Genomic DNA, 72,089 nt, shown 5'->3' on the forward strand with positions numbered 1-72,089 from the left:
TCCTGGTTAGTGTTAAAGGGGTTTAGATTCATTTCTTTATTATTTGTTAATCAGATTGTACAGGTTTGGTGATTAGCTAGTAACCCCCAGACTTATACCCCATGTCTGGAGGGCGTTACAGTAGTTAAGTCCAAATGCTCAACTAGTCAAGTATTGACGAAGAAGGATGATAAAGGAGATGACCAGGGAAATCCTAGCAAGGGCAAAGGTCAAGGGCAAAGCAGCAAAGTTTCTTCATAGAAACTAATTTCTGATTCTTGTAAATCTTCTACACAGAAGAATTCAAGTTCTGAAGCTGTAAATGCTCAAACTCTGATAGCAAGTTATGATAATCAAAATCTGATATCAAGTTCTGATGTTCTCATTCAGACTGGAAGTCAAGACTCTCAGAAGTTTTTACAAACTCTGAAACTTAAGGGAAGGGAGACTACTGTCTACTAGAAAGATCCCAAGATTCAGACACTTGATGAAGAAATTGCTAGAAGATTATTTCTCAAAAATAATCCTGGAATGGATTTAGAGACTCTAAAGGAGGAAGAAGCTAGATTTGCAGCTGAGAAGACAAATCTTAAATCTAAAGCTTCTAATGCAAAGAAACCTCCAAGGCCTAAGGTAAAAGGAATTGTGATCAAGGAAAGGTCAACTTCTAAGGCTTCAAAGCCCAAGACAAGATCACAAGTTGAAATTGATCCCAAGGAAAAAGGGAAAGGAGAGATTGATGAACCAACAAAGAAACATGAGATGAAGATTCCTCAAATCCTGATGAAACCTGTGTGCAAAATGGTTCAGGTTTTTGATTATACAGCTGCAGAAGATGAAACTGTTCAAACTCTGAAAAGAAAGAAGATAACAGAAGAATCTAAGACAACCTCTGACATAGCTCAAGTTGTTTAGAGTGAAGAACAGTAAGCTACAGAAGAATCTGCAAATCCTGAACAAGTCGTTACGATATCAACCTCTGACAGAGCTCAAGTTTATTTGGGCAAGATGACAATTACTGATAAGAAGAAACTCCTATGGAAAAATGTTAAACCATCAGATCCTAAGAAAAGTCAACTGCTATCTGATTTCATGACTGTTGTATTGAAATCCAGAGAAGCAAGAGATAGAGCTGGATTAGGTTCTGAAGAAGCCAAGATCAAAACAGGAGTTGAAGTAATTACCAGAGATCCATTTTTATTAACTGACAAACCTCTTGAGGAAGTTACACAGAAACACCTTGACAAGGTTATATCTGTTCAAGTAGTACTGGATGCTCATGATAACAGTAATGTCAAGGAAAATCTAATTCTGTTTTTTGAAGATGTAAGAACATACAGAATGTCAGAATCAGATGTGCTGAATAAATCTTTGAAAGAACTTCAATTCTTTTATTATCTTTTGGAGATAAAGTCTGAGATTACCAGAAGATGGTCAAATTTCATCATGAAGACTATAGGGATAAAGCCAGAATTTCTGGATCAAGGGTTGCAGAATTTATTCCAAATATAGTTGAAGATGATGGAAATGAAATTCCAATGAAGAAGAATTCTGCTAAACTTAAAGTTATTCTGAAAGAGAAATGTATGTGTTATAATGAAGACACATCTCATCCAAGGGTAATTAGACTTGGTGATGGATTAGAAAGAAACCACATCTCAGCACTTAGGACTGCAATCTACCAGATTGGAAGTCAAGATAAAGAAATGAAGCAAGTTAAGGCTACATTAGCTCAAGTCCTGAGAAATGCAGAAGAGAAGCTGATATCAAACTTTGTCAAGAATCACTTTGGATTAAGATTGACTCAGTAGAATTGGTAAAAGCTGCAAGGACTGTAAGTTGTAGTTAGTTGTATAAATAAACTCTCATTGCATTTGTACTTAAATGTTTTTGACATCATCAAATCTATTAACTTGTATATTTTTCATAATTTACAAGTTAGGGGAGATTGTTAGATATATTTGTGATGTCATGTCTAATCTGTTGTGTTTAGTTTCAGAACTTAATATTAGAACTTACTGGAAATCAGGACTTACTGAAGTCAAAACTTATATCAAAACTTAAGGCCGTCAGGATTTATATCAGGACTTAAGTGCGGGTACTTCAGATAAGGAATGCGGCTGATTTACAGGAGAGGATCTGGACTAAAACAAAAGAAGATATGCATGAAGAGTTGGACAGCTAGAAGACTTGTAGAAGATAATATCTGATTGAATATTTTAGGAGACATAATTATATTCCATATCAATTAGAAGATATCTTGTAACTATGTACTATATAAACACAGCTTAGGGTTTACACTATATGTATTATCATTAACGAGAACATTATTCATTGTAACCTAGTAGCTCTTAGTGATATTGTTCATCACTGAGAGAGTAGTTTAACCAACTTTGTAACAGAGCTTATTATATTGAATAAACTTTATTAATGTTACATACTTGTGTTCTAAATCGATTTGATTGTATAAACACTATATTCAACCCCCTTCTATAGTATTGTGTGACCAAACACAATCGATACATACATATAAAGCACACACATACATACACAATACACGTGAACACAGGGGAAGAACCAAGAAAATAGACCGAGGGGCGGGGTAATTTACCGGGGAACACAGACGGCGATTACCACCAAAAAAATGAAGCAAATCGAAGGAAATGAATCCCGATGAATAGGAGATAACGGGCGGGAGAAACGGAAAGGAAAAAGGGGAAACAGAGGGAATATGAGAGGCGAGAGAGATAGAGACGAGAGAAAGAGAAAGAAGGAACATAGAGAGAGACGAGCGTAGAGAGATCGAGAGAGAGGGGTGAGGGCGCGTGAGGAACTGGGAGGGGGTACAAGGTATATATATTTTTTTGTTTATTACTTCTTTTTTGCGGATCAACACCTATCAAAATAAAAGGATACGTGTCAATTCTTTATACAAGAATTTGACACGTGTGTGAACAATATCCGAGGGCCCAATTTTGAATCTGAATAACGTATATTTTAAAGAACCACTGTGCGCCAAAATTTACCAAAAAATTATAATTAAATTACCAAAATTCTCGAAATATTCGAGAGTTAACAAAATTAAATTTTTAAAATTTTTAAACCATTCTTTAAGCGTAACTCATATCCGTATTTAACGATTTAACGAATAATCGTGCGGGCGAATTTAACTCCAAAAATTTCCAAAATAATTGTAAAATTCTCAGAATATTAAAACTTAGTAAAATTTCAAAATTTTTGAAGTATCTTGGAATTAAATACTAAATTTACAAATAAATGCAATCAAAAAATCATTTAAAGATAAATAATTTATGAAATATTGATTTCTAAATTTTATAAAATTTAAAAAATACTTATTAAATTATAAAACCATAAAAATAATTTTAGAGAAAATCCAAATTTTTATAAAAATAAATCTGCAATAAAACCACTTTTAAATGTAAAAACGAAATAATACGGCTCAACATACAATTATACAAATAATACTCGTAGACCAACAATCACATATAAATAATAATAAACATCATACACCTGTCAGACCCAATATAAATATTTTATTTATTTAATTAATCTACAATTACACTTTTAGATATTACAAAAACATACGAGTCGTTATACTAGAGTTAGCCGCAGAAATATTTTATTGTATGATGAACCGATCAGTACTGTTGGGAAGACGGATTTGTTCGCTTAAGAAGAAGTAATGGGCTAGGAGAATGAAGGACTTAACTAAGAAAGGAAATGGAATTGAAAGGATGATAAAGAAATTTACAAGTTTTCCAGAATGTAAGTAAATTATAGACATCATGTGTGCCAGAGCTAAAGTAAAGAACGAAGTGAAACGCCTATAATTTGAGATAGGAAATTCATTTTGAGAATACGATTAAAATTTGAGAATGAAAAGGAAATATTGACTGACTTGTTACGGGAAATAAAATAGTGAAACATGTTAGTAAATGTTATATCTACCCAAGAATCAAGGCCAACATTAAGGGATGAATATATTATCATAACCGTTTTGGAAATGAGTACATCTCGTCAAGAGATGTCGAGGTGAAATCACCTGAGAACCTAAGATGAGGGGACTGTTATTGAATTATTATTGATAGTTTAACAAAATCTAATCATTTTCTTTCATAAACAGTTTACTCAATAAGTGATTTTCTTGTTGTTTAAAGGAAATTGTAGTACATCATCAGATTCAAGTATTGATTGTAATTGATCGGTATTATTATTTGATTTAAGATATTGGTCGAGATTTTGAGAATGTTGTGAACTATGTTGGACCGGAATAGTATAAACCAACCAAGGATAAACAAGCACCAGGTTGGGCAATCTAAAGATAGGAATTTGGATAAACATCGATAACTCAAGATATTCAAGTTGTTCCAAGAATATGATAAAGTACATGGATGTAGAAGAAGACTTTCTAATAATATGGCATGAAGAAAGGAATAAACGTTATATGTGACTAGACGTCAAGGAAGAGCATTACAGTCAGTTCCATATAAGAACTTCCTAGAACTTAAATAAAGGATAACACAAGTTAAAGTATTGGTGTGATGTCTCCCGATTAGTATATTTTCTTCAAAATAGTAAAAGGTTTTCGCTCAATGAATATATGCGGATATGATGAAAGGTAATTATGGTATGATAATAAGTTCAGGCGTCAATCGTATCTAGTCGATATTTTCTCTTTAATTTTATTTTTGGAGTTAATTTCAAAAACGTTTAAGAACCAAACGCACCTTAGGCTTATTTTATCATTCGCGGATGAATGATGAGAGTAAGCAAATGATTGAAGAGTTTCGAATATGCTCGGAAGTGAGTACAATCTAGGATGATTAAACGAAGAAGTACGTGGAGAATGAAGTTATACAACCAGTAAATGTTGGAAGCATTCATGAACACGATTGATCAGAATTAGAAAGAAAAGAAAGTTAGTATGCAATATGTTAGTCCTTTTGAGATAGTAAAACGGGTCGACAAGATGGTATGTGAGCTGGCTTTACCTCCATATAAATAGATGTTTATAATATGTTTATATTTTTATACTCAAGAGCTATAGTCTAGCCTCGTGATATATATGATGGAAACTCAAGTTAGGTTGTATGAACAATTGATAGAATATTATATCAGTAAGAGGCTGTTGAGAAATAAGTGATATTGTAATATGAAGAAATTGTAAGGTTGAGAGGTCAACCTTAGAAATTGAAAGTGAGATACTTAAAAAGTTTCATTATCTGATCCTTAACATGATTATGAGGACATAATCCTTTTAAGGGGGAAGGATGTAACAACCGGGAATTTACGACTATTTTGTGTTATATTAAATGAGTATTATATGATTTATGATATTATAAAGTATGATTGATCATAAAAGGCTATTTGTTATGTGCTATATGTGTTTTGTGTGGTTCAGGATATTTTTTGGGTATTTTATTAAGCGTTAAATGGATTTATATTAGAAGATATATTATCCAGATTTCGTTTTAATAGTTGATATTTTGTATTGAACAATTGGCCTTATTTTGCATAATATGGCGTATACCATTTTGATTTTTCGAACATCTAGTTAATTTAGAAGATGTTTCGTTTCGTGAAAAATTATTTTTCGGGCCCTTATTGGGACGTCAAATCCCACAAAAATCATTTTTTTATTTCTATAAAATCGTGGGACTTTCAAATATTCAATAATTTTGCATTTTTGAATTATTCATAATTTTTAAGAATTTTTGACATATTTTTTGTATTTATTCTATTAAAAATTATTTCCCGTTAATTATTAATTTTGGGCTATTTATTTTTATTAAATTATATAATTAGGCCCTAAATAATTTTGGGGGTATTATTTTAATAACTATAATTACCATTTATCTATTATTTTATTATATAAAAATAAGAAAATATATTAAAAAATCAGAAATCCCCTCAAATTAGGGTTAGGGTTTCAAAAACAGTTCTTGGAATCAAACCATGATTTTGCAATGATTTGGAAAGCAAATCATGTCGTATTTGTGACCAAATTAGCCCTCATGTGGAGCTCTATCAGATTATATCGTCAAATCATACCTCGTGTCAATGGATTTTAAATTTCAAATTTTAAGGTTTATGTTCGAATTAGGGCTTTTTAATTTAGGGGGTTTTGGATGATTTTGATGGTTAGAATAGCTTTGTTATGTGATTTGCAATCGATTCATGCTATTAAATGTTACGTTCTATTACAAGAAGTTGTTGGTCGAGTTCATGGGTTTATGTGAATTTTTTATTCGATTTTATGAGTTTATTTTTTATTATTGGTTGATTTTGATTATATAAATACATTATATATTCTATAAACTCGATTTTGGCACAAGAATTGTGTGGTTTGGTTTGAAATTGGTTGATTTCAAATTCTCGTTGTAAAAGCTCGAGTTTTAATCGAGATTTGATCGGACATGGTAATTCTGAGATGTGGTTTGATGGTTTTGATTATTTTTGAATTTCTGAGTTAAGTTAGATCAACTGGGTATAAAATCGAGACGAAAGGTTACAATTTTTCTGGGTTTGGGTTCGCCAGATTGTTGCCGGCCGTCGACCGGAAATCTGGAAAATCCAAGTTTTCGGCGACGTATTCGTCGAGTCCGGTGGCTTTTTTTAAGATAAATCAAAATTAATTTCTTGAATTTCAAAAATTATTTTTAATTCAAAATTTAGTTTAGTTAATTATTTTATTTAATTAACTAAATTATTTTAAATCCAGAAAATTATTTTCTGTTATTATTTTCAAAAATCTAAATTTAATTTAATTATTTATAATTTATTTTAATTATTTATTTGGGGATATAAATAATTAAATAAAATGTAATTATTTATCTAATTAAATAATCAATTAAAATCAATTGATAATTATTTAAATTAATTAATCAATTAATATTTAAATTAATTGACTAATTATATAATTAGTTATTAACTAAAATTAATTAATTAAATAATTAAGATTTATTTTAGAATTAAAAATAATTTTCAGAAATAAATAATGATTTTTTTGGAATTTTTAAAATAATAAAAATTAATTTCTGAATATATTTTAAAAAGAAAGTACAATTTCTGGAAATAATTAAATAAAAATCTAATTTTTGAATTTTTTATAAACAGGAATCCAGATTTTATAAATTAATACTAAGTTTCCAAATGAGGGAAAACTTCAGGGTATTAAATGGTAATTTCCCCCGTCGTCTTTCCCGATTCCAGCTCCGGTGGCCGATCGCCATTAACAGCGGCCACCCAAGATTTTCCGGCAAGCCACAGACTGCCCAGAAACTTAAAAAATTAACAAGGTTTGTTTGTTTCAATGCCAGGAATCTAAATATGCAATTATAATCTTCAAATATCACAGAGTTTGGCCGGAATGATCGATTGAAAATCTCGCCGCCGGTGAGGTCGTTTTCCCGACCATCACTTTCCAGGAATCGTCTGTTAAAAACAATGGTACCATTCTATTTATCTTTCCACGATCTACACAACCATATAATCAATTTCAACTCATAACCTCTAACAAAGAAACGCCTAATTCGAGAATCAGTCATATAATATACCAAAATGACCGGGATAAAATTATGTACATGATTCAAGCATCAAATCATATCAACAACATCAAGGTAATTTTCGACAAAAAAATAATTCATATTTTAATCATAAATTAATTCGATTTAAAAAAATTAATAAAGAAAATTACCTTGATTTCTGCACTAAAATGGATGAGTGATTATGAAAGAACTTTTCGAGAGTTTCGATTTAATATATGGCACGCTCGATTCCGAATTCAATAATCTTCAAATATCACAGAGTTTGGCCGGAATGATCGATTGAAAATCTCGCCGCCGGTGAGGTCGTTTTCCCGACCATCACTTTCCAGGAATCGTCTGTTAAAAACAATGGTACCATTCTATTTATCTTTCCACGATCTACACAACCATATAATCAATTTCAACTCATAACCTCTAACAATGAAACGCCTAATTCGAGAATCAGTCATATAATATACCAAAATGACCAGGATAAAATTATGTACATGATTCAAGCATCAAATCATATCAACAACATCAAGGTAATTTTCGACAAAAAAATAATTCATATTTTAATCATAAATTAATTCGATTTAAAAAAATTAATAAAGAAAATTACCTTGATTTCTGCACTAAAATGGATGAGTGATTATGAAAGAACTTTTCGAGAGCTTCGATTTAATATATGGCACGCTCGATTCCGAATTCAATAACGCCTTCGTTTGTGAGTTTGATTTTCAAGAACACGACGACTAATTAGGGTTTTCTCTGTATTTTATCGGTTTCTACTGATTGATTATGATTATACGAATAAAATGAAATAAGAAAAGGGCTATTTATATTTATGGAATATTAGTACGTGTTGGATCGTGTTGGATTGATAAATAAGTTACTTAGCCGCTAAGTAACTGCAAAAACGATATGTTTTTATACCCGTATTGGATAATTATCCACACCGGACTTCTTATAAAACACTTTATATGAAAATTATGTAATATTATCCCGTCCTTCGAGAATACGGGTTTTGTTAATCTATCGAAATAATTATTGTATCGAGTTTTTTACGCCGAGACTCGTACAGGTCAAACCGTAATCCGAATATTGAAAAAGTTAAAACATGAAAAATGTTCAGAATGATCAGATTAGGTTAGGAAGGAGTTTTACGAAGAGTTTTGGGTTGTAAAAACGTAAAACTTGTTGAAGTTGGACGATTCCCGGTTTTATAAAATAGTTTTGTAATTATTCAGAAAATAATTATTAAATCTATAAATCATTATAAAATTATATAACGATCCAAAAATTACCAGAAAAATATCACAATTACCTATATTTTATTCCAGACATATTAAAATTAACTTATTCACATTTTATCACATATAAACATCTAAATATCAATATCAATCAATAGATAATTCACTGTAAATCAAATAATAATAATATAATAATCATTTATTGATAAAATAATTACACGCAATATCCCGGATATTACAGTCTAGGTTCAGAAAAATGCTCTGCTTCTATTAAAAATATTTTCAAGACACAAATCCTTTTATTCTGAAAGGTCGCTTAATTTTGTAAACATTTATGAGTCGCATAACTATCAGAAAGTCGTATTTCGACTCGAATTTAATTTTGATTATTTATTGTTTACGTGTTATGTAAAATGGTGAGTCCACGTGTCTATTGAACTTTATATGATTAAAGGTGACCATTATCTGTTATTATCGGGTGGGTAGACGATAAGGATAAACGTAAAATAGACAATTATATATTGTCGGTTAATTGAAATAGTATCTTTTATGATAAACACATAGTTCGAGGCATTCAAAGCAAGACACTGATAGCAAAAGTAAAGCTTGATTATATGGGGTAATTGAGACGAGTGGATACAGAATAGAGATGAACATAGAATTATGATTGAAAGTTAAAAAGCGGATCAATTGAGGCAAGTATGTTGAGAATTGGCTAAGTCTATAATCAGGATATATCTAACAATCAGGATCTGATCAACTGCTGTGATATGATTATCCTTTGGAGGCTTCGTTATCATTCATTGACAATCTTAGTCATCTGTTGATATATACCAAAGATTATCCGTTGAAGCTATAACATATATCCATTGATCAGGCTATCCTTTGAGAATGACTTGGATGATAAGTCAGGATTGCGAGATAAATCAGAAGGTGTTGATTTATGGGATCGTAGTTGATTTAGATATGTATGGCAAGTTTTAGAATTATACTATAACATATCTCGTAATTGATAGAGGACTGATTGTAGTTGTGTGGTATATAAACACATAATAGGTTAACACAATGTGAGAGCTCTACTCGAGTATTCGCGTAAGCCAGAAGCTCTTAAGAATATCTTTTTTGAGAGAGTTTTGTAACTGTTTAATAAAGATCAATATAAACTGTTATTTGATTCATCTGTTCTTACTTTACTTTCATAATACATCGATTTGTTTAGTAATTGTATCCAACCCCCTTAAACAAGTACTTTACTGAGCAACAAATTATTTCTTCCCAATTCTAAATTCAGAATAGTTAAATGTTTTACATTTCGCTGTAATTACTCTTAATTATGCAAGTACCCTTTTGTTCTTGTTACTTATTATTATTTATGATCTCTTGAGAAAATACATATTGTTCTGGGTTATTTGTAAATACCTATTGTTCTGGGTTATTTAACATCAAAATACTCTACGGACTGGATAGTTATGATAAGGGCCAGAGATGGACTAGACCCTAAGGGCCAGAGATGGCTGGACCCTTTATTTATTGAGACTATAGTGAATGGGTACCCGATATGATGTGGGTCTATGCAGATAGGCATAGGCACGTACTATACCTGACTGATCAGCGGGTTATAGTATTGTGTTAATTCCAGTGTCCAGTCTAATTTATTGTTGATCGCCATTAACAACATTCCTTCTTGGAAAGTTTATGATTACAAAACTGAACAAAGAATTGATTCAAGAGATGAATCAGGGAACTGTTCGTTGATTTTTCTTATCTATGATTGAAGGCTATTAAGGGCTGATGTTTAATTCGCTCAACTGTTTTAATAAACAAAGATGTTTATAAAATTATTTAAAGATTATTGTCGGGGGTTTCTTTTAAAAATGATACTTGGAAACCAATTATGATACTTGCTGGGCATTTTAGGCTCACTCGTTCTTTGCGAATTCTTATTTCTTTCAGTATCAAATGAGGATAAAAGTGAATAGCTCTTAATAGACAACAAAAATGGAGAGATCCCAGCTGCAAGAAATTGGAGATGTCATAGTAAATAAGACGAGGAAGTTAGTAGAGAGGTAATAAAATTTTAATTAGTTGTTATAAATTTTAGAAGGTTAGATTCTTGTTTCATACCATAACCTGTAAACGATCCGGAATTGAGGGGTTATCTGTATATTTATTTTAGTATACAGGTTTATATTGCTTAAAGTTGTTTGGTGACACCCAATCCTGACCCCAGATTTGGGGATGTTACACACTACCTTTGCTTGACTGGCTTGGATTTGAGCCAAATGATTTATGCTCATATTTATTTTTCTCATCATCATCCAAGCCATCATCTTTTTCATTAATTGGTGTTTTTGGTAGTACCGAGTCTGCATTCTTCAGATATTTTGGAAAAATCTTTATCATCTCAACATCCTCATGACTTTTATACTTCTTAGTCTTCAAATAAGTCTCTATGGTCATCATCAGTTTCTTGTTGCTCATGACACAGTGCTTTGGTAGTTGTTAGTGTTTGCATCTTCTAGTGTTGGGGAAAATGTAGACCACTCATTTGCTTGGTTGTAGGTAGGCTTCAGGAAAAGCTCTTATTTTACCATTCTTGAGTTCATAAAGCAAAAGACTGTCCTCTGGACTCATCACCTTGACTTTGTTGATGAATATGTTCGGTTCCAAAGCTCTTCTTAATTGCGGAAATGAGAGGGAAACATGCATGTACCTATAAAACATAATAGGTTATCACAATGTGAGAGTTGTACTCGAGTATTCGCGTAACCCAGAAGCTCTTAAGAATATCTTTCTTGAGAGAGTTTTGTAACCGTTTAATAAAGATCAATATAAACTGTTATTTGATTCATCTGTTCTTACTTTACTTTCATAATACATCGAATTGTTTAGTAATTGTATCCAACCCCCTTAAACAATTACTTTACTGAGCAACAAAGTATTTCTTCCCTATTCAAAATTCAGAATAGTTAAATGTTTTACATTTCGCTGTAATTACTCTTAATTATGCAAGTACCCTTTTGTTCTTGTTACTTATTATTATTTATGATCTCTTGAGAAAATACATATTGTTCTGGGTTATTTGTAAATACTTATTGTTCTGGGTTAATTAACATCAAAATACTCTACGGACTGGATGGTTACGATAAGGGCCAGAGATGGACTAGACCCTAACGGCCAGAGATGGCTGGACCCTTTATTTATCGAGGCTATAGTGAATGGGTACCCGATATGACGTGCGTCTATGCAGATAGGCACAGGCACCTACTATACCTGACTGATCAGCGGGTTATAGTATTGTGTTAATTCCAGTGTCCAGTCTAATTTATTGTTGATCGCCATTAACAACATTCCTTCTTGGAAAGTTTATGATTACAAAACCGAACAAAGAATTGATTCAAGAGATGAATCAGGGAACTGTTCATTGATTTTTCTTATCTATGATTGAAGGCTATTAAGGGCCGATGTTTAATTCGCTCAACTGTTTTAATAAACAAAGATGTTTATAAAATTATTTAAAGATTATTTTCGGGGGTTTCTTTTAAAAATGATACTTGGAAACCAATTATGATACTTGCTGGGCATTTTAGGCTCACTCGTTCTTTGCGAATTCTTATTTCTTTCAGTATCAAATGAGGATAAAAGTGAATAGCTCTTAATAGACAACAAAAATGGAGAGATCCCAGCTGCAAGAAGTTGGAGATGTCATAGTAAATAAGACGAGGAAGTTAGTAGAGAGGTAATAAAATTTTAATTAGTTGTTATAAATTTTAGAAGGTTAGATTCTTGTTTCATACCATAACCTGTAAACGATCCGGAATTGAGGGGTTATCTGTATATTTATTTTAGTATACAGGTTTATATTGCTTAAAGTTGTTTGGTGACACCCAATCCTGACCCCAGATTTGGGGATGTTACACACTACCTTTGCTTGACTGGCTTGGATTTGAGCCAAATGATTTATGCTCATATTTATTTTTCTCATCATCATCCAAGTCATCATCTTTTTCATTAATCGGTGTTTTTGGTAGTACCGAGTCTGCATTCTTCAGATATTTTGTAAAAATCTTTATCATCTCAACATCCTCATGACTTTTATACTTCTTAGTCTTCAAATAAGTCTCTATGGTCATCATCAGTTTCTTGTTGCTCATGACACAGTGCTTTGGTAGTTGGTAGTGTTTGCATCTTCTAGTGTTGGGGAAAATATAGACCACTCATTTGCTTGGTTGTAGGTAGGCTTCAGGAAAAACTCTTATTTTACCATTCTTGAGTTCATAAAGCAAAAGACTGTCCTCTGGACTCATCACCTTGATTTTGTTGATGAATATGTCTGGTTTCAAAGCTCTTCTTAATTGCGGAAATGAGAGGGAAACATGCATGTACCTATCAACACCAGGGATAGCATCAGAAAATGCTGATGGAGACAGCATTGATCATGGGGGAGGATCCAGTTCTAGAGATCAACTTCCATCTGCAAGGAAGTGGATTAATCGCACACACCTGACTTAATAATTAGAGATCCTGAAGCAGGTGTCAGAACTAGAAAAGCAACAACAAATAAATGTCTCTATCATTCCTTTCTATCTCAGACTAAACCAAAGAAAGTGGAAGAAGCTCTTCAAAATGTTGATTGGGTGCAAGCAATACGGGAAGAGTTAAATGAATTTAAAAGAAATAAAGTCTGGACCTTAGTTCCAAGACCAAAGAACAGATCAATTGTTGGCACAAAATGGGTGTTCAAAAACAAAACTGACAATGATGGCATAATTACAAGAAACAAAGCAAGGCTGGTTGCTAAAGGTTACTCTCAACAGGAGGGTATTGACTTTGATGAAACATTTTCTCCAATTGCTAGATTGGAAGCCATAAGAATCTTTTTGGCTTATGCTGCTCACAAGAAGTTTAAAGTCTTTTAAATGGATGTTAAAAGTGCTTTTTCAATGGAGAATTAGAAGAAGAAGTATATGTTGAACAACCTCCAGGCTTTGTAGATCCAAAATTTCCAAATCATGTCTATAGGCTTGACAAAGAACTTTATGGCCTTAAGCAAGCTCCTAGAGCATGGTATGAGACTCTAGCTCAATTCCTTCTGGAAAGTGGATTTACTAGAGGCACAATTGATAAAATACTGTTCTACCTCAACCATGGAAATGACTTACTTTTGGTACATATATATGTTGATGATATCATCTTTGGCTCTACAAATACAAAACTTTGTGAAAGATTTTCCAAGTTAATGCTTTCAAGATATCAAATGAGTATGATGGGAGAACTTAGCTATTTTCTAGGACTTCAAGTCAAGCAAACTGAAGAAGATACTTTCATAAATCAATCCAAGTACACCAGAAATTTACTCAAGAAATTTGGAATGCAAGACAGTTCAACTGCATCCACTCCCATGGCCATTGCCACTAAGTTAGATAAAGATACTTGAGCATCACTAGATATTACTAACTACAGAGGTATGATTGGCTCTTTACTCTATTTAACTGCAAGTAGACCTGATATCATGTATGCTACCTATCTTTGTGCAAGATTTCAGGCTGATCCAAGAGAATCTCATCTAATAGCTGTGAAAAGAATTTTCAAGTACCTCAAGGGTACAGCTGATCTAGGGTTATGGTATCCTAGGGAATCAGATTTTAAGCTAATAGGTTACTAAGATGCAGATTTTGCAAGATGCAAAATAGACAGGAAAAGTACTAGTGGAAGCTGCCAATTTCTTGGAGGCAGATTGGTTTCTTAGTTTAGCAAAAAACAGAAATCAATTTCCACATCAACTACAGAAGCAGAATATATTATTGCAGGAAGCTGTTGTGCACAGATTCTTTGGATGAAGAATCAGTTATTAGACTATGGGTTAGAATTTTCTAAACTACCCATTTACTGTGATAATCAAAGTGCTATTGCTATGATAGAAAATCCAGTTCAACACTCAATGACAAAGCACATCAGCATTAGGTACCATTTCATAAGGGAACATGTGATGGAAGGTACAGTGGAATTGCATTTTGTCCCAAAAGATCAACAACTAGCAGATATCTTCACAAAACCACTATGTGAAGCTACTTTTACAAGACTGGTAAATGAACTTGGAATGGTTTTAGGTTCTTTCTCAAAATCTGTTTAGATTTTGTTCTCATGCATCATACTTTATGATCAGTGTTTACAGATTGTCTTATCTCAATATAATATGTGCTTAAAATGTATCATATTAAATACTGATTATTATCTGATGTGATTCTATATACTCTGACAGTGATTTGAATGTTCTGTGACTATTCAATCCAATGAGGATTACTTTGTTAGATGCTGACTTAGTAGTCTTTAACAAACTATGTATCCCATGTTTGAATTAGTTGTTTATGTGGAAATCCATAACACAAGCAAACTCTGATTTTGATCTTAGTCAAATTTACTTCTTGTATCTTATTACTAAGTCACAAACTAGATTATTGATTCTTATCTGTCAAATTCTGATATCAGTAAATCTTAAGGATGAACTACATACTTGATAAGCCTCACTTATCTGAAGAAAATAAAATAAAAAGAAAAATTGAAATCAGGTACTCCTTTGAGATCTAGAGTAAATATGTGAAAGGGAAGAACAAGTGCATTGCTGGTATTAAGTTATATGCATTAGAAAAAAAAATCTTGGTGACTTTTCATATTCTCTGATTACTGGAAAAATATTCTGATAACAACATAAATTCTGATAGTAGTTGTGAATCATTTACACTGAGAAGCCACTGTCAAAATAATGTCAAAAGATGCATAAAATGAGCACAAACAGTTGAGGTGGACTCTTGCATAAATTTATTCTATAGTAGACTTCAAAATTAAAGACAGATTTTAAGCATTTTTCTTAGGTATGCCTTATTTCTAAGATATCTGAAGTTTATCAGATTTTAATCTGTATCTGATCATTTGCAAATGCACACACTCTCACTCCATATGAATGATGAAAATTGCTGTGGTGATTAAGTTATTTCTGACAAATAGTTAAGTATTATTTGCATAAATTTTGAGGACAAGTTCTGATGATTAAACTCTGAAGAAACCAGTCAGTATTTATGTGAAGAATCATAGAAATAGTCATTCACTTTTTGAGTACAGAAGCCATGTTCTGATGACCGTTAAATTCTGATAATAGTGAAGGTCTGATGCAAATCCTGATGCAAACTCTGATGCTTACGTGTCATATTTTAATTACTTGACTTATTTTTAGTATTTACTGTAACGGTTATATTTTGTTAGAAAATAATTAAGTGAGATAAAAAAGTGATAATCATTTGGTTAATGAGTTGCGTATTTGTTTTGGTAACAGCATGTGAGCAATAATTACTGCACGTTTACCATGCCCACTCATTATTGTTTTGACTGTTTCCATGCTGCCAGGTGTAAAAAGTCTGTTCTGCTTCACAAAAATAGCCGTTGTGACGTGGAGTGTATAAATAAGAGAGTTAAAAGATTTTACAATCTCTTACCTACTATTCTTATTTTCTAATCTCTCTTATTCTCTCTCACTCTCTAATATTCTTTGAAGCTATCTCTTACATGCATTTTATCAAACATCTTTCGTACACACAACTCTTCACTTAATTTCTTACAGAAATGGCACCAAAGGACATTATCTTTAATGGATCCAAGTTCGTCCCCAACAATTATATGGCTATTCTCAGCAAGGACGAAGCTGCATCAGATCTTCACTTCATCTAAGACTCTCTTACTAACAGTGAGATTGCGTATGCTCTGACCCAACCACAATTACTCTCAGGAACACAGATACTGGAGTTTTGGAGGATTGGTGTTTATGATGATGGTGGTGAAGCTGGGTCCCCAAGTATTATTTTCACAACAGGGAAAGATGAGCATCTAGTTAACTTGTCAACTGTTCGACAAGCTCTGCACTTGCCAGAAAATTGTACTTTTAATGCTCAGATTGAGGAGCCAATTCTACAAAGTATGATGGCCAATCTTGCCTATGAGAAAAGTTTGTCCAAGCTGGGACAACTGAAGAGGCCATACATTAGAAGGGAGTGGAGTTTTTTCTTTGACTGCATCACCAGAGCTTTTGCCAACAAATGCTCCAACTTTGATGTCATTCCAATTCTGAGTCAGCAAATAAGGTATGCACTTCTTAATCAAACTCATTTTGATTATGCTGCTGCTATTTTGGGTTTTATTGGGGATAGGATGAATGAGGACCCAAATACTGTTTATTTTGCTAGATTTTGTCAACTCATTTACAGTTTTTGTTGTTCTGATAAGCCCCAAAACTTTAGTGAGTCAATTCCACCTTTTAAACTTGCTAAAAGGGCCTTCACAGACTTGTTATCTATTGATAATAAGAAAGAGATACTAAGACCCCTTTAAATTCCTACATCAGTAAAACAATTCTTAGTAAACTCTGACCCCAACACATATACAGCCCAATTTCCTGATATTGCACAATCTTCTCAACCTCTACCAACACAACCTTCCAACTCTCAACCACTGATAGGGAATAAAATAAGGCATAAGTATGTAATTAATGTCACATTAATTATATCAGAATTAGGCTGAATATTAGGCCCATTTGAGAAGGCCCAAAACCATGATTATTAATCAATTTCGTAACTAACTAATAAGGGATAAGTCAGCTGATAAGATGAGTCCTAGTGGAGAAATAAATCCTGGTAGATTGGTCTCCAAGGAACCTGGTGGGATAAGGAATCAGCTTCCTACCTCTTAGGACTCCAAAATCCATTCTAATTCTGAGACTTGCCCCCCAGTCTTCTAACCCAAGTCCAATTCAAGGACTCCCAACATCTATATAAGGGGCCACACCCCACAGATCAAAACTACATTTTTTGACTTGATCCTTGGCAATCAGCAAGCTACGTAGGCATCTTGTTAAGGCAGATCGAGTCACGAAAAACAAGAGCAGTCAAATCGAGCCTCGAACCTCACATTCCCTAGTAATAAATACAGCAATTATATACCTTAGTTTTTAATCCATAACATTTGGCGCCGTCTATGGGAATGCAACAACAACCATGGCGAGAACACGGAGAGGAAGCAGCGCCCTAGAAGGAGGAACACCAGCGGGGACAACCCAAATGATTTTGTTAACCGTGGAGGTACCTCCGCATTCAACCTATGCCGCCACCCAAGGAGGAGCCCAGGTAGGGGCAACTGAACCTCAACCTCAAGGGACGATTCCCCCGGCTCCTCAAGGTATGAATCCTCAACTTCAACAACTACATACACCTGTGAATTCTCAACCCGTTGGGTATGAGTATTCAACTGTTGTGACCACTAACCCCCCTTATGGGATTCCCCTTTACCACCGAGGTTGGAGGAAGTGGACGTGCTGGACGGAGTGAAGCACAGGGGCAAACACGCCTACATACAAGGTTTGGCTCCTATCCCAGAGGATCAGGAATTTTCTGGTCCTTATACTGAGAGACACTCCAAATCTTCAGATGACGAAATAGCCCCAAGAAGGAGACGTGCTGGCAAAGAGCCGATGGCTGATGGTAACCATCCTAGGAGCACCCGAGGAGTGAATCCCCAAGAAGTACAGGAGAGGATCAAGGCCCACGAGGCTGAGATTCAAAGGCTGAAGTGCAACCTGGAGGCGCACCAGGATCCCAGACTTCCATTACCACCTAGGGGGAGAAATCCTCTTCCAATCATAGACCTGGATGGTCCGTCACAAAGAAGGGTTGTAGTCCCAAGAGCTGATCCAAGCAATCTTCTTCCCCATGGAGATCCTGATGATCCTACTCCACCATTCACTGAAGAGATAATGAATGCCCATATCTCAACGAAGTTCAAGATGCCCACTATCAAAGCTTATGATGGCACGGGAGATCCCGCTAATCATGTCAGGACATTCTCTAATGCACTATTGTTGCAGCCCGTGAATGATGCTATTAAGTGTCGGGCCTTTCCTCAAACCCTGTTGGGTATGGCTCAAAGATGGTATAGTCGTTTGCCCTCAAACTCTATTGGGTCCTTCAGAGAATTAAGTCAGACTTTTATTAAGCAGTTCATTAGCGGGAGAGTGCATGAGAAAAGTTCAGCATCACTCATGAGCATTGTGCAGGGAGCGAAGGAATCCTTGAGAGACTTCCTGAATCGTTTCACAAAGGAAGCTTTAAAAGTCCCGGACCTTGATGATAAGGTAGCCATGATAGCACTGCAACAGGGAACTAGGGATGAGTTCTTCAAGATGTCCTTGGCCAATCGCCCCCCTGAAAGCATGTTGCAGCTCCAAGATAGGGCCGGGAAGTACATCAAAGTGGAGGAATGCATGAGGAAGATAGTAGTGAGTAACGAGCCCACTGGAGCCCCCGGGAAGCATCTGGAATATATTGCTAAGGTAGAAGTATCCCAGAACCGAGCAAAACCCTGATTCAACCCCAAAGAAGGGAGGACCTGGATAAAAGTATACTGAATACGCTAAGTTGAATGCTCCTAGAAGCCAGATCTTGATGGAAATCGAGAAAGATCAAGATATTCATTGGCCTAAACCCTTGAAGGCTGATCCTGCCAAGCTAGATAAGAGCAAATATTATAGATTTCACAAAGATGTTGGTCATGACACTGATGAGTGTAGGCTACTAAAAGATGAAATAGAATTTCTCATTCGGAAAGAAAGATTGAACAAGTACACTGGGGAAGGAAGAGATAGGAATAACAATGGGAGAAAGAACTTTGAAGATCGTAGGAGGGACCAAGATGATCAGGGGCGGAATCCCCAGCCTAGGGGACCAGTTATAAATGCAATTTTTGGAGGACCACGACCTAGAGGGCCTGTGATAAACATAATTTTTGGAGGACCAACTGTTGCTGGATTATCCAAGAACTCCAGGAAAACATATACCAGGGAGGTTATGCATATTGTTGGGGAAGCCCCGAAGAGGGCCAGGACAGGAGTAACAATGACTTTTGATGATTCTGACCTAGAGGGTGTGAAATTTCCTCATGATGACCCGCTGGTCATAACACCAATAATAAGAAACAGCCCGGTTAAGAGGGCCCTTGTGTATAATGGTGCTTCAGTGGATACCTTGCTCCATGACACCTTTTTAAGGATGGGTTATAATGATTCTCAATATACCCGATCGATATGCCGATATATGGATTTGCGGGAGTGGAGCGCCCCGTGGAAGGAATTATCAAGTTGCCAACAACCATTGGTCAGGAACCAAGGCAAGCAACACAGATGTTGGACTTTGTGGTGGTGAAGGCTAGTTCAACTTACAACGCTATCATGGGAAGAACGGGGATACACGCCTTCAAGGCAGTCCCTTCTTCCTACCATTCAATTATGAAGTTTCCCACCCGGAATGGGATTGGAGAAGAGAGAGGAGATCAAAAAATGGCTAGAAGTTGTTATATAGCCTCTTTGAGGGAAGATGGAGTTGGGGGGCAAGTTCTGCCTATTGAAGATCTGGATATCCGAGAAAATGATGAAAAAAGAGGGAATCCAGCAAAAGACTTGGTTTCGATTCCTTTAGCTCCCGACGATCCTGAGAAAGTGACTTTCGTTGGAGCCACACTAGAGGATCCCCTTAGAGGGAAGTTGGTAAAATTTCTGCAAGAAAATAGTGATGTGTTTGCATGGTCGGCAGCTGATATGCCAGGCATAGACCCATAACTGATTACTCACAAATTGAATGTGGATCCGAGTCGGAAGACAGTGAAGCAAAAGAAAAGAAGTTTTGCTCCAGAGAGGTAAGAAGCTATAAAACAGGAAGTAGAGAAGCTCTTAGAGGCTGATTTCATTGAGGAGATACAATTTCCAGAATGGTTAGCAAACCCTGTAATGATGAAGAAGGTCAATGGAAAATGGAAGATGTGTGTGGACTTCACTGATCTGAATGACGCATGCCCTAAGGACTGTTTCCCGTTGCCAAGGACAGAAACTTTGATAGATGCCACTGCTGGACATGAGATGATTAGCTTCATGGATGGATTTAGTGGATACAATCAGATCAAGATGCACAAGGACAACATCCCAAAGGTATTATTCATCATTGACTTTGGTGTTTATTGTTCTCTTGTTATGGCATTTGGTCTCAAGAATGCAGGAGCCACCTATCAAAGGTTGGTAAATAAAATTTTTAAGGATCTTATTGGCAAGACCATGGAAGTTAATGTTGATGACATGTTAGTCAAGAGTCTAGTGAAGACTGACCATATAACCCATTTGAGGGAAGCTTTCGGGGTCCTGAGATACCACAAGATGATGTTAAATCCTATAAAGTGTGCTTTCGGAGTAGGATCTAGAAAGTTTTTGGGATTTATGGTATCCAAGAGAGGAATCGAGGCCAATCCCGATAAAATAAAGGCAATCCTGGACATGGAGCCCCCAAAAACTATTAAAGATGTTCAAAAGATCACTGGAAGGGTTGCTGCATTGGGGTGATTCATCTCAAAGTCTGTAGACAAGTGTTTGTCATTCTTCAAGTCTTTAAAGAAGTTTAAGGATTTTGTATGGAGTGAGGAAAGCCAAAGTACATTCGAGGAATTAATGAAATATATGGCTCAGTCCTCGTTGTTGGCCAAGCCAACTTTGAATGAAGTTTTATACTTGTACTTGGCCGTTTCAGAGAGTGCCTTGAGCGCTGTATTGGTTAAGGAGGAATTGAATATCCAGAAACCCGTATACTATGTCAGCAAAATTCTGCATGGAGTTGAGTTGAATTATTCAACTATTGAGAAGTTTTCTTAAGCCTTGGTAATGGCTTCAAGAAAGTTACGTCCTTACTTTCAGGCTCACTAAATTGAGGTGCTAATAAATCAGCCCCCGAGAAATATCATTCATAGTCCCAAGGCTAGTGGGAGGTTGATCAAGTGGGCAATTGAGCTGGGATAATTCGACATCAAGTATAAGCCACGAATGGCAATAAAAGCCCAGGCATTGGCTGACTTCGTGGTGGAATGTACCATACCCAACCAAGAAGTCAAGGGGCAGGAAGATACCATACCCAACCAAGAAGTTGGGGGGCAGGAAGATACCATACCTCAAGACAAGGAAGTTGATAAGAGGGACACAGAAAAGGATGATAATGAGAAGGAATATTGGGTTCTCTATTTTGATGGAGCATTAAAAACAAATTCTAGTGGAGCAGGTTTAGTTTTACAAAGCCCCGATGGGTTCTTATTTGAATATGCCATGAAGTTAGACTTCCCGACCACAAACAATGAGGCAGAATATGAAGCTCTGATAGCTGGCCTTGGCTTAGCAGGGACACTTAGAGTCAAGAACTTAAAGGTCTGTGGAGACTCGAAGCTGGTCATATCCCAGGTAAAGGGAGAGTTTGAGGCAAGGGATGATATGATGGCTAAGTATGTCCGCCTAGTAAGGGCTGTGATGACCCAATTCGATGAATGCTATGTTGAGCACATTCCAAGGGAGGAAAATGCTAAGGCAGATGCATTATCAAAATTTGCTTCATTTGAGATAGAAAAAAGTTCCGAAAGTGTATACTTCTGTGTTCTGAAGACACGGAGCATTGATGTTAAGCTTGTAGCTCCTATAGGTCTGGGGACATCATGGATAAATCCCATTAAGACCCATATTCAAACCGGTTGGTTTCCAAATGATGCTACTGAAGCACGGAAGTTGGCTGTTCGAGCACTAAGATACTCCTTGATAGATGGGATTTTGTACAAAAGATCTTATGTAGTTCCTTACTTAAGATATCTCAGGCCTGATGAGGCACGCTTGGCACTTGAAGAGGTGCATGAAGGTATCTGTGGGCAACACTTGGGGGGCAGAGCACTAGCCCATAAGATAACTCGTTTAGGCTTCTATTGGCCAGAAATGATGGCTGATGCCAAAGAGTATGTGAAGAAGTGTGACCGCTGTCAGAAGCATGAACCTGTCGTTAGAAAAACCCCGAGATGCTGACCTCCATCAACTCACCCATCCCCTTTTCTATGTGGGGAATGGATATACTTGGGCCTTTCCCCATAGCCATGGCACAAAGGAACTTCCTGATTGTAGCCATTGATTATTTTACTAAGTGGATTGAAGCCAAGCCTTTGGCCAAAATCACAACTAAGCATGTTGCACAATTCCTGTGGAAAAATATCATGTGCCAGTATGGAATTCCCCGCATCCTAGTCACTGACAATGGAACACAATTCAACATTGAAGAATTCAAGATGTAATGTGAGGAGAATGAAATTGAATTACGATTCACCTCTGTGGCTCACCCGCAAGCCAATGAGCAAGCAGAAGTGGCGAATCGAATAATCCTGGATGGACTAAAGAAGAGGATCGAGAAGTCGAGGAATAATTGGGTGGACGAAATACTCCCAATACTATGGGCCTATAGGACTACCTGTAGAGTCACGACTAGAGCGACTCCCTTCATGTTAGCATATGGGGCAGAAGCGGTTGTTCCTGTAGAAATATCACATTCCTCTCCCAAGATTCAAGCTTTCAACACTGAGGAAAATGAGGAAGGGCAAAGGTTAGCCCTGGATCTAATCGACGAAGTACGAGATGAGGCACATGCGAAGATAGTGGAATATAAGAAAAAGGATTCATTCTACTACAACCTAAGGGTTAAGGAAAGGTTCTTTAAACAGGGTGACTTAGTCCTGAGGAAGGTAGAAACTTCTGGTGTAGGGCAGAAAGGGAAACTTGCCCTAAATTGGGAAGGGCCATACAAGGTCAAAAGTGTTCAGGGTAGAGGAACCTACAAGCTTGAGACTATGGATGGTTTTGAAGTCCCGAGGACTTGGCATGCACAACACCTGAAGATTTACTATTTGTAAAATGGTTGAGCACGATTCTCACTTGTCAAGTTGACAAGTAGGTTGAAAAGCACCTTGAAGCTTTGCTTGCTTAGGATTTACATGTTTTAGTTTTATTTTGAGGTTTATTAAGACTTGTGTAAGGGATGAATCCCAATAATTTATAAAATTCAGAAAGTTTTCGAAATATGTTTGAATTCCAATAACAAGACAAGTAAACTAAGTGCATGAGATGAAAGCATAAAGTTCGATAAATATACCAGGTTCAAATAAAAAATATAAAGTCTGATAAGATAAGTCTCAAAGACAATATAAAATAAATAAGCCACGCAGGGCTAGAAAAGTTCTAAGGAGCGGAGGTGCCCTCAGCATCCATCTCATCGTCTTCCCCACTCTCGCTGGAAGTCTTAGTAATCCCGGAAGAGGAAGAGCTATCATCTATGGTGGGCCTAGAAGAGGACTCGGGGGGAGGAAGAAGCGGGTCCTGAGGGATACGATCCGAGATAACCACTCGGGTGCGGAACCTTTGTAGCAAAGCCTCATCGTCAGGGCAATTATAGTCCACTAGGTTAATATCAGGGCAAGCCTCGTTCACGGTCCCGAGGGCCGTGTCCCAGCCAGTCCTAAAAAACCCAGGGAACATTGAATCGTCCCTCACCCTCATGGACTGGGTAAACTCCTCCAAGTCCAAGTAGTTATTAACCGCCTTGTCCTTCTCGGCTCTAAGGACAACCAGCTCAACATTGGACTCTCCAAGCTCCTCCTCCTTGCGCTTTAGGTTTCGTTCCAAAGCGGCGTACTTCTTTCGTTGCTTCATGAGAGCATTGTCAGCTTTGTCAGAAGCCCTCTTCCATGATTCAGCTTGCCTCACAGCACCTTGGAAGTAGGCGTTAGACTGAAACGAAACAATAAACGAAGATATAATAAGGCAAGAAAATGCTACAATTAAAAAAGAAAGAAAAATTTCAATGAAGGGTCATACTGAGGCCAGGGACTGAGCTCCCATGAGCTTTATCCTCTCCAGGTCGGGGGTAGCAACCAAATTAGTAAAGTCCTTGGGGGTTACACCGTGGTAAGACCAATCTCAAGCGTGCTTTATGGATCCAACCACGGTATCCCCTCAGCGGAATCCCCAAAGAGGCTGAAAGGCGCCCGTAGCAACCGAGACATGAGCAGTAGCAGTGATAGGGGCACTGTAGGTTTCAGCTCCCTCAGCTGGAACCTCCACCATGGGCTCCTTGTGCTTCCGTAGGAAGCTAGGCTCCATAGCCTTTTCTCGAGTATCCAGACCCGCAAGGCGAGCCTTCTTCATCCTCACGGTCTCCTCAACGAGAGGCACATTATCCTCGTTGATTTCCTTAACAGCTGCAAAACAAGAGAAAAACAAAATAAGTGGTGTCAATAATGCATGAAAGAAAGTAAAAACGAGAAGGGAAGAAAAATACCATGTTGAGAAACGGAGGATAGCCCCACGTGAATAAGAGAAAACTCCTCTAAAAGGGTCCAGCTAGTGGTGGCATCCCAAATAAGCTCATTATAAATGATATTTTCCTCGAGGGTTAGGTGAATGGATTTGAGGCTACCATCACTAACCTTCCCGAAGGAAGATCTGAAGAGGGTGCCCCAGTCACCATTCTCCCACCTTAACCCGACAAAACTATTCCTCCAATGTTGGTTATTTTCGGGAATGGAGGCACTGTTAAAAATATATTTGCAATTGGGATCTTTGTCTAATGTAGACCCAACCACAAATACTCGAAGAACTGTTATAACATTGGAAAATCTTCCTAAAAATAGCTACAGATAAGGGAAAACCTCCCCTAAGACAACAAACCATGAAACATAAAATGTTCCTCCGGGCGTTTGGAGGAAGCTGACAGGGGTTAATTTGCAAATCAGCTAACAGGTGAGGAATGAAGGGATGAAAAGGAAACCTAAGCCCAACATCAAGGGCATCTGTGTAAACAAAAAGAGTATCGGGTTTCCAGTGGCAAGTACGATCGCCACCGGCAACTGGAACTAGCCTAAGAGGGGGATGGACATTATAATGTGCGTTTAACTTATCGAAATCTATATTGTGCCGTGTGTTGCAATGATCGAAAGAGTCAAGATGTGCAGTTAATGGGATATTCGTCCCCCCTAGTATTAATTATATCTAACAAAGACATGTAAGAAGAGCGGATTTTGATATCCTTACCTCGTTTTGAAGCAGAGGCAATCTTGGCCGCTCTCTCAGCACCTTTGTCTGCCATTAATGGAGGATGAGGAAGGCTTGAAACCTTGAAAAAAGGCCAGTGGCCGGAAAATCACTAGAAGAGGAGGAGTGTTGAGAGGTGAGCAGAGAGTATTTGAGAGAAAATGAAAAGTGTAAAATGAGAAGTGTGAATGAAATCACACCCCCACCTCACTCTTATATAGCCACAAGGGAGGCAAATTGGGCTTAAAATCCCCATTTGGGCCCAAGAAAAGAACCTTCTCGAAGAATCCAGAAATAAAACTTAAATTAAATAAATGTTTTTTAAAATTCTGGAAGAATCCAGAAAGAACCCTAAAAATTCTAAAAAAATCTGGAATTTGCGCTTAGGAATGAAGGCCCAGCCCAAATCTTATTGGGCCTGGGAATAAGTCAAGCCCAGATAAGGGCCCAAATATTCAAATCAAAGCCCTGTACCAGGGTCCAAAACTTGGAAGAAAATATATATGGATATATATATGGATATATATGGTCTAGAAAAACCAGGGGCCCAACTGAAAAGCTTGTAGAAAATGGACCCAAGGAAAAAGCCCAAATGTTTGAAAGGCCCAGCAAAAGGCCAAAGTTAGAAAATATAGAACCAAATCTTATTGGGCCTTGGAATAATAAATAGCCCAGCATAGAAGAAGGCCCATTAAAAGAAGCCCAGTAAGGGGTTGGCCCAAAAGAAAATCATATAAAAATCCTGATCCCATTCGATCAAAATTCATATAAAATTTCTGGTCGAAAGGATGAGGTCGAAAATGCCTTCGACTAGGCTGAAATGGAGGGATAATTCGACCAGACTCTGACCCAATTTGACCAAGATCTCTATTTAATTTTTGGTCAAAATGTCTGAGGTCGAAAGAGCTTCGACTAGGGCTAAAAAGAGGGTTTAATTCGGTCAAAAATGGATCCTGACCGAAAAGATAAAAATCTTGGTCGAAAAAGGTATTAAAAAATAAGGAGAAAAAAGGAAAAAATCCTGACCGAAATTCGGTCAGGAATCCTGCTCGAATGATCCACCTCGAAAGACTTGTCCACCAGAGCAAATTGGGGGCTAATTCGACCAGGATCCTGGTCGAATAAGGATTCCTGGTCGAACAACATAAAAAAAGAGGAAGAGAGAAAAGAAAAAAAAAAAAAAGGGGGAAGAAAAAGAAGAAAAATTCCTAGAAAATTACAGAAAATAAGGAAATTCCTTAAAAATTTTCTGAAAATATTCCTTAAAAATTTCTGAAAAAACTAATATTTTCAGAAAATGAGGAATAAATTCCTGGAAATTAAGGATAAATCCCAGAAATTAAGGGAAAATTCCATAAATTAAAGGGAAAATCCCAGAATTAAGGGAAAATTCCAGAAATTAAAGGAAAAATCCCAGGAATAAGGTAAAATTCCTAAAAATTAAGGAAAAATCCCAGAAAAATAAGGGAAAATTCCTGGAAATTAAGGATAAATCCCAGAAATTAAGGGAAAATTCCTTGAAATTGAGATAACTCCTAAATAGTAGGAGTAAAGGCAAATCATTGTAAATGTGTAGGTCGCTCCACACTGTACGCAAAAACGATACCTTGTAAGGGAACGAATGAACTTAACTTCTGCTGATTTGAGAAGGCCCAAAACCCTGAATATTAATTAATTTCGTAATTAATTAATAAGGGATAAGTCAGATGATAAGATGAGTCCTTGTGGAGAAATAAATCCTTGTAGATTGGTCTCCAAGGAACCTGGTGGGATAAGGAATCAGCTTCCCACCTCTTAGGACTCCAAAATCCATTCTAATTCTAAGACTTGCCCACTAAGTCTTATAACCCAAGTCCAATTCAAGGACTCCCAACATCCATATAAGGGGACTCACCCCACAGATCAGAACTATGTTTTTTGACTTGATCATTGGCAATCAGCAAGGTACGTAGGCATCTTGTTAAGGCAGACCGAGTCACGAAAAATAAGAGCAGTCAAATCGAGCCTCGAAGCTCACGTTCCCTAGTAATAAATACAACAATTATTTTACCCTAGTTTTTGATCCATAACAACCACAGCCTACCATCAGAACCTATTTCTAACCAGCACAATTTTCTCAACCACAACCATCAGCACCTACTACCAAACCAACCTCTGGTACTTCCCAAAAGGTGCCAGTTGTAAAATCTGCTACAACATCCAGACCCAAATCTTCAAGAGCAAAATCTATTCTCAATCTCCACCAAGGAGAAAGAGAAGGATGATTCTTAGAGATGTATCAGATGAAGATGAACAGGTCTAGGTTCCTGCATCAGAACCTGTGACACTAGAAGCTGGAAATGTAATTTTTCAGAAGGAGGTAGAAGCTGAAGATTCAACTTTTCAAAAAGAGAATGAAGCTGAAGGTTCTGGAATTCAAAAAAGGAAAAGATCTGCAAATTCTGATGTAGAACATGTTTCTCCTCCATCTAGTAGAAAAAGGAAGACTAGAGCAGGTGTGCATATGGCATAAATTCAATTTGAAGATGCTGAAGAAGCTGAGGAAGGGGATCAGGAATCTATGATCTCATCAGAACCAATAGTGATTGAAGCTTTGCCACCTCCACCTCAAGCTGAAGACACTATTCAAAATACAGTGATCACACCTCCTGTCTCTCCAATCAAAGAAGTTGTTACAGTTGAAGATTCAGGTTTAAGTCCTGAAATTGACATGCATAGGCTGAACATTCCATCTGTCTTGTTTCTGGAAGCACCACAAGGACAAGTGACAACTCCACATGTTTTTCCATTAAATGCTGAAATATCAACTACTCCAATTCTGGATGTGGAAACAGATGAAGTTGTACCAGAATCTCCTACAGCCACACTCACTCTTGTGTTGTCAGAAGATGATGAGCTTCTAGTAAGTTCTGGAAAGTCAGCTCCAGTAAACACTCCAGCTCCAATTCTTGGAAAGGAGGAACTGTTGAAATATGTTGAAGAAAAAGCTCATGTTCCTTGGGAAGAAACTCAAAGAGGAGTTGAGTGGACCAAGAAGTGGAATGAGTCTGACTTCTTTCCAAGCTCAAAAGTTCTAACAGATCATATTACAAAAGCTGATGAGTTATTGACAAATTCTAACTTCAAAGTTCAACTTAAAGTCACAGCTCTCAGTACTAAATCTCTTCAGGGTCAACACTCCATTACTCATGAAAAGGTTGATAAACTTCTGGAAAAAGCTGATAAGCTGGATATGGAGATCAAGTTAGACAAGAAGAGGTTTATCAGATCTATTCAAGAGAAAGTTGAAGCTATTGAGAAAGTTCAAGAAGAGCAGCAGGCCCAACTGGCTGAGGTTCTACAAAATCAACCTGCTCAACAGACTCAATTGAATGAGATCCAATCTTCAGTGGAACTTCTTCTCTCTCTACTCCTATCAGATGATGCCAAAAAGGGGGAGAAGATAGTTGTAACATTTGGGAAATTACGTCTGTATTATATCATATTTATAATAAATTATGTGTGTCAATATGTCATTTATGTGGAATTATCTGTCAAACCTTAATTGTTATTTGTTACGTGCATTCTGTGTCGTTCCGGTATTTTTAAGGTATTTTTCAGATATTTTATTTTGCATTCATAGTTTTCATTTCAAACGTTTAACGACCCGAACCATGATTTTAAAGTAGGTATTTCAAATAAAATAATAGGCCTTATTTTTCATCAAACCGCTTTTACCATCGCATTATTCTGAACATCTAGGCATTTTATAAATTTTCTCGTTTGGCGAAAAATGACTTTTCCGGGCCCCATTAGGTGTTAAAAACCCCACAAAAAATCACATTTTTTTTATAAAATTATAGGACTTTTATTTATACCATTTCTTTGTATTTTTGCATTATTCACAATTTTTGGGAAATTTTGGCATATATATTGTATATATAAAATATTAATAAATAAAATTTTAATACTCAAAAATTATAAAATTAGGGGCTTATTAATTTTAAAAGGTGTAGAATTAGGGCCTTAATTTTAATTAGGAGTATTAATTTTGCTACTATAAATAGCCTAATTTTTATTTAATTAATCATAATTAATAATTAAAAATCAGAAATTCTTTAAAACTGGGTCGGGATTTCCAGAATCGGGTCGAGAATCAAACTGTGATTTTCAGCTGATTTCTGCATCAAATCGTGTGATTCAAGTACTCAAATCGAAGGTTTTGATCTGTTCTTTCTATTTCTTGCATCAATTTCATGTTTTAATGCCTTGTTTTTTATTTTTGATTTCTAGGGTTTATACTCGAATTAGGACTTTTTGATTCTAGGGTTGTTATGATGTTTTGATGATTGATATAGCTTTGTTAGATGATTTACAGTCGATTCATGGTATTTAATTGAACAAACGATGTATGTATAGTGATACACGATTATTAGGGTTTATACCGAATTTTCAAATTACAACTCGATGGTTTCTGTGAATATTTGGTTCCTGATATGTTAGGGCTTTGATTGTATGTGTTCTTAGCTTTGATTTGCACTATAAATCATCAAGTTTCATGTACAGAATCAAAAGATAGGATTTTGGCCGGAAAGTTGAGTCGGTTTGACCGGAGATTGTTATTCAGGGATGGTTTGGATCGTTTTTCAGTTGAATGAAGTTGGGGAAGTAATTTGGAATGATTTGGGATCAAAACGGTACCAAACGGTGCTCGTTTGGCCAGGAACAGAGGTCGCCGGAGTCCGGGAAACCCACCGGAATCTGGGAATTTTCCGGTGAGTTCATCCCCGACCCGGGATGTTCTTGGTGACCTGGTTGCAACCCGATTTTGATCTGTTTTTGTCAGGATTTGCTGTCTGACAAATGTTTCTGCAAATTATTTTTATTTTATTTTTATTTTAAGTATAAAATCAGTTTTATTTATTTTATAAATTGATTAATTCAATTTAGTATTTATTATTTATTTAAAATGATTAATTATTTTGATAATTAATCAAATAATTTTCAATAAATCATAATAAATTCATTTTAATTCCAAAACTTATAGAAAAATCATTTTTAATTCTAATTTTTCTTAAATAATTATTTAAAAATTATTTTAGGGTTAAAAATTTATAATAATTATTTATATCGAATAATAAATTGAATTATCAGTGTTTAATCGATACTAATTAGACCGTTAGTCCGATCCGAGCGAAACGAAAGCCCTTTGACTCAGAAAAATGAATTCTTTTTATTAAAAATAATATTAGAACCTAATTTATTCTAGAAATTAGTTGACTTTGTTACTTGTTTGGTTATCAGTCAAATGGCGTGTCGAGACGAGTTCGAAAAATTCCGAAAAATAGGAAACGAGTCATATAATGATCAGTTGAGCGATCAGCGAGTCAATTTTGATTCTAAAAATTATTTTTAATTATAAAAATAATTATGTGCTTATGTGCTTATGTGTATTATGTGGTTAATAGAGTCTTACTTGCTAATATATAATATATGAGTCAGTCATAAGCGCATTGGTAGACAATAGGAACGATGTGAAGTTGATTCAATACGCATTTGAAGTACGAAATGACTAAATCAGTCGATTTCTCTAACAGAAGCTAAGCCAGCAAGGCAGGTTGAGTTGGTAATAGACGAAGGTGACATAATTGCAGTGAGTCACGCAGAAGGCAAGTTTTCCCCTATTCTAATTTGAGAATAGTGATATTTCTTCAGATGCTTATCACGTTTGCACTTTTTTTTATTCTTGTTCATAAACACTGATACACACTTTCTATTCTTTTGTTCATATTTCATTTCGATTCTTGATTTCTCCGTTTTCTTGGATTCTTGATTCATATTCCATTTGTTACACACTTATATTGATATATTCTGGTGATTAGAATATATCAAAGCATACCGATTGTTCCGGTTGCTGTGCGATGAACTGGATAATGATGTTTTGGGGATTAAGTGTATCTTAATCCTGAGGACCGGGATATGACTGGTGCCTCGAGATGGGCCGTAGTGCCTGGGTACCCGATGGGATCTATGTATGGAGATATAGATCTGTATTATATTCTGACTGATCAGCAGGATATAGATGGGAACTTGTGTCCAGTTTAGTTCATTTGTACTCGCCAGTAATGGCATTCTTTCTATCTTCGTGGGGTTATATCTTTGCAGATATACCCGGGTTACCGATTAATTTAAATTACTTTAACACTGTTTATATTTTACGGACTTGTTGAGAAGTTTTTGGCTCACCCCTTTTTGTTGCTATTCACCTTATTGTTTTCAGTTAAGAAGAAATATGAAACCCATCAGGACTCGAGTAGTAAAGAAGCGGGTCAAGCCTCGGGATCCTCTCATACCCAAGGTGTTGATCCCAATCCAGGAAGAAAGCTTTGAGTTGTCCGTACAGGTGGAGTGTAGATAGTTAGTGTGTGTGTGTTTGAATAAAAGATGAAATTAATTTAAAACTGGTTAGACAATGGTTTGTAATAAAAAGAGTTGGTAAGATTTTGAGTTTGGTTTGTAATGAAGTAGTTAGTGGTTCTTGTTTTCATACTTCAACCTAAAAAGATCCTGGTTAGTGTTAAAGGGGTTTAGATTCATTTCTTTATTATTTGTTAATCAGATTGTACATGTTTGGTGATTAGCTAGTAACCCCAGACTTATACCCCGGGTCTGGAGGGCGGAACAGGTTTGGCATCAGAGCTGTAGGTTTGGTCCCTGAAAACAAGAACATTAGGGTTAAGATAAGATAGGGAGATCACATAGGATAGGAGTAGTCAAATAGGAAGAGTGTTGTTAGGATTTAGATCAGATTAGAATAGGAAAGTATAAGTATTAGGATTGTTTAGTGACTTTTCCTCTTTCTTTGGTATATTATCAGATGCCGTCAACAGGTTATTCAGCTTCTTCTGAGAGGACAGTCACTGGGCCAGTAGCACCAGTTGTGCCTCCAGTATCTGAGTTCATGTTTCCTCCTCTTCCACCTCCACCACCATTGCCACAGGAGCCAGTACCTCCAGTACAGGGGATAGTCCATGACCCTATAGAGATGTTTGATCCATTTGAGTTTTTTGAGCCGATGATCCCACTATCGGTAGAGCATCAGTTTATACCGGAGATTGAGCAGGAGCTTCCACCACCCCCAGTGTTGCCTCCTATACCAGTGCATGCCCCAGAGCCAGACATATTTCAGATGATTCCAGTCGAGGGGATGGGAGAGCATGATGTGGATTTACAGTTAGGGTTACCACAGCAGGGTGCATGTATACCGAGGGTTCCATCGCAGGAGTCAGTGGGTCAGGTTACACAGCCGTATATGGTACCATACCATGAGTACAGGGTTATGAGAGATGATGTGGAGTATTGGAGAGCACAGTACAGGGAGATTATGCATTTATTTGACCAGAGAGACCGAGGACCGTTAGCTGCCCTACATCCAGATTACTTTATGAGGCAGAGGTTACAGTCGGTGTTGATGAGTGCTACTTGGGAGCTGGATGGTTTGACTTCTGAGGGACCGCCTTCTTTTGCAGAGTTTTACAGGATATTCCGTTTGGTGCAAACTTTGGTTCAGGCACTCAGGGAGGAGCTGATTTATAGGATCGTAGTTGATTTAGATATGTATGGCAAGTTTTAGAATTATACTATAACATATCTTGTAATTGATAAAGGACTGATTGTAGTTGTGTGGTATATAAACACATAATAGGTTATCACAATGTGAGAGCTGTACTCTAGTATTCGCATAACCTAGAAGCTCTTAAGAATATCTTTCTTGAGAGAGTTTTGTAACCGTTTAATAAAGATCAATATAAACTGTTATTTGATTCATCTGTTCTTACTTTACTTTCATAATACATCGATTTGTTTAGTAATTGTATCCAACCCCCCTTAAACAATTACTTTACTGGGCAACAAAGTATTTCTTCCCTATTCTAAATTCAGAATAGTTAAATGTTTTACATTTCGCTACAATTACTCTTAATTATGCAAGTACCCTTTTGTTCTTGTTCCTTATTATTATTTATGATCTCTTGAGAAAATACCTATTATTCTGGGTTATTTGCAAATACCTATTGTTCTGAGTTATTTAACATCAAAATACTCTACGGACTGGATGGTTACGATAAGGGCCAGAGATGGACTAGACCCTAAAGGCCAGATATGGCTGGACCCTTTATTTGTTGAGGCATAGTGAAAAGGTACCCGATATGACTTGGGTCTATGCAGATGTGCATAGGCACGTACTATACCTGACTGATCAACGGGTTATAGTATTGTGTTAATTCTAGTGTCCAATCTAATTTATTGTTGATCGCCATTAACAACATTCCTTCTTGGAAAGTTTATGATTACAAAACCGAACAAAGAATTGATTCAAGAGATGAATCAGGGAACTGTTCGTTGATTTTTCTTATCTATGATTGAAGGCTAATAAGGGCCGATATTTTATTCTTTCAACTGTTTTAATAAACAAAGATGTTTATAAAATTATTTAAAGATTATTTTCGGGAGTTTCTTTTAAAAATGATACTTGGAAACCAATTATGATACTTGCTAGGCATTTTAGGCTCACTCGTTCTTTGCGAATTCTTATTTCTTTCAGTATCAAATAAGGATAAAAGTGAATATCTCTTAATAAATAACACAAATGGAGAGATCCCAACTGTAGGAAGTTGGATATGTCATAGTAAATAAGATGAGGAAGTTAGTAGAGAGGTAATAAAAATTTTAATTAGTTGTTATAAATTTTAGAAGGTTAGATTTTTGTTTCATACCATAACCTGTAAAAGATCCGGAATTGAGGGGTTATCTGTATATTTATTTTACTATACAGGTTTATATTGCTTAAAGTTGTTTGGTGACACCCAATCGTGACCAGAGATTTGGGGATGTTACACACTACCTTTGCTTGACTGGCTTGGATTTGAGCCAAAAGATTTATGCTCATATTTATTTTTCTCATCATCATCCAAGTCATCATTTTTTTCATTAATAGGTTTTTTTTGGTAGTACCGAGTCTGCATTCTTCAGATATTTTGTAAAAATCTTTATCATCTCAACATCCTTATGACTTTTATACTTCTTAGTCTTCAAATAAGTCTCTATGGTCATCATCAGTTTCTTGTTGCTCATGACACAGTGCTTTGGTAGTTGGTAGTGTTTGCATCTTCTTGTGTTGGGGAAAATATAGACCACTCATTTGCTTGGTTGTAGGTAGGCTTCAAGAAAAGCTCCTATTTTACCATTCTTGAGTTCATAAAGCAAAAGACTGTCCTCTAGACTCATCACCTTGACTTTGTTAATGAATATGTCCAGTTCCAAAGCTCTTCTTGATTGCGGAAATGAGAGGGAGACATGCATGTACCTATCAACACCAGAATTATTTGCATTCACAACCACTCTTTTTTCTTTGAAATCGTGTCTTGTTACTATCACCATTCTCAGGAAATTGATGTTGTTGTTCACAGCCTTCTTGTAGGTAAACTGACTGAAGTTGAGGAAGACTCTCAGGCCTTCAAAAAATTCAGCAAACTCCTTGTCAAGGCAAGGGCGTTCAACTGCCATCTTGAGTCTTTCAATTCCAATATCATGGTCACTTTGGATTGATTTTAGCTTGGGCTCCATCATCTACCTATTAGGCTTGGTAGCAGGCAAGGTTGAATGTTAAGGGATCTGGGCCCTTACCATTTGTGGTGTTTCCTGGATTGGGAGCTTCAAAGCACCCATAGTAGCTCCTAGAGACACATTTTTCTGCATTTGAAAATACTTCTGGGAGTCTATTAGGAACTTGATATCCTGTTGTTAACTTTGGACCAAGGATGTGAGTTGAGAGACTTGAGAAGTAAGAGATGCATTTGAAGCTTGTAGTTTATTGATCTTAATTTGTAGTGCTTGAACTTGAAGGGTTGAAGATATGGAAGATGGAGTCTGTGAACCTGTTGAGAGAGGGGTACCAAAAGTAATTTACACTATATTTCTGATTTCCTCCATGACCAATGTAGAAGGTTCATACCTAGCCTTGTATAGCTAATCCAACTTGACCTTATTGTCATTGTTGTTGGTAATTTGTTGTTGAATTACATTATGAAGTGCAATGGATGAGTCCCTGAGCTTTTTGACACTCTCTTCAACAAGGGTGAGAGTGAGAGCTTGAAGTTTGTCAGAAATCTTGATGTACTTGGTCGTCATGTCATTTAGAGTAGGCATTAGGGCATCAATTTTCTTATTTACCAGCTCCTTGACTTCATTTTGATGATCATCCAGAGTCTATTCTACAGCTTTGCTAATGAAATTGAAGGCTTTAAGTTGAGCCTTGTAGAATTATGTGGCATCATATAACTTTTGTGGATTGAGTACTTTGGCATTGCAACCTAGGATAGTGATGTACTCTTCCTTGAACCTGGAAAGTGCTTCATCCATATTGATTGTAAAGGTCTTGGAGAGCCAGACATCCACATTTCCATCTTGCTTAAATTCATTTGCTATCTTGGCTTGTTGATCCTCAACATCCTCCCAGTAGTTTAGAACAATATCTTGATAGTCTGATTACACATATCTGAAGTCAGTAGTTATTATGCTATATTTACAAACCCTTCAACCTGATCAACAAGCATAGCATCCACTGTCTGTGGTTGGGCTTGAGCATCCTATAGCCATTGTGAGATGAGGTGAGAGGGTTGTGTAGATGTAGAAGGTTTTTTTGTGTCTACTTAGGTTGAGGTTGAGGTGGATGGAATGGTTGGTAGGGTGGTACCTGTGACTGATGTCATAGTTGGACTCACGGTAGAAACTGTGGTTTTGATAGTTTGTTGTTTATTTGTTGAGTGAACCTCCATTTGAATTGGAGGGGAGTTGACTATTTTACTGTCATGTACCATGGTCTCAAACCCTTGTTCATCTTGCAAGGAAATGGCACTTGAATGTGCTATTGTACTTGACTCCCCAATAGCTAGATCGCTGGAAATTGCTCCTAGTTTCAATTTTCAAGGAAATTTCAGCTAAGTTTTTTAGGAGAGTTGTTTCTATAGGAGAAACCTCCAATTAAATTTGAGAGGATTTGAGTACCCCCTCAAGAGTACTACCCTCAAACCTATTAGTTTGTAATGATTGTTGTGTACATGAAGGTGCATGGGAAACTGTAGGCACAAGGTCTTCAGTAAAAACTAATGAAACCCATGTGTTTGTAATGGTGTCATTAAGGTCTACCTCAGCATGTAGCCTCTCACCATCTAGAGATAGGTTCTGAGTGGTGATCACAGTTTCAGGAACTGTGTCACTTGACTTTGACAGGACTTGAGAAGATGATTCAAGTCCTTCATTAAATGAAGAAGAAATTTGAGAGATTAGAGTTTTGAGTTCATATATGAGTGTTGGAAACTCCCCCTGAATTGAGGAGGGAGTTTCAAGTGATGTGCTCTCAGTTATGTGTGTGCCATTAGAATTGCTTCTTTGACCCTCTTGAGAGTGCTCAAGACGGTGTGTAAACTCTATACGGGGTGCATTTGAAAGAATGTTTGATTCAATGGTGACACCTTTTTGAGAAGATGCCACTAGAGTCTATTGAGTCCCATTTGTACAACTGCATCTTTTTGAGAAGATGCAGAAGTGCTCATTTGAGTGGTCAGCTCAATTTTTCTTTGCTTCTTTGCCTTTTTGACCAAAGGTGACACTGTTTCACTAGGTTCCTCACCAGTCTCACTAACTACCACTAAGGTTGTTTGCTTCCTCTTCTTTTTACTAACTCCAACCTTTTGAGAGTATGAAACAGTTGGCTGACTACTAGCTAATGGTTGTGAAGAAGTAGCTACAGCTGTGGTATGCTCCTGTGGGTGTTCCTGTATTTGTGCTACTGCAGGACCAGGTGCCATAGCTGAACTAAAGATTGAAAGCTTCTCATGTCAGGCATAGGGTAAGGGTAATTCTTGAATTTCTCCAACATAAACATAGTGACATTCCAAACTTAACTTACCTGATTCTTTGTGTTCAATGATCCAAATAGAATTTTGGACACCTGTTTACACATGCCTATTTAACTGATATCTATCCCTTCAGTTAAATATATGTCATGCACCTTATAATTTAAAGCAGACATAATAAACCTAGGGAAAATTTTTTTACCTCTACTTGCCAAAGGCAGTGTGAGCATTGTATTAAGCTCTCCCACTATAAGGCTTCCCACATCAATGTGCTTGTCATATGTCAAGGAGTAGACCAACTTTTTCACCACATTGGAGATATTATCAAATCCTGTCTTCCTGCATGTGAAGGCTCTAATCACTTGTGAAACACATATGACCATTATTTCCTCAAGTGCTTCTTTTTTAGCCTAGCCAAATCAATCTTGTCTGCATAGTGGATGAAGTCCATAAATTCTGAAATTTATTCAGAGCTTGGAACTGCACCCATCTTTCCTGTGGGGATGCCCAGAGCCTTGTTTAGATCAACAACGTTGAATTCCACTACTAGCCCTTTCTTTTAGTAGTTTACTACCAGTGTTATCACTTGATTGTGATCTTCATGAGGGGAAATTATAGCACTGTTCCAGAATTCATTCAATATATCCAGGTACAACATATGGTTGGTTGTTAGTGCCCCTGCAAGGTAAGAATCAACCATAAATTTCATAAAGCACTTGAAATTGTCAGGTGCCTGAGGTCGATCAACAAAATCTAGAAAGTTTGTCCCCTTCTTGCGGATGGTTGCTTTGACGTTGTTTTTGTTGGATTCCATTAGAGAGAGTTATGAAGTTGAGTGGATAAGTGGTTTTAAGAGAGAGAAAACTTGAAAGGTTTGAGAATGGTGAAAAATCACAAAAACTACGTCAATTGAGATCTCGAAAGCGTAAAGAGGGGTTGTGTTGAGAGGTCTGGATATTTATAGGGTAGAGTTGTGAATTATCGGCAAGAGAAGATTGTACAGTTAACAATTTCTTTTAGAGAAGTCATATGACTTATAGAGAACTCATGTCAAGATGTCACTTTTCTGACTCTTATCGAGAACTAGAAAGTGACTTATCGAGATATTATACAAATACCCAAGTTGTCCTTTTCGGACTGAAATAATTTATTAAATTAAACTATTTCATCTCTGAGTTGTCGAGAAGTCTAAAATTTGATCTGTAGATAACTCCGTATTAATGATATATCAAGATCTCTACAATGCTTGTCGAGAAGTCATAAAAGGACTTATCGAGATGTCTATCGAGAAGTTATTAAATAGAATTATCGAGAACTTTGTCGAGAGGTCATAAAAATACTTATCGACAAGTCAATCAGACTTATCAAGAACTCGGTTCTCTACATACTTTTGAACATTCTTAAATCCGTCTTGTGTTAATTTCACATAAGAATAATATGAACTAACATTTGGACATTTTTTCTTAGAACTAAAAAAATTCCAGGTTAGATTTTTATTTGAAGAATAAATATACAGAGAATTTTGAAAAATTTATAGATCATATTTGAGTTAATTCCTAAATAAATCAAAATTATTTTAATTTATCAAGAATTAATCTGCTGCAACATGTTATCTGAGTTCTTGCCTTAAGGATGAAGAGTTCAACATACAAATTTCACTTACAAGTCTAGTGAAGGTTGCTTCATCCAAAGGTTTAGTGAAAATGCCAGCTAACTATTTTTCTGTTGAAACAAAAACAAGCTCAATAGTACCATTTACAGCATGTTCCCTAATAAAATGGAACCTTACATCAATGTGCTTAGTTCTATAATGATTCACTGGATTAACAACAATAGATATTGCACTAGTATTGCCACACATAATTGGAATCTTTTGTAATACTAGGCTATAATCCATTAGTTGATTTCTAATCCAAAGCACTTGAGCACAACAGCTTCCAGTAGCTATATATTCAGCTTCAACAGTGGAAGTTGATACAGATTGTTGTTTCTTACTATACCATGATACAAGTCTTTGACCAAGGAATTGACAGATTCCACTTATACTTTTTCTTTTCTACCCTACATCAGGCAAAATTTGCATCTGTATATCTAACAGCTTCAAAACAACTCCCTTAGGATACCATAATACCAAGTTTGATGTTCTCTTCAAATATCTGAAAATCCTCTTGACTACCATTAAATGTGAGATTTTCTTAAAATATAGCACATAGACATGTAGCAAACATGAGGTCTGGTGTAATTACAGTCAAGTAAAGTAGAGATCCAATCATTCCCTTATAGCTTGAGATGTCTACACTTTTTACTTCCTTATCTTCATATAATTTGGTAGCTGTAGACATATGGGTAGATGCAGGTGAGCAATACACCATTCCAAATTTCTTCAGAAGATCCTTGACATACTTAGTTTGACTGATGAAAAATCCATCACTTCTTTGGCTAACTTGAAGGCCAAGAAAGTAACCCAGTTCTCTCGTCATGCTCATCTCATATTCACTTTGCATGAGTCTTGAGAATCTTTGACACAACTTTTAATTAGTAGAACCAAAGATGATATCATCCACAGAGATCTGAAATAGAATGATGGCATCACCATATTGCTTATAGAGTAGAGTTTTGTCAATTGTGCCTCTAGTGAATTAGACCAGGCAATTTTGGACACGACACGACTTACACGACATGAAAATTTAGTGTTTGTGTTTACATTTTTGGTACACGACATGAAAGTACACGAACACGAAAGTATACGGTCGAGATTTAGTGTCAGTTTTGTATTTAACCTTCGAGTACACGACACGACACGAATTATATGATATAAATAAATATTATAATTAAATTTTAATATTTTTATAAATATATGTCGAATTATAATAAATTTATGCATATTTATTTTTAAAATATTATTTGATTTCATTATATTGTATAGAATTGAGATCTAAATATATACTTTCATATATTTTATAAATTTTCTACCTAAAAATCTTATATTTTAATAGTAAATATAATATATATTAATATTCAATTAACATGACATACACGAAACAAAACGACACGAAATGAAAGTACACGAACACGAATGTACACGAACGCTAAACATGTCGATTTTATGTTTGGCATTCAAGTACAAGAAACACGAAAATACACTACATGAAAGTATACAACACGAACGAATTGCCAGGTCTATAATGAATCCATGTTTGAGTAAAAAATTCTGATAGAGTGTCATACCTTGCTCTTGGTGCTTGCTTCATTCCATAGATGGACTTTAAGAGTTTGTAAACAAAGTCAGGATATTCTGGATCTTCAAAGTCAGGTGGTTGTTGCACATAGACTTCTTCTTCTAGTTCACTATTAAGGAATGCACTTTTCACATCCATTTGATACACCTTGAAACTGGAGTGTGCAGCAAATACAAAAAAAATCTTATTACTTTAAGTATTGCAACTGGAACAAAAGTTTCATCATAATTAATTCCTTCTTCTTGTGAGTAGCCCTTGGCAAACAGTCATGCTTTGTTTTTTGTCATAATACAATTTTTATCCATTTTGTTCCAATAATGCTTCTGTTTCTTGGTGCATGAACCAATTCCCAAACTTTATTTCTTTCAAACTAATTTAGTTCTTCTTGCATAGTAGTTATTCAATCAGGGTCAATTAGAGCTTCTTCAGTTTTCTTAGGCTCAATTTGAGACAGAAAGCATGCATGCAAGCATTCATTTACAGTGGCACTTATAGTCCTCACTCCAGCATTTAGATCACCAATTATAGTGTCCCTTGTGTGACTTCTATCCCATTTTATGCTATGATGATTTTGATGACTAGAATTATCCTTATTTTCTTCATTGTGGGCATGAGTTTCAAAACTATCATCTTTTTTGCCCCTGAGTTTGTGCCATCAAATTCAAATGAGCTTCTTTCTTGGGATGAATTCTAATTGTCAGAATTTACTGGTTCAATTATCTCTTCCTCCATTCTATTATCTGCATTATTTTCTGCTTCATCTTCAGAATCACCGTCAAGATTGAGACTTTCAAATCTTATATTTTCAGCTTCATTTTCATCAAGGCATTCCAAGCATGGATACTTGTCATCATCAAATGTCACATCTTTGCTTTCCATTATTTTCTTCTGCTCTAGCACATAACCTCTGTAGGAAGTCCTTTTCAAAGAATATCCAAGAAAGATAGCTTCAAATACTTTGGAATCAAAATTTCCAACATACCCAGAGTTGTCTTTTAACACAAGGCAAAATACATGTGTTATTCCCAGTGGACTAACAATGAGATTTACAGAAGGGGGGTTGAATGTAAATCTCAAAACTTTTTCAAGTTTTGAGCAGTTTCTAAGGCTAAGTGTTTAAGTGAACAAATGTGTATGAATTGCTTGAAGCTGATACAGACAGATATATATTCAAACACATATGTAAAGAACACAAAGAACTTAAAAACTTTTCTGGTGGATTTGTTGTTCCACCAGAGATGTGTTATTTCAGAAAATCTGTGATTCAAAGAATTAAATCACAGCTGCTTCCTAGTACAAACTAGATGATTTTCTCTCTTGATATTTCTAAACAGCTTAGGAAAATTCACATCTAATTACTAGCTGCTACTTGGTTTATATAACACCAAGTTTACAAGTGAAGACAAAACTGTAAAATACAATTGAAAGGATTCTTCACATGTTTCTTCTTCATTTCTCTATCCAATGCAATCTAGGATAATCTGTGAATCTTTGAATACTTCCTTATTTGCATCAGAATGGGAATGCTGCATTTTCTTGATTCCTCCTAGAGGCTTCCACATTCCAGTTTGTCTCTGTCAACCCATGTGCCTCTGTCAGCTTGTGAATTGTCACTATCAACTGCTAATAAACTAAGCATCCGTTGAAGCTTTCATCCGTTGATGCCTTATCCATTGAGGCTTTATCCGTTGAAGCTTTATCCGTTAATGCATTATCAGTTGAAGTCTTTATCCGTTAAAGCACTTATCCGTTGATGGATATTATCCGTTGAAGCATTAGAGACATCCGTTGAAGCTTTGTTTCTTATCCGTTGAAGGTCTTCAATATCCGTTGATACTTCTTCACTTATACAAAATTACAAGGCATGAAATATTTACAATTAGCCCTCCTATTTGTATATCTATTAGTAGTCAACATGACTGATAATTTCCTACAACATCTAAGAATTACAACTTGAAACCAGAGAATGAAATGTGCTACAATACTAAACTTATTGCTAAGGAAAGCTACTCATTCAACGGGTAGCTAAGATGGTCTTATCCGTTGAGGCTACAATCACTAGATTTCTACTTAAGTGTTTTGTTTAACTTATCATCAAACTGATACACATATTCCTAACAATCTCCCCCTATTTATGTCTACTAGAACTGTAGGCATAAATTTGGGTTTGGCTTGATGATAACAAAACACTTGACAAATATATTAACTGTAATAAAGCAGAAATTCAAAAGTGCTACAAAAATGTGTATGCTGAGATGGAATTGAAGAGTTACATTATTTCCAAGGGTGCTCCTTTAGCCTGAGCAGATTACTTCCTTTTCCTTTGATCCCTTGTTTTCTTTCCTAGCCTCCTGTCATTCTCCTCTATTTGAAGTTGAAGTTATCTGTAGAATTCAGCTTCATCTTCTTCATTGATGTCCAACTTAGATTGCATATCCTTGAGAGTTTCATTACTGGCAATCTTGAGCTGATCTTCAATTTTGAAAAATCTTCTGACTCCTTTGTTGTCTCTGAACTCCATCAACCAATGAGGTGATTTGTGAATTGTAATTCCTCTTTCTTGAATGAGTAAAGTTCTAGGCAAAGCATTGGGCTCCCTCCAAGTTTTCCTTATGTTGGCAATCTTGTTGAGAATCTCAGTCTTGGCAGTCCTGGTAAAGCCAGAATCCCTTTGTATGGCTGAGTAGACTCTAATCAAGGTAGAGTAGCCTTCATTCAGAATTCTGTAAAGAGGCCAGGTTCTTTCCCCATCTCCTTTGTATTTGAACACTAGTCTCTCTGGTAGCTGTCTGTAGGCAGCTATTCCCCTTACTTCCTCCAGCTCATCCAGATAGAGTTCAATGTCTGAAAATTCTTTTATGTCACAGATGTGAACATAATCATCTTTAGAGGCTTGAGGTTTAGGCTTAGGCTTCTGTGTGAATTTGATTGAGGCTCTAGAGGGTGTTGATTTGATTCTTCTTTTCTGCTTCTTTGATGGTGGAGAAGAGGTTAGGAAGGTGGGCAATTTGATGGTATCCCAATCAATTGGTTCCTCCTTGGGAATGATTGTTTTACCATGAATGTTCATGAAAGGGTCAGGCACAATGGGTTCAGGAATAGAGGGTAGTGGTTTGGATATTGATTGGGTTTCTTCAGTCTTATCTACCATTTTTCTCTTTGCATTGACCTTCTTTTTGTTCCCTTTCTGCCATTCTTCTCTTCCCTTACTTCTTTCCTCCATCTCAGTACCAACCATGTCCCCCATAGCTTCATCTTCACTTTTGTCTTCAATTTCTTTCTGTTCTTCAGCCTGACTTGACTTTAGCTGTTTGTCAAGCTTTGCTTGTGCTCTTTTGCCAGCCTTTAGCTGTTTGGCTTCTTCCTTCAACCTTCTGGTTTCTTCCCTCTTGGCTATTGAGAATTTGGGATGTCCTTGCATCACACATATGCTCTTTCCCTCTCTGAAGATAATAGCCATGTTTCTCCTTACAGCCACATCCATGGTCTCTTTGAGATATGAGATACTTCTACCCAAAAGCTTGTCCTCATCAGCCTTTGGAAGAGGAAAATCCACTTCTTTCAGAGGATTCTTTGTAGAGTCCTTATTGGATCTGTTGTTGGGCTTGAGGACCATAGGTTTCAAATCCATGGAAGAAGTCTCTCCAACCTTATTCCTCCCTACTGGCTTGAGTTCCATAATAATTGATTCCACTTTTGTGCTGTGCTTCACAGATTGTGATTGAGAAGTTGTAGAACCAAATATTTGTTGCATCTTTTCATCAATCTTCTTCCTTTGCTCTTTGACTTGCAATTCAGCTACTGCTATCTGGATTAGATCAATTCCATCAAGCTTTCCTTTAATTTGAATAATTGGAGAAGTGGTGATGACAGGAACTAGCACTTGAGAAATTTGAACTGTTGTTGATGGCTCTCCTTCCCCTTTCCCTTTATTCTCCCCCTTTTTGTTATCATCAAGGGTAGGAGTCAAGCCTTGTGCATTTGCCAGCTGTATGAGTAGATTTGTTTGAGTTAGTTGATTCTGAAGAATGGTGACCATAGAATCTTCAATGATTTGAACCCTGTTTTCCAATCTGGCCAGTCTCTTGTCAGCATCAGATTCTTTCCTCAGTCTCCCCAACAAATCTTGCATAGTACCATAAGGTATGACTGAATCCAACTTCTCAGCATTGTAGGATTTCAGATCAGCAATGTCATGTTTGAGCTCATCCACACTTAGATTTTGTTGGAAATGCTGCAACTGCAAGAGATGCAGAGATTCCAGATGAGCTTGAAGAATTGTCTTGGTACCAGCATCTGTAGTCTCCTGAAGGGCCTGCTGAATTTTCATGACTTGTCTAATCAAAGTGACACTAAACTCTCTTGGTGTTGAGGCTTTTGCCCATGCCCATTCAGGAAGATCAGGAACAGAACTTGGGCCTGCTACTCCCCCTAAGTTCATGCTCTCATCCAAAGAATTAGAGTCATCATCATTAGAATTCACTCCAAATTCTTCAGATGGCTCACCAGCTTGAGAAGGCAGCCTGTTAACAGCAGCTTTGTCTCTGAGAAGAGATTCTGAAGTGTGTACAATGTGTAATGTCTGTTCTGCCTCCACATTGCCCTGAGCAGCCAATAATTGATAGGCTGAAACAGGATGAGTAAAAGTGTCAGCATCCAAGGAAATGTTATCAATTGCAGCTTTGAAGTGTTGCTGAAATTGTCTTTCCTTTTCTGCATCATCCACTTTCATTGACTCACTAGCAATGGCTGGATCCACCCTTATAGCTTCTGTACCTGCCTTTCTCTCTTTTTCTCTATTTTCTTGCATCAGGGGCTCCCCCTGGCTCACACACACCCTCACACCCTCACCCTCACCTTCTAAGGTGGCACTCCCCTCACTCACGTTTGCCATGCTAGAAGAAATAGCATGCATATGGTGACTCTCAACCTCTCCTTTTGCCTGGGAGCAACCCAGCCTCTCACTCAAAAGATCACTCCCTTCCCTCAAACCTAAAAGTGATTGTACAGTAGCCATGTCCTCTACAGTTGGTATTGTTTCTGTTATGTGTGTAGAGACCATCAATGGATAGGGAGTATCCGTTGAAGTGGAAACTGATGGTATCAACGGATAACTGGTGTTAAGCTTATACGTTGAAGAACAACCACTTGTCAACAGATGAGAGATATCCGTTGAAGAAGGAAAAGATGTAGATATAGAAAGTGACATAATTGTTGAATCTGTGGGAATTGATTTTAAGTGAGGTAACACAGATTCTTTAACTATATCTGAAAGAATTGGCTGATGATCCAACAAATCATCTAAGAGATGATGATCAACAGGTTTTGAGTGGGGCTCCTCCCTGAGTTTTAATGAGGGAGAATCAGGAATTGATGTGAATATCATATCCACATCCAGAGAGGGTGATGGAGAGTTTGATGATTGGTGTGTTTCTATTATGAGAGAATGGGGCCGTGATTCCACATTTGCTGGAATCACATCAAGCTGAATTTGTGAAGGCTCAGATACAGGTGGATGTATCTGTGCTGTGTGTGTCCCTTGTATGGAAACTAGGGTCTTGGCCTTCTTCTTCCTTGAAAAGGCTTTAATTGGTGAATGTGTGGCTTCAGTATCCCTCCCTCTTTTGTTCTGTGTCCCTGGTTGGGGACTATTTTCAATAGTTACATCCTTTTGGGAGGATGCAACTAGGGATGTGTTGGACTCCTTTTGAACCACCACAGTCTTTTGAGAGACTGTGGCTTGGCTGGCTTGGGTACCACTCACCTCTCCCACCTTATCCTGGGGGGTTTCTTGATGTTCACCCCTCCCCTCACCACTCTCACCCTGTTCACTCCCTTCAGGGTTTATGGTAGTTGTTACAACTGTTGTCTTTTGAGAAACAACAGAGGTAGGTTTCTTTGACTTGAGTTTTGAAACTTTGGTTTTGTGGCTTTGGCAGGAACCTGTTTGGACAAAGACACAGATTCCATGGCCACACTAGAAGGCAAAGAAACAATGGGGTTGGAAATAGTAGGAGTTATAGAAGTGTTTACCTCACTTACCTGTGGTGCATTCATGATTGGCAAGTATACCAATGGCACCTGGCTGTTGAGGTTCATTCTCAAAAGGTCTGCAAGAACCCTTTTCTCTTGTGCCCAGCATTTGAGTTTATTATTCTCATTTGATATAACCAAACCTTCAGCTACATGGTTAGCCAATAACATAAAGAATCTAGCATAGTAGATGTTATGTGGTCTATTAGCTTTGTTACCTAATCTGGATCCTAATTCTAGCATAACACAGTTGCTAAAATTAAAGTACCTATCAGAAACTAGCATATAGAGCATATTAATAAGAGATGAAGTTATGGCATCAAAATTGCTAATCTTCCCAGAGAAAACTTTAATGAAGGCATCTCCAAGAAAACTCCATTCTTTCCTAAGGCCTTTCCTTCTAATACTACCTAAACTAGCAGAATCAAAAGCATAGCCTATGGAATCTAACATAGCAGATACATCTTTATCAGTGTGTGGTGTCATGGCATTATTCTCAGGCAACTTAAAGCAAGATTGTATGTCATCACAGTTAATGCAATAGTCCTTACCTTTGAGAGAGAAGGCAATAGTCATATCTGTGGAGTTGAACTCTGCAGTTGTCCAAATCTCCTCAATCACCTCACAGTAGATGATTGGGGCTTCCAGCATTGCATAGCTTAGTTTACAGTTTTTGATGAAGTCCATCATCTTGTGATAATCAGAAGGGGCTTCATTCTTTTCAGCCAAGGCTACGAAATTATTCTTTTCATAAACAAATCCTGTTTGAGACATAATTTTGACTACTGGTGCCATTGTTGTGAGTAGAGGTTAAAGAGAAAAACTTGAGAATTTTTGGGAGAGAAGGAGAATAAGAATTGCAAGAAAGCGTAAAGTGAAAATAAGAGTTCAATTGGGCTTTTATACTTTCTTGAATTAAAACGTAAATAAAATGATTAAATAATACTATTAAGTAAGTTACAGCCGTTCAAGAATAAATAAAACTGTAGAAATTCTGAAAACTACCTTAAATACAAAGACATACAACACTGTATATCTGTATCAACGGTTGAGTAAAAGAATCAACGGCTGTGACTCACTTATAGTAACTGATGTGACACTTCAACGGATAAGGTAAATAGTTATCCGTTGATGATCAACACCATTTTATCCATTGAAGGATAAAATTACCAGAAATGTATTTGTCTTTCAATGGATAATGAACATCCGTTGATAGAACAATTTTGGCTTTCAACGGATAGGGAATATCCATTGATAGGATAAGTCTTCCTTAAAGCCAACTTTGTTCTTGCAGCAAATTCATTTCAGGCTTCAAGGCAGATTATATAGATGACATAAATTATGAATAATTAAGCATACCTAGCTCACTTACTAATCTTGTGAATGTTGATTCATCAAGTGGTTTGGTAAATATGTCTGCAATCTGCTTTTCACTTGGAACAAAATGAAGTTCCACTGAACCTTTCATCACATATTCCCTAATGAAGTGGTACTTGATATCAATGTGCTTGGTTCTTGAGTGCTGCACTGGATTTTCAGTAATGGCAATGGCACTTGTGTTGTCACAGAATATTGGAATTTTGTCAACAGTCAGACCATAGTCAAATAGTTGATTCCTCATCCATAGTATCTGTGCACAGCAACTACCAGCAGCAATGTACTCAGCTTCAGCTGTTGATGTGGAAACAGAATTCTGCTTCTTGCTGAACCATGACACAAGCTTGTTCCCTAGAAATTGACAGGTACCAGTTGTGCTTTTCCTGTCTATTTTGTAGCCTGCATAATCTGCATCTGAGTAGCTAATTAGATCAAAACCAGACTCTCTAGGGTACCAAATTCCTAGATTTGGAGTCCCTTTGAGATATCTGAAAATTCTTTTAATAGCCACTAAGTGAGATTCTTTAGGGTCAGCTTGAAATCTAGCACAGAGACATGTAGAAAACATTATATCAGGTCTACTAGCAGTTAAATATAAAAGTGAGCCAACCATGGGAGTTTTTGCAGTTGAACAATCCATTAAGTCAAACTTCTTTAAAAGATCATAAATGTATTTAGTTTGACTAATGAAAATTCCATCACTAACTTGTTTAACTTGTAAACCAAGAAAATAAGTTAGCTCTCCCATCATGCTCATTTCATATTTACTTTGCATTAACTTAGCAAACTTTTTACAAAGCTTATCATCTGTAGATCCAAATATAATATCATCTACATAAATTTGAACAAGTATTTTAGAGCCATTAACATTTCTAAAGAAGAGAGTTTTGTCAACAGTACCTCTTATGAAGTGATTATCTAGAAGGAATTTTGACAGAGTCTCATACCAGGCTCTAGGTGCTTGCTTTAGTCCATAGAGTGCTTTCAACAGATAATACACATAGTCTGGAAAATTTGGATCTTCAAATCCTGGAGGTTGGCTTACATAAACTTCTTCCTCTAATTCCCCATTTAGAAATGCACTTTTGACATCCATTTGATAGACTTTGAAATTGGCATTAGCTGCATAAGCTAGAAAGATTCTGATGGCTTCAAGTCTGGCAACTGGAGCAAATGTTTCATCAAAATCTATTCCCTCTTGTTGAGAATAGCCTTTAGCAACCAATCTGGCTTTATTCCTTATGACAATGCCATTTTCATCCATCTTGTTTTAAATACCCATTTTGTGTCAATAGAACTCTTGTTCTTTGGCTTGGGTACCAGCTTCCATACTTTGTTTCTCTCAAATTGGTTTAGCTCCTCTTGCATTGCTAAAATCCAATCTGGGTCCAAAAGAGCTTCTTCTACTCTCTTAGGTTCCTCTTGTGATAGAAAGCTACTATACAGACATTCATCTTGAGTAGCCCTTCTAGTTTGCATTTTAGATGTGGCATTACCAATGATCAGTTCAAAAGGGTGATTCTTGGTCCATTTCCTTTGAGATGGTAGATTAGCTCTAGATGAGGTTGCCTCAGTATTGTCATGATGTGAGGTAGAATGTTGATTGGTTGACACTCCCCCTAAGTTGCTGATCCTTTGAGAAGAATTAGGAGTTCTGTCAACTGATGAAGTGAATTGATTATCCGTTGACAGACTGTGATCAACGGATACTTCATTACGAACTTCAACGGATGATGCACTTTGTCTTTCAACGGATGATGCATTGCTTCTTTCAACGGAAGCTGAGCTATGACTTTCAACGGATGCAGCATCCTGTGCATTATCCAAAGGCAGATTTTGAATCCCTCTTGAGATGCCTTCTTCATCATTCTCATCTTCACCATCATCACAATTTATCTCAATATTGCCAAATTTGAGTCCTTCATGATGTCCTTCACCTGTTAGTCCATCAATCTTTTTATCATCAAACACAACATGTACAGATTCCATGACAATGTTGGTTCTTAGATTGTAGACCCTATATGATTTTCCAGCAGAATAACCAACAAATATTCCTTCATCAGCCTTTGCATCAAACTTCCCTTTATGATCAGATTGATTCCTTAAGATGTAGCATTTGCAACCAAAGACATGTAGAAAGTTTAAAGTTGGTTTTCTTCTCTTGAATAATTGATAGGGAGTCATGCCTTTTTCTTGATTGATTAGAGAAATGTTCTGAGTGTAACATGCACAGTTAACAGCCTCAGCCCAAAAATAAGTTGGGAGTTTTGACTCTTCAAGCATTGTCCTTGCAACTTCAATTAGTGATCTGTTCTTACTTTCCACCACACCATTTTGTTGTGAATCCTTTCCATCAACCAATACAACTTCATCAATGATGACATTTTCTTTTGAAATCAAGCCATATCCCATAGTGAATCCTTTGTTGTCATCTCCAAAGGTTATGCTAGGGCCAGCTCTCTCCTTAAACTCTGTGAGCCGGGTGAAATCTCCTGTCATGTGTCTTGAACAACCACTGTCCAAGTACCATAGATTCCTTCTTTGTCCCTGCACACAACAAAATCAATCAAGTTGATTTTGGTACCCAAGTTTCCTTGGGTCCAGCCTTGTTAGTCTTTTTCCTAGACTTCATTCCTCCTACATCTTTTGACTTAGGTAACTTTGGGTCAACCTTGGTCTCAGATGTGGTTGGTTAAAGTGTAGGGTTAGTCACAGAATCATTTAACACATTTGATTGAATTTGATAAGGCATAGGTTGTGCAAACATGTTATTCCACATAGGCATATTGTATGGCAGTTGAGGCATACTAAATGCAGTAAAATAAGGATTATTAATATATGGCATGTTTGCAAAATGTGCATGGGGATTCTGGTGAGACATAACAGGCATAGCATGCAGAGGTGACATAGACATGTTAGGCATGGAGGGATTTGAAGGCATGGGAGCATTTTTAATAGATTTGCAATTATCAGATAGGTGATTAACACTTTTACAATGCACACAGCTTTTTCTAGGAGCATACCTATCAGGTGTGTAATTGTTATGTTTATTAATCCCTACCTTCCCATTTCTTTTAGATTTTCTTTTAGTTTCCTTCTTATTCTCATCCAACTTAAGCCTATCTTTAAGCTGATCTAAAGTCATGTGTCCTATATTCACCTCACTGACATCTCTGGATGTGCTAGCTCCTTCTTTGACAAAGTTCTTGAGAGTTGAATCATCCTTTTTATTGAGGTTTTTATTTTAAAAGAACTTGCCTGTTTTAATTGATGAGCCTTCAACGGATGCTCCTTTTCTTCCTTCAACGGATAACTTTCATCATCCGTTGATTCCACATCCGTTGACAATCCATCAATTAATTCTAACTCCTTTTTGTTTTTCTTTCAGGCATCCTCACAGAATGATTCAATTCCCTGAACCTTTGCAATCTGAACACTAACATCCCTAGATGTTTTCCAGGCCTTGATTACCTCTTGCTCACTTTCTAACTGTTTAGAAAGAATTTCTACTTTCTTAACAGCTTCTGCTAGTTCACTCTCAACAGTCAAGCATTTAAGTTTTATCTTTTCAAGCTCAATTACCTGATCCTCTAACACAGCATTCCTATCACTTAAAAACACATTATTCTCCTTGATCCTAGTGTTTTCTTTTGCTAGTGATTTAAGGGAAACACACAAATGATATAATTCATTGGACATATCATTTATGGCTTCATTGCATTCATGTTTAGAAAGCTGAGAGAGATCAGTAGTAATTACCTGGTTGCTTGATGAACTAGTTTCATTTTCATCAGAATTGGCCATCAGGGCTAGGTTGACATATTCCATATCATCATCTTCATTGACCCCATCTGCTGCCCAATCATCTTGAGTGAGAAAAGCTTTTTCCTTTTGTTTGAGTAAATCAAAATACTTCTTTTTGTAATCAACTTGCTCAAATTTCTTTTTATCAGAAGTTGGCTTTCTACACTCACTTGCAAAGTGTCCACTAATGCCACAGTTGTAACATTTGAACTTTGATTTGTCCACCATGTTTTTGTTTGGCTTAGTGAACTTTGTATTTTTTCTGAACTTCATTTTTGCAAACCTCCTGGACAGAAAAGCCAGATGTTCATCAACATCATCAGAGTCATCCTGACTGGAATTGTCTTCATCCTCAGCTGCTTGCTCTTTACCCTTGCTTGATTTTGATTTGCTTGTGCCAATTTTGAGACTTGGCATTGTCTTCTCCTCATTCCTGGCTTCCATCTTCTCACTGTCCGCTACAAGAGCAACTGTTCCTCCTTTTCTCTTTCCCTTTTCCAACAGCTCATCCTGCTCCATTTCAAGTTCATAAGTCTTCAGAATTCCATATAATCTTTCAAGTGTGAAGTTCTTATAATCTTGAGAATTTCTTAAAGAGACCGTCATGGGCTTTCATTCCTTTGGCAGAGACCTAAGAAATTTTAAGTTGGAATCCTTGACTTGGTACACTCTACCATACAGCTTCAATCCATTTAACAGTTTCTGAAATCTGTTGAAGGTATCATTTAATGATTCGCCTTCTTCAAAGTGAAAATATTCATACTGTTGAATAAGAAGCTGCATCTTGTTCTCTCTAACCTGCTCAGTACCTTCACAGATGATTTGTACAGTATCCCAAACTTCCTTTACAGTTTGGCTATTGATGACATTGTCAAACATATCTTGATCTAAGCCATTAAACAAAATGTTCATGGCTGTAACACCCCCAAATCCGGGGTCGGGGATCCGGGTTGTCACGAGTTCCATTTCCCTTAATAACACCCAATCTTAATAAATAATCAACTACTCTGTACTGTGACCCCATAATAAACACACACACCACAAGTTATAGTCTCAGAGATGAATATCCAAAAATAACACGAGTCATTTTATTCCAAAATTATATGCCATTACACCTTAAAAGGGTTTCTGAATAAATTTACATTTATTTGCCATTATTACAATTGATAGAGATACATAAGTCTGGTACATCAAAAGTTAAAAGCCTAGCCTATTGGTAGTTCCTACCTCAGCTACAGCGACATCAACGCCTATAGGAAACTACGGAACGTTTCCTATCCGCTCGCGAATTGGGAGCTTGGTCCTGTTCATCTTGTCTATCTGATATTGTGTGATGAAAGAAGAAAGCAAGGGTGAGCAACAAGCCCACCGAAATAATATGTATAATGATTAACTATATATGAGCCTTCTCATAGTACTCATGAAAGTCTTGGTCAAAAGAAATGAACCAAGTTTAATATCTTAATGCGATGAAGTCGTAAAATATTCAGTATATATACATATATACTTTTCAAAATCTTGGAAGTCCTCTTTCATGCATACCATACACAGAGTTCCAGTTTATAACTGTAAAAAACTATCGTTGTAAGGTGATCTCATATATCTAACCTTGTCTCAACGTTTTTGTGAAAATCTTTGTCATGCATAAGATAATCATTAACTAGATATAAGTTTAAAAGATGAAGTTACAAGATACTCCAATATACTTATATCCGAATACTACTTGAACTACCACCGTTCAAGTTATAATCAGTTTCAAAAGTTCATCACCCAGATAAGACTACAAGATAAGACTTGAATAGATTCAATCCTTGAAATATCATTATAAATAATGAAGTTACGAGATGCTTCATTAAGTCCCGATACATAAATATATTCATATATATCTCCCATACATTTCCTCGAAACCTCTGTCACGTAAAGTATGAACAGAGTTGCAATATCCAATAAATTTTGGAAAGAAAAGAATTTTGGCATAAACCCGATATCTTGCTGATCAGGCAAAGATACCAATAAGTAACCTTTTCTACTAGTAGATGGATGAATCCCCCACCGGTCATCACCCTGGTCGTATTAGGACCTTATGCTGGACCGCCACCCAGCCTCTTACGCGTTGATGGACTGCCACCCAGCCACTTACACTTTGATAGACCGTACCCCGGTCTGTCGCTTATGCCGACTCAATTAGATGGGCTTAGATTGTTGAGCGAGTATTCAAGTCCCCTTAAAATGGAAGATCTTGAATTTGAAAACAAGTTTAGGGATCCGCTCTACCTTTTAAATTCATTTTGAAGACTCGAAAACATTTTTAAGAATGTTTGGAGTAATGCTGATTTAATAAAATAAATCAGTCCCAATATATTAGAAATATCTGAATATTATTATTTAAATAATATTCCCATAAAGAATAATCTTTATACAAATAATTGAAGTAGAAGTTGTAAAACTCATACTTGAAATGAGTATTAAATAACCAAAGATATACTTATACGAAAGTACTATCTTTATTTGAATAATCAAAAATATAAGTTTGATTATCGACACCTTATTCTTTAATAAAATAAAGTATATATCTCAGCAAATAATCGGAGTCATAGATCCTCAAATGAATATCCAAATAATATTCATTAAATAATATAAACTGAGTCATAAGCCCTCGAATGAATATTCGAAATAATATTCATTAAATAAAATAAAAGGAGTCATAAGCCCTCGAATGAATATTCGTAATAATATTCATTAAATAAAATAAAGTGAGTCACAATTCCTCGAATGAATATTCAAGTAATATTCATTAAATAATATAAAGTGAGTCATAATTCCTCGAATGAATATTCAAGTAATATTCATTAATAATATAAAGTTATCGAATAAACCTTATTCGATCAATAGTTTTGAAAACTATATCCATATATATATAAATATATATATATATAATATACTCGGGAACATCGACTCCCGGTTTAGAAATATGTTCACCTTGGGGTCCCCTTTACTAAGGGTATATGCAAATTACCGCTTATCTCTAGCATATGTATTATGCAACTAATAAACATTTGAACCAACAGATATATATATCAAGAATATGAAACAGACATGCATATATACCATATCACATGCTCCAATATATCGCAAGAATTTGCTAATAACAAATATGCATTTATCACAAGATCATGCATATACACATATACATCACACAACAGTTATACGGGTAGAAAACTTGCCTGAGTGCTCCCGGATGGACTTAAGCTTAGAGTGGGTCCGATAACCTATGAACAACAACATAAGTCAGAATTAGACCCCGGTCGCTTAAGAAACTAGACTTTAACCATTTAGAGTCCTAATATTCGCTTTCGCACTTAACGATTTACTTAAGTCGCTCGAGTACCCTTGGCTCCACCATTATTAATAAATTAACCATTACGAGTTTTAAGGCGATTCTTTCGCAAGTGTCTAACCAACTGCCTATTACACCTTACATAAATATTTCATACTTCAATTAGTCCTTTAAGGTCTTTAACCTATGTTTCAAAGTAAGGCGAGGGGTAATGATTCGTTCGCGAAACGTCTTTACTTAAAACGGCCGTTTCTCCTAAACCGTACATCGGAATCAAACGAACCACATATCAAAACGAAGCTCGTAACATGAACTATCTAAACATAGCAATGGTCAAAACCCTAGCAGGGAGTTCTCGGGTCCTGATGTTAAGCGCAAAAACAGTCTAAAGTAAATCGGACATTACGACGGCTATGTTTACGCGATTTCCCAAATTTTTACCATTCCAAATCAACACCAAACCATCACCAATCAATCCCAATACAACCATATGACCATATCACTCATCAACCACTTTAAACCATTTAAACCAATCTCAAATCACACCATGAATCATCAAGAACAACTAGTGCTACTTTTTAACTCCAAAATCAACAAAAGCACTTAACCACTAAGATCTCAACATGACAAAACAACTACTACACTTAATCTATCATTCCACCATCATAATCATTTATATCAAACAATCTTAATACTAAGATCATGAAGAGTTATACCTTCCTTGAAGCTTTTAATCAATGAAAGATCCTTGGAATATCCATGGAAACCTTAATATATGCTTAAGCTACCTTGACCTTGCAAATAAAATCAAGAATCAAAAATTTGTTCTTGAAAGTTACTATTCACCCTAAACTAAAATGATTTGTTTGAGATAGAAAACCTTTGATTCAAGCACTCAAACTACTTGCTCTTCTTAGTTATGAAATATAGGATCCAAAGAAACAAACCTTATAATTTTCCATGGAGTATAGCTTGTGTTTTGAATTTCTAATTCACCATTTTGGTGAAAAATTCGAAATGAAGAAGATGAAAAGGGGGGAGAGAGAAGCTTGCTTTGTTTTATTGATCTTTGTGCATAAAAGGCTTGGTTGATATCCTTTTGTTTTGTTAATTACCTTTTAACCATGGTAAAATTTGTGTGGCTTGAAATCAACCAACAATACCTTCCCTTTGGTCATGCTTATATCATCCTCCTATGTCATCTTCCCACACTTGTCATCTTCTTGTTGGTGTGGTGACATCATCATCACTAACCTCTTTGATTAGCTCTTAATTACTTGGCTAATGACCGCTGATCTGTTATACGGTTCGCTTAACTTTCGTTTTCGTTTATCGTTTGAGGGATCATACCCGGGATCTTATTACTTGGGTTTCCTTAACCTTTCTCAATACATTATATGCCTTTTATGATCCTCTCTTATAATTCTTTAATTTAAATCTTTTTTATCCTGTTACCTTATACTCAATTCTTTCCGTATCTAGTGGATTTTCGGGAAAAATTAAAGTGTTCGGAATTGGATTCTGACGATCTTTACATACACTTATATGTCATATAGAGTGCCAATAAAATCTCAGAATATCCATAAAAGAACCCCTACCTAGTGTGGCATGAAAAGTTTTCTCATTCAGCAAAAACACTATTCATAAGGGTTTCAAAAATTTTCCAAAAATTGGGGTTATTACAGTCTCCCCTCCTTAAAAGGATTCCGTCCCGGAATCAGATAGAAAATGAATAGGGATACTTTCTTAGCATTGCACTTTCTAATTCTCAAGTAAATTTTCCCACATTGTGGTTCTTCCATCAAACTCTGAATAGTTTGATAACCCTTCTCCTAAGCACTTGTTCCTTTTTCAATCTATAACCCTTCCTGGTTGCTCCATATAGGTTACGTCATGTTGCATGTCTATGCGCTCATATGCCCTTATTTGTCTAGCATCCGAATTATACTTCCTTAATATTGATACGTGGAACACGTTATGAACTTGCTACATGTTCGGGGGTAGGGCTAGCTCATATGCTAACTTCCCAGTACGTCTTAATACCTCAAAGGGTCCAACAATTCTTGGGCTTAGCTTTCTTTTCTTTCCGAACCTCATCCATCCTTTCCAAGGGAATACCTATAACAACACTAGGTCGCCTACTTCCTATTCCTTGTCCTTTCATATCAAATCAACATACTTCGTGTGCCCATCTTGGGCTACTACCAGCCATCCTCTAATTAAATCTATTATATCCTTGGTCCTTTGGACCACTGCTGGTCTAAGCATCTTGCGCTCTGCAACATCATCATATCATAAGGGAGATCGACATTGTCTTCCCTCAAGGATCTTATAAGGCGACATCTCGATAATGACATATGATCTATTTTCATAAGAAAACTCAATCCGCGTTAAGTGATCATTCTAAATTCATTCAAGTCTATTGCACAGACTCTCATCATAGCTTCTAGCACTATGGCTTTTGCTTCTCAATACCCATTCTTTTCCAGTTTGTAGTCATTACTATCTTCCGTACATAATACTATACTGGTTACACTTTTGCTCTTTAGCGTTCTATAACCTTTTAATAACCACGTCAACCTTAGTATCACGACGAACGCATTAGAATCGGAATACCACCGTACTGATACTACTTCCTTTAGCTGCTTCCATCTTCGAAAGCTTGGTCCTTCATATAGAAGTAAAAGAATTTATTGAGAGATCACTATGATCATGAACACTTGTTATATCACATAGTTAGTACAGAAGGTGGCCAGCCTTTAGTACTTGACAAGCAATTAAACAATAGATGGTATCCTACTAGGCTTCTATCACACAGATAGATAGTCATTCGGCAATACCTCCCCTTCTGGAAGGGTTGTTCTTCTCAGCTTATATGAAATGAAAAGGAGAGAAAAGAACGAACTGAAGAGAATTGTATATATATAAAATATACTGCCACAAAATATCTGGCTTGGAATCTACCTCTGAACTATAGAGGTTTGTCATAGGAGAACAAATCATATACGTATATATATCAACATCAAGTATTATCGCATCGCATTTCACATGCTTAAATATTTTTGCTATTCCGTCCATCATTCTATGGACCCATGCTCTTCCTCGAGCTTATACACAATCACCTTTGAAACTCCCTCGATATCGAAAATCGAATCTGGGATCTCATTCTAGATATCATCGTTACTAGAATTCTATGCTTGCACCGCAACCTTCCTCATATAGTAATACGACTCTCTTTTCATAAGAGGGAATAAATATTCAATAGGTAGATACTCTACTTAATTAGTCTATCAATGATAACTTATACACTACCACGACCCGATTAGTGGTACTCAATCTCAACATCCATTCCAATACAACTCTCACGATTGTAATCAGCTCATTACTCGCAGAATCATTGCTGCATTACTATGATCCACCACTGACCTACTGTCTTCATTCACTTTCCATGAAATCTTAATATCTAACCATACGGAGTCCATACATGTCGTATAGAATACTTCTAAGGAGTTAACATAATCACCAATCATAATTCATGAAGAACACTCCAAACTCTGACGTACTTTCATGACATGAAGTAGATAAAATTGCAGAAGAGTTTCAGTCAAAGCAACGATAGCAGGTTAATACCATTCTTAATCGTATGCCTTAAATAGAAGACTTAACTCAAGGGTTCGTCTAGTCCTTTTTGAAACATGGTCCTGGCTTATCTCAAGATAGTATCTTCTGAGATAGATAGCCCGCTCATGGCGATTACACGAATTAAACCTTTACCAACTACTATTACGGTTGGGTATTGCACAGTCATCAGAAGGAATGTCAATCTTCCAAACCATAATACAACCATCACAGCTTTAACCATCATCACTGTATTCCTTTGGCACAAGAGCCTATAATTATCCTCTTACCTTTAAAGTATCGGCCACCTCTTTGGCTTTTCCTGATAGTAAAATTTTCTTACAGTCAATGTTATTTTAAGCACCTCCAAATAAATTTTCTACCTCATTTCAATCACTGCTTATGTGAAGATGTTTTCCTTAAAATCAGATGAGAAAAAAAAATATCACCATTTTTCCATAAGTTATTGCCTCAGTCTTTAGAGGTTAATCACTGTCACGACTGACTCTCAATCATACTTAGAACCTCTTTTATCTTAAGTCCTAATTGCCCTGAACAATATCGACCATTACTGGTTCGATCCATACTTTCTCGTGGTTTAACACATGCCCCACTTGGCATCATTATAATTACGTCACATTTCCTTTATCAATATTTCTATTCTTGAGAATTTTGAATATTACCTTTCTCCTTGTAAAACCTCTAAGGTTATCCTGGAATCGTTCCTCCTGTATTCCCTAGATACAGGGCATATCAAGATACCATTTATTTATACTAGAATCATTGTCTATATACTTCTGAAAAAAATTTCTCCACTGATTCTTAAAGGTTGTTATTACCTTAATCCTTTCCAATTCATACTGTCAAAACTCATACTATCCCTATTAAGGGTGAAATGCCAACCTTTATGCATTCTCCTAGGATTCGTTTTAAGTTACCGATGTTCTATCCTTAATTCCACCTTTAAAATGGTACATGCATCCTTCCATGGATAAATCAAGTCATATATCCCTGATAAGGGTGTTTTATTCAATCATTCCCACCTAGATAGTATATGCTTAATTTCACAATAACATCTGTATTCAAAATAAGGTCAATCAATATGGCCTCCAAAAGATAACAACGGTTATCCGCTTTTCTTGCCTAATTTGGTAACGATAACAAGGATGTTCTGGAAGATATTGGTCGTGTTCAACGTGAACCTCTTCTTAATAATTCCTTATTTACTTTTGTTGTTTATCTCAACAGTCACCTCAATGTTGGGATATCTTTCATACCTGGCGTCTCCCTTTCTGGGTATCGAGCCACCGGTCTTACACTTCACATTCTTGAAGGTCACTTCCTTCATCCAATTTTCCTATTTTCTTACTTCCTTGTCTCCTCAGTCTATCCGCGTCTCATTATTTATCCTTCGAATTATCTCAAGGTTTCCTCGAATCCTCCCAACTTACAGGGGATAAAATATATGTATCTCTTATGCCTTCAACCATCGATTTTAACTCATGGTGAATCACCCTCATCCTGACGAATGCATACTTTTCTATTTCTATTACTACGAGTCCTTAGGGTTTCCTCATACCCAACTCCCTTATTATACCTCAAACTCCATTGCCTTTATATTCCTTTCCACTTCAGTTTCTTTTTATTTTCCTTTCTCTTATCATTATTTCATGAACCAACACAACATAAGCATTGATTTCAAACATCCCGTCATTCTGGATTCATGTCCTCAGAACGAATCTTGATAACTTTTACAGCTTAGATTCATAATTCATCATACTCGTCTGCCTTTGTTCTGGCTCTAAAGCATTTACACTATCTCCATAACCTTGGGAAGTACTTTCCTGAAAACAATTGACTGAACTTAAATCAATTTATTATAATCTCTTGCTCCGTGCCTTCCTTGGCCTTTCACCAGCGGGTGGCCTCTCTCTTAGGAAGGTAAGTGGAAAAATAGTCTTTTGTACTTCATCAATCATTTAGAATCTCAATTGATTCCTCTATTTCCTTTAGCCAGGCTCTTGCCTTGACTGGGTCAACTTGTTCCTTGGAACTCTGAGAGCTTAGCGACTTAAAGGTTCGGAAAGATTTTCTCACCGCATTGTTTCCTCAGGGTGGTGGTTGGGGATAATAGTCTAAGTCCTTTTTAGACAGGTCCATGAATTGTCGTATAGGAGTACCGTCTCGGGTCTCCTTTCCTTACTCGACTTTCTGTTTCCTTAGTATGAAATGTTTCATCCTTCTCCCATACTTGGGGTTATCTTATACATTAAAATCCTCATTTTCCACTTCATTATGTTATGGGTTCCTTCTATCTTGATGGCATCCTCCCTGACTATCACATTCAGGGTTTGCCCTTAATCTTATTCCTTGAACTATGACTTTCATCTAAGATCTCATCTTTAAGCTCTCGAACATTTGGAACCCAAATTCTGTAGGAATACCTGATTATTCCCTTATCATCTTTCTTGGTATTAATCTTTTATCTAATTGTTGGCTCTCTGCCTTCATTCATCACTTTTTCTGGCACAATATGTTCTTTTCCGATAATTCGGACTGTATTGCAATCTCAAACATCTTTTCGGTACCGGCTCCGGTTACCTTCACTTCTATTTCCATTTTCTCAAAATCTCTTGTAAACTCTCTCAAAGACATTATCATCTTGAGTCTCTCCTTTTTACTAAGGGCATCAGCCACCACATTGGCTTTCCCCGAATGATAAAGAATCTCATAATCGTAATCCTTGATTAGCTCTAACCACCTCATTTGGCGCATGTTGAGCTCTTTTCTGCGTGAAAATGTACTAGAGCACTTATGGCTTAGATAATTCTCGCACTTCTCTCCATACAAGTAGTGCCTCCAATCTTTAGGGCAAAACTATTGCCATGAGCCCAAGCTCATAGGTGGGGATATCGAATTTTATATTCCCTTAATTTTCTTGACGCGTACGCGAGTACCTTGTTGTGCTGTATAAGAGCACTCTAATTCCTTATGCGAAGCGTCAATACAAACCACAAAATCTCCTTTTTCCATCCGGCAATGCCAACATAGGGGCCATCACCAATCTTTGCTTCAGTTCTTGAAAGTTGTTCTCGTATTTCTCTGTCCATTCGAACTTCTCAGTCTTACGAGTAAGCCGCGTTAAAGGGGCTACTATCTTTAGGAACTTGAACGAACCTCCGGTAGTGACCGGCCAATCCTACCTCTGGTAGTCGCCCTAACCATGGTCATCAATTCCTCAATGGTCCTTTATTCATTCTTGTTAGGATCCTCCACGAGATCCTCCTCAGCAACAATCCCATCTAGGACAACATCCTCAACCACTACATCCTCAATATGAAAAATATCCAGTCCTGCGTTAAGACGCTCTATCGGATCCACAATCCGATCTCCAATTAGTAATAAAATATCATCGCGCTGTTGCTCCTCAACCTCAGGGTTCGGAGTCCCGCTACCATATACGATAACGAACTACGCTACTATCACGATATTTATAAGGGTTCCCATAAGGGTTTTAACTGTCAGTACTACGTTAGGTAGTCCGACTATGAACTTGGCAAGAGTTCTTATTATCTTAGTGAACTTATTATCTTAACGTCACATCATCTCTGAGGTTTATAACGCTTAGCTCTGATACCATTTCTGTAACACCCCCGAATCCGGGGTCGGGGATCCGGGTTGTCACGAGTTCCATTTCCCTTAATAACACCCAATCTTAATAAACAATCAACTACTCTGTACTGTGACCCCATAATAAACACACACACCACAAGTTATAGTCTCAGAGATGAATATCCAAAAATAACACGAGTCATTTTATTCCAAAATTATATGCCATTACACCTTAAAAGGGTTTCTGAATAAATTTACATTTCTTTGCCATTATTACAATTGATAGAGATACATAAGTCTGGTACATCAAAAGTTGAAAGCCTAGCCTATTGGTAGTTCATACCTCAGCTACAGCGACATCAACGCCTATAGGAAACTGCGGAACGTTTCCTATCCGCTCGCAAATTGGGAGCTTGGTCCTGTTCATCTTGTCTATCTGATGTTGTGTGATGAAAGAAGAAAGCAAGGGTGAGCAACAAGCCCACCGAAATAATATGTATAATGATTAACTATATATGAGCCTTCTCATAGTACTCATGAAAGTCTTGGTCAAAAGAAATGAACCAAGTTTGATATCTTAATGCGATGAAGTCGCAAAATATTCAGTATATATACATATATACTTTTCAAAATCTTGGAAGTCCTCTTCCATGCATACCATACACAGAGTTCCAGTTTATAACTGTATAAAACTATCATTGCAAGGTGATCTCATATATCTAACCTTGTCTCAACGTTTTTGTGAAAATCTTTGTCATGCATAAGATAATCATTAACTAGATATAAGTTTAAAAGATGAAGTTACAAGATACTCCAATATACTTATATCCGAATACTACTTGAACTACCACCGTTCAAGTTATATTCAGTTTCAAAAGTTCATCACCCAGATGAGACTACAAGATAAGACTTGAATAGATTCAATCCTTGAAATATCATTATAAATAATGAAGTTACGAGATGCTTCATTAAGTTCCGATATATAAATATATTCATATATATCTCCCATACATTTCCTGGAAACCTCTGTCATGTAAAGTATGAACAGAGTTGCAATATCCAATAAATTTTGGAAAGAAAAGAATTTTGGCATAAACCCGATATCTTGCTGATCAGGCAAAGATACCAATAAGTAACCTTTTCTACTAGTAGATGGATGAATCCCCCACCGGTCATCACCCTGGTCGTATTAGGACCTTATGCTGGACCGCCACCCAGCCTCTTACGCGTTGATGGACTGCCACCCAGCCACTTACACTTTGATAGACCGTACCCCGGCCTGTCGCTTATGCCGACTCAATTAGATGGGCTTTGTAACGCCCCCAAATCCGGGGTCAGGGGATTTGGTCGTCACGATGAAACCTCAATCCAAAATAACCTGTTAAATCAAATAATAAATGCCAGCGGAAGATATTTATCATAAATGACCCCAAACTAATCCAAGATCTTTTTAAGGTTACAGTTCTAGAAACAAGAAATCCAAATTCCATAAATAATTTTTCACTTTCTTTTAAATCTCTTTTCAATAAATTCCAACTCAAAACTAAACCCACTAGTATAACTTCGAAATGAAGTATACTAGGCCCAAATAAAATACAAAACTATAATATAATATAATATAAACAACTTTACACAATAAAACTTACACTAGCCCGCAAACCCTGGATCAACCACCTTCCAAAAGCTTCTTCTTTGCTTCCTCGAATTACGCAGCTAAACAGCGCAAGCTAATCCTCACTGGAGGTTAAATTTAAAAACAGGCAAGTATGAGCGAAAGAAATGCTCAGCAAGATCATTATAGTAAATATAGGGTCGTTTGATATAAAACCGACATCTGCATCAGAGCAACACATTTAAAATCATAATTGCTGAATCATAAAACCTTAGTTGAGGAATCCCAGATTTAATTACTTAATTATATTCAAAACCATTTTGATATTTTTGAGCGAAATGCTTCAGCAATACTTTGAATCTTGACGAGAGCAAAGCTCGTAAAATAGTGTTTACGGAAATATCGTAAACAACAATAACATGAAACAATGATTATGGATTGAATCATAAACTTTATTCAAAACTGAACTCTGGAAATTAATACTTATTTTGCTGTCATATCAAATTAGATATCAATACGAACTTTAATGCTCACAACATTCCATACTGAAGTCAACATCATTCATCTATACTAATACCACCTTTGATATTTAACAACAACGTAAGTATCAGCATAAATCACAATCTGAATCAAAACCGCACTTTACCATTATTCCAAAACAGAAACAGTTGATAAATCATTTATTCTATGAATATCAAAAATGATATGATAATTTAGATTATGATCATTCTCCGACGGACGTACTATCACATGCTGATCAGCCCGTGTGATAGCACAAGGTCATGATTCGTAGAAACGTGACCCCAAAATCACTAGTACTCAAATAAAAGGCATAACTAGCCTGTGGCAAAATGGTGTCATAATATTTCATATGGCACTTAGAAATAGCCCTCCGCTGGACCGTCCGTCCCGGTCACTTACGCAATTATGATCCAATCTTAAAACCTTTTATTGAAATGGGGTCATAATAACCGACACCCGAAATAATTTTATTCCCCCAATTCTTGAGTATGAATATTCGCAACCAAATCACTTTTCTCAAAATCCCAAAACATTTGTAAATCCAATAATTGGATAAGTAAAATCACTTGACTATTCTGAACATAGAATAGCAGAGGGTACTTGCGTAAACAGAATAATTTAATTCAGCGATATGTAAACCATTTATCGATTCTAAACTGAAATAGGGAAAACAATACTTGCATGATACGATTCAAAATAAAGATCACTTGAATAATAAGTGATGATAGAAATACTTGCATAATATGATTTGAAATAAACGTCACTTGAACGATAAGTGAAGTCAGGGATACTTGCCTTTGAGTTTTTTTTTAGCAGTTAATCACACTCGCAAAACCACATCTATTCTGATATTCTGTCTCAAAACATCACCGTCCTTCTTTTCAACACTTTACTGATATACTGCTCATGCAATTGCTAGAAGCCAGATATCCAATACCATTCCATTTCATTCTTTATCCAACGTCTTGTCTTGATCAACTCGAGAGATCCACATCTATAATTAAAAGATATAGATTTAATTGTCTAAATGATAATTACTTGACGAACGGCGCGTCAAAACCCTATCGTCTACCCATACGATAGCCCACATATAAATATAACAGACAAACACAGGACTCTTAATCCACACACACACAATTCACATAGCACATAAGCACATAACTCATGTATCACTTAATTCATATCACATATGACTCAGTTCGTCAAAAGGGTCGACTCGATATGTTTAAAACTGAAATCAGGTCAAAAATATGATTTTTCGATCAATAATCGACTCAGAATAACTTGTAAAACAAACGACCTTTCGAAACAAAAAGGATTTGGGTCTCGAAAGTATTTTTAATGAAAGCGGAATATTTTTCTGAGTCTGTACGCGTTCGTTTCATATTAAACGGACAAACGGTTTATTTATTACGAATAAAAGAAGAATTAATCAATTAATAATAATATTAATTGATTTTTAAATACCAAAATATAAATTTTAAAAGCTCAAGATAATTTTTAAATCAATATCTAGGAAAAATCAGAATTAAAAATGATTTTTCCATAATTTTTGGAATTAAAATAAAATTAATACAAATTATCTAAATAAACAGGTTAATTATCAAAATAATTAATCAATTTAAATGAATAAAATTTTCGGATTTTTTTGAAAATTATAAAAGAAAATAATTTTTGGAATTTAAAATAATTAAGTAAATAATTTTTAGAATTTAAAATAATAATTAAATGATTTTTAGAATCCAAAAGAAATGATTTTGGAAAATAAGAAATGAATTTTGATTTATTTCTAAAAATAAATATCCAGAAACACGTTTAAGTCGGAGGTCATCTTCTACCTTGGATCGAACGGCGGCAGGCTGAAGAACTTCGCCGGAAAATGAAGAACAGCCGCCGGAATCTGGAAAAATTCCAGAAACCGGCCGGCGACGTTCTTGTTTCCGGTCGAAGCAATTCACGGCCAAAAACAACGCCGTTCGTCCCGAATTCAACACCATATAACTCCTCATCAACCCAGAAATCTAAAAAAACAAACAACATCAATAATCGATCGTCCGAAAGCAAAAACCGATCGAATTCCGATCAAATTCCGGCCAGAACGTAATTTCTTCAATTCTTAACCAAAATCTGCGTTCTTGGTACCAAAATAAAGCTAACATCACCTACAATCTATTCATGGCATCAAGAACAATCAAAAACTCAAGATTAAACTGAAAATTCGAACTAAAAAAAAATCAAAAAAAATATAACTCGACTATATCATTCCCGAATTCAAACACTACAATTTTATACGTAATACGACTAGAAATCGTCATATAGAACTACTTATAACATCAAAACAATCAAACAATCATCATAATTCAAAATCCCAATTTCGAATCATGAACCCTAAAAACGAATTCACAAAATATCCAACCTTAAATTATGATTCTTGTACCAAAAGATCGGCCTCTTCAAGGGCTTCAAAACGGATATTCATACTTGTGATTTGGACCACAGATTCATTCCCAAGTTTGCTTTGATTTTCAAGAACAAATCAAAACCCTAACCCTAATTCTTGAGAGAAAAATCTGATTTTCTGAAAAATAAAAATAAAAACTGATTTTTAATAATTATTATTAATAAATAAAAATCTATTTATATTTATGGAATATTGGATCGTTCTGGATCATTTTATATCGTTTTGGATCATTAAATTAGTTGCTTAGCCGCTAAGTAACTACAATAACGATCCGATTTAATACCAAAATTGGATAATTATCAAAACCGAGCTTTTTATAAAATATTATATACGAGAATAATATAAAAATATCCCGTCTCTCGAAAATACGGGTTTTATTGATTACCGAAATAACTATCGTATCGAAAATATTGCGCCGGGCCGCGCACGGGTCAAACCGTAATCCGGATCGAAAAAGTTAAAACACGGAAAATGTCCGGAATTACCACATTAGGTTAGGAAGGAGTTTTCGGAAGAGTTTCGGGTTGTAAAAACGCAAAAACAGTTGAAGTCGGACGATTCCCGGCTTTATAAAATAATTTTGATAATTATTCAGAAAATAATTAATAATTCATAAATTAATATAAAATCATCTAACAGTCCAAAAATTACCAGAAAAATATCACAATTATCTATATTTTATTCTAGACATATAATAATTCAAATATTCAAATAATATCACATATAAACACCCAAACATCCATTCCACTTATCAGATAATTCACCAAAATTCACATAAAATTCACATAAATAATTCCAAATAATTATAATAATAAGATTTGAAAATATAGGATATTACAATCTACCCCCCTTATAAGGATTCCGTCCTCGGAATCAGCAGAAGAAAATACTAAGGGTTTTCTAACCAACTTTCCATCACACCGCCTTACTTTGACTTGACCAGGATACTCAACTTAACTTGATTGGCATACCTTCGAATATTTGGAATGACAAAATCATAGAAAAGAAAAGAATTTCATATCATAACAGGATAGAATCTGAATTGGAGAAAAAGTATTGTTGAAATAAAAGAATAACTGAGAGATCAATATGATCAAACGAACTTGGTATTGTGTGTCCAAATTAAGACACTACTAAAGGTTGTTAACCTTCATGTATTCACAATACACACAAGTGATGGCGTCCCATCCAACTCCTATCACACAGACAGGGATACCTTGTGTCCCCTATAATTAGGGTTGTTCAACTCAGTCAGAATAAAAGAATATCAAAGGAATCCAAAATCAAATGAATAAAACTGAAAGGATTTCAAAGCTGATATTTCTGAAGGAAATGAAATCTAGAGAACAAAATTATGTCACCAAATGAGCAAATGGTGTCACATCATCAAGAAACTATTCACCAACTAAGAAAAGTGGAATTAAATTATCATAACTTGACAAAGCTATCAAAACCTGAAAAATAGGCTTCATGACAGCCTCTGGCACATTTAAAACACAGTTATGATTGAAAATGAGTGTTAGGGAATATATCCTCTAACAATTACTTCTTTTTGAGAGATGATAAAAGAAGTTATAAAAAGAGAAGGTATTACCAAAGTCTTAATATTTATCTTCAATTTGAACTCTTCAGTTGACTCGCCCTCTGATTCTAGACGCTCTTTACCGTTCCAAAGATATCAATAATCCCCATCATCGTCGAATTGTAGTAGCCTCGAAAGATTCCACCATATAAGTTTGCAGTTTCCCGGAGTTCCATCCAGCTCAGCATAATCATCTCAAACAAATACGCCTTATCTTAACTTATTCGTTGGTACTATATTCAATAGTCCAACAGGAACTCGATATGAGCTCAAACGTCCTCACATAGCTATACACACTCCTACACACTCTCGTTTCTAGTCTACTATAACCTCAGCTCTGATACCAACCTGTAACGCCCCCAAATCCGGGGTCAGGGGATTTGGTCGTCACGATGAAACCTCAATCCAAAATAACCTGTTAAATCAAATAATAAATGCCAGCGGAAGATATTTATCATAAATGACCCCAAACTAATCCAAGATCTTTTTAAGGTTACAGTTCTAGAAACAAGAAATCCAAATTCCATAAATAATTTTTCACTTTCTTTTAAATCTCTTTTCAATAAATTCCAACTCAAAACTAAACCCACTAGTATAACTTCGAAATGAAGTATACTAGGCCCAAATAAAATACAAAACTATAATATAATATAATATAAACAACTTTACACAATAAAACTTACACTAGCCCGCAAACCCTGGATCAACCACCTTCCAAAAGCTTCTTCTTTGCTTCCTCGAATTACGCAGCTAAACAGCGCAAGCTAATCCTCACTGGAGGTTAAATTTAAAAACAGGCAAGTATGAGCGAAAGAAATGCTCAGCAAGATCATTATAGTAAATATAGGGTCGTTTGATATAAAACCGACATCTGCATCAGAGCAACACATTTAAAATCATAATTGCTGAATCATAAAACCTTAGTTGAGGAATCCCAGATTTAATTACTTAATTATATTCAAAACCATTTTGATATTTTTGAGCGAAATGCTTCAGCAATACTTTGAATCTTGACGAGAGCAAAGCTCGTAAAATAGTGTTTACGGAAATATCGTAAACAACAATAACATGAAACAATGATTATGGATTGAATCATAAACTTTATTCAAAACTGAACTCTGGAAATTAATACTTATTTTGCTGTCATATCAAATTAGATATCAATACGAACTTTAATGCTCACAACATTCCATACTGAAGTCAACATCATTCATCTATACTAATACCACCTTTGATATTTAACAACAACGTAAGTATCAGCATAAATCACAATCTGAATCAAAACCGCACTTTACCATTATTCCAAAACAGAAACAGTTGATAAATCATTTATTCTATGAATATCAAAAATGATATGATAATTTAGATTATGATCATTCTCCGACGGACGTACTATCACATGCTGATCAGCCCGTGTGATAGCACAAGGTCATGATTCGTAGAAACGTGACCCCAAAATCACTAGTACTCAAATAAAAGGCATAACTAGCCTGTGGCAAAATGGTGTCATAATATTTCATATGGCACTTAGAAATAGCCCTCCGCTGGACCGTCCGTCCCGGTCACTTACGCAATTATGATCCAATCTTAAAACCTTTTATTGAAATGGGGTCATAATAACCGACACCCGAAATAATTTTATTCCCCCAATTCTTGGGTATGAATATTCGCAACCAAATCACTTTTCTCAAAATCCCAAAACATTTGTAAATCCAATAATTGGATAAGTAAAATCACTTGACTATTCTGAACATAGAATAGCAGAGGGTACTTGCGTAAACAGAATAATTTAATTCAGCGATATGTAAACCATTTATCTATTCTAAACTGAAATAGGGAAAACAATACTTGCATGATACGATTCAAAATAAAGATCACTTGAATAATAAGTGATGATAGAAATACTTGCATAATATGATTTGAAATAAACGTCACTTGAACGATAAGTGAAGTCAGGGATACTTGCCTTTGAGTTTTTTTTAGCAGTTAATCACACTCGCAAAACCACATCTATTCTGATATTCTGTCTCAAAACATCACCGTCCTTCTTTTCAACACTTTACTGATATACTGCTCATGCAATTGCTAGAAGCCAGATATCCAATACCATTCCATTTCATTCTTTATCCAACGTCTTGTCTTGATCAACTCGAGAGATCCACATCTATAATTAAAAGATATAGATTTAATTGTCTAAATGATAATTACTTGACGAACGGCGCGTCAAAACCCTATCGTCTACCCATACGATAGCCCACATATAAATATAACAGACAAACACAGGACTCTTAATCCACACACACACAATTCACATAGCACATAAGCACATAACTCATGTATCACTTAATTCATATCACATATGACTCAGTTCGTCAAAAGGGTCGACTCGATATGTTTAAAACTGAAATCAGGTCAAAAATATGATTTTTCGATCAATAATCGACTCAGAATAACTTGTAAAACAAACGACCTTTCGAAACAAAAAGGATTTGGGTCTCGAAAGTATTTTTAATGAAAGCGGAATATTTTTCTGAGTCTGTACGCGTTCGTTTCATATTAAACGGACAAACGGTTTATTTATTACGAATAAAAGAAGAATAAATCAATTAATAATAATATTAATTGATTTTTAAATACCAAAATATAAATTTTAAAAGCTCAAGATAATTTTTAAATCAATATCTAGGAAAAATCAGAATTAAAAATGATTTTTCCATAATTTTTGGAATTAAAATAAAATTAATACAAATTATCTAAATAAACAGGTTAATTATCAAAATAATTAATCAATTTAAATGAATAAAATTTTCGGATTTTTTTGAAAATTATAAAAGAAAATAATTTTTGGAATTTAAAATAATTAAGTAAATAATTTTTAGAATTTAAAATAATAATTAAATGATTTTTAGAATCCAAAAGAAATGATTTTGGAAAATAAGAAATGAATTTTGATTTATTTCTAAAAATAAATATCCAGAAACACGTTTAAGTCGGAGGTCATCTTCTACCTTGGATCGAACGGCGGCAGGCTGAAGAACTTCGCCGGAAAATGAAGAACAGCCGCCGGAATCTGGAAAAATTCCAGAAACCGGCCGGCGACGTTCTTGTTTCCGGTCGAAGCAATTCACGGCCAAAAACAACGCCGTTCGTCCCGAATTCAACACCATATAACTCCTCATCAACCCAGAAATCTAAAAAAACAAACAACATCAATAATCGATCGTCCGAAAGCAAAAACCGATCGAATTCCGATCAAATT

This window comes from Apium graveolens, chromosome 11 (assembly GCF_009905375.1).
Source record: "Apium graveolens cultivar Ventura chromosome 11, ASM990537v1, whole genome shotgun sequence".
Taxonomy (NCBI): Eukaryota; Viridiplantae; Streptophyta; class Magnoliopsida; order Apiales; family Apiaceae; genus Apium; species Apium graveolens.